At 34.1% G+C, this 60948-nt stretch overlaps 1 protein-coding gene and 1 long non-coding RNA gene across 2 annotated transcripts in view; one reads left to right on the forward strand and one right to left on the reverse strand.

The window, feature by feature from the left end:
• Nucleotides 1-55, forward strand: part of LOC145271293 (uncharacterized) — a 9243-nt gene extending 9188 nt beyond the window's left edge. The window contains exon 2 of the long non-coding RNA XR_013865807.1: nt 1-55. This exon is cut by the window's left edge and continues 2468 nt beyond it. This is a non-coding gene — a long non-coding RNA (uncharacterized LOC145271293).
• A 5393-nt stretch (nt 56-5448) lies between these two features.
• Nucleotides 5449-54755, reverse strand: LOC145270725 (uncharacterized). Its single transcript, XM_080126334.1, has 2 exons — nt 54659-54755; nt 5449-8705 (listed from the first exon to the last, which is right to left on the reverse strand). The coding sequence occupies exon 2, from the start codon at nt 8682-8684 to the stop codon at nt 7389-7391; it is 1296 nt and encodes a 431-aa protein (XP_079982460.1). The 5' UTR covers nt 8685-8705; nt 54659-54755; the 3' UTR covers nt 5449-7388.
• Nucleotides 54756-60948: the final 6193 nt, after the last annotated feature.

Raw genomic sequence — 60948 nt, forward strand, 5'->3', positions numbered from 1 at the left:
TTTGCTCCTATGAGAAACCAAATATTTTGGTTAACAAATAAAAAGTTTTGATAAATTTTTGTGTTTTTGATTAATTTTCCTTTATAAAATCTAAACGTCTGTTTCGTCTCGGGTGTCGATTTTTAAAAGAAAAACTGATTGTTTTTCTAATTTCGTTTATCATTCCATCATTAATTATATTAATAGTATTTCTAAGTTCAAATAATTACACTAACTTTAATTAAAAATATTTTTATTTAAATTTTATTCTTTTTGTATGATAAGATGTGTATGTTTGTATGATAAGATGCGTATGTTATAAATATTTCATTATTTAAATTTTATTCTATGTTTGTATGATAAGATGTTTTTATTCTATGTTTGTATGATAAGATGTGTATGTTAAAAAATATTTTATTATTTAAATTTTATTCTATGTTTGTATGATAAGATGTGTATGTTTGTATGATAAGATGTGTATATTAAAAAATATTTTATTAAATTTTATTCTGTTTGTATGATAAGATGTTTTTATTCTACGTTTCTAAGATAAGACGTGTATGTTAAAAACATCCCAACTGTTTTGTCGCTCAATCATCTTCAACAAATGAACGATATTTTTTATAAAGAAGGAAGATAACGTTGTATACTCGATCGACAGTTTTGTGAAAGCAGTAGCAAGAGATGAGTAAATTATCTGCCCATTCTATCATTATTGTCATGACAATAATAAGATTTCCATCATTATCATTGTTGTCATGACAATAATGATGATGCTGGAAATAAACATTCTCCTTGGCTGACATTATCTTCCTGATGATCAGTGACTCGAATCTTGGAATAGCTCCCCAAGATGGAGCGAGTTCCCGAAGAGAATGTCCTATCAGCAAGTGCAAAATACTGGAGCTGCTGAATTGACATTTGGGTGAATCGAGTTAGGACAATGCAGGTAGGACCTCTCGATGTTATATTAGAACTGCTACGACTACATTATTCTCTTTAAAAAAAATTTTTCCCCTCATATTTAGTTCTTACTCTCTCTCTGCTTTCCTTAAGTCCTGATTTAAATGATTCCACTAATCTCTTCTACAAAGTCACTAACTTAACTGTGAAAACGCTCAAATAACAAATAAAAAGAAAACCCAGAAATAGCTAATACAAAGTAGATCCTGCTATTGTTTTTTTCTTTAACATAAGAGGTCTATGTTCCAACCTTCCAGAGGTTGAAATGCAATTACAGAGGCCAAACCTGACCTGTTGGTCTTTTATTGACTGGTATTTATTCAACTGCTTCCTTGTATATACAGTGAATAGCAAAATATTTGGTACATTGTTTTTTTCATATTTCTCAAGAAATATCACGTTAATGTGAATGAGATTTACACTCCAACTTTTGTTTTTTTATCGTATCTCAGAGTTCTAGCCCCTTATAGATCAGTTGATAACAGCGCTCAGACACTGTGCTTCTTTCATTACTGTTTTAAAATGGTTAAAACAAAGGAATTGACTAATGATATGTGTCAAGAAACCATAGCAAGGCATAACGATGGAAAGGGGTACAGCAAAATAACTTGATAATTAAATTTGGTGGTGAGTACAATCGAGGCTTTGTGAGAAATTGGAAAACAACGGATGGCAATACTAAAAATCACTTACAAATGGTCGACCACATGATGTTGCTGTTTGTTACATTGCTCGTTATGTGAAGAAAGAGCCATTTCTGACGTCAGAAATTCAAAAGGATTTGCAGAAAGCAGAAAGCAGGTATTGAAGTAAGCAATCACACAGGTGATATTATCCGTGCTATCGAAAGATTCAATATGACTCTAAATCAAACCAGAATTTCATACCGCATTGACCGCCACATGGGTAACCAAGGGTTGCTACTTGGTGTGCCGGCACTGACCACAGCTATCGACAAGTTTACTATAGCACCAAAACCTAAGCTAGCAAAATGTAGACATACCATCAAAATATCCACCTTTAATGTACAGACACTTCAACCCACATCTCAAATATCAGAACTTGTTGCTTCATCCAAGAACAAGATATCAATATTGTGTGTATTCAAGAACACCGTCTCTTCCACAACCATATGGACATAAAATACCATGAAATTGGTAACAGCTGGACACTAGTATCAGCGTCAGCATGGAAAAATTCGACAAATAGTACCATTGGGGGAGTAGGACGTCTGCTTATCCCTCGAGCATTGAAATCATTGATAAGTGCTGAGAAGATAACACAAAGGATAATTCTTGCTACCTTCAGTGGTAATCCTGCTACTACTGTGATTTGTTGCTACATCAGTGATGAGCAAGAAATCCTGAATTTCTACAATGAACTGTCAGCAATAGTGCGCTCAATCCCCAAACATAATTTATTGGTTATCGGAGGTGACATGAATGACAGAAGACAACAAGCATAATGATGGAACAAACCGAAATGGAGAGTATCTATTAACTTTTCTCCTTGAAAACAACTTACAATGCATGAATACCCGTTTTCAGAAAAGACCCGGTAAGCTCTGGACCCATCAATCCCCAAATGGAAACAAGGCACAACTGGACTATCTTTTTATGAATAAGAAGTGGATCAATAGCTGTCATGACTGTGAAGCTTATAGCAGTTTCTATGGTGTGTCTACTGATCATAGGATTGTAACCTCTAAGTTGAAGTTAAGCCTACAAGCGAACAAAACTAAAAAAAATCATCTAGACAGCTCTACAACTGGTCAACGTTGTCACATGACAATCAGATCAAACAAGAGCAGGAACCTACTGATAATAACACCTATGAAAACTTCGTTAGATCGCACCAAGTAGCAGCACAGAAGTGTATACCTCTGAAGCCCAAGGTAAAGCGAAAAGTACCATGAGAAAATGATAAAATAATATTAAAACGAGAAAAGTTAAACAACATAATCAAAAAGCAACATAAATACCCCACTCGACAGAATACAAAATTAAGGAAGCTTAGTATGATGTACCTATCAGAACAACAGAAGTATGTTCAAGAACAAATAGATCGAATCCAGAATGCAGTAGATAACAAACAATCCTATCTGGCTTGGCAAGTAGTAAATGAAATATCTGGGCGTAAAAGACCTGCCAAAGCTAAGTTAAAGGCAAACACTCCGGAAAATGCATGTTCAAAATGGAAAGCAAATTTTGAAAAGCTACTCGGAAACAAACCAGAAGTAACAGAACATTAATTCAGCCGATTGTTGTACAGGAACTCGATATTGAGAAGGGTGATTTTACAATGGAGGAACTTCTAAATGTACTAAAGAAGACCAAGAATAGTAAAGCTGCAGGCTTAGATAACATACCTCCTGAAGTATGGAAGACAGGTGGTTTCAATGACATACTTCTTAATTCATGCAATTCCGTATATAATCCAAAAATTATAAATATATTGAGTGAAGGATGCATACTTCCCTTCCCCAAGAAGGGTGACCTAAGCATACCAAGCAACTACAGAGGAATAACACTCACTTCAATTGCAGCAAAAATCTACAATGCCATGCTTCTCAACCGTATTCAACGAAAGATCGAAGAAGTGCTCAAAATAGTATTTTAATGAAAGTGATGCACCCGAAAAGTCTACAAAAATCCATTTTGGTCACCAGGGAATGGAAAAATGTAAGCTTCCAGCAAAAAGTTGTGTCTTTTGGCACTCCAGTAATAAATACATAACGTCGTGCAACAATGTCAACTGCACAAAAACTCACAGAGTACAGAATCCCTGATGCCACATGAGATTCCAGTGAGGCCATGGCAAATAGTGGCCACTGACATTTTCCATAGTGAACGTCAAAATTACATGTCAATAGTGGGCTACTATTCCAAGTTCCTCTTTGTGAGAAAATTAAAGGAGTTCTCCAATCAAGAAATAATAAAACTGACTAAACAAATATTCGAAGAACAAGGGATCCCAGAGAGAGAGTCTTCAGCGACAATGGTCCTCATTTTAGCTCTAGCCTATCCAAGCAATTTGCAAGAGAATGGGGATTTGAAAACTATACATCATCTCCTAGCTACCCTCAATCAAATGGTCTGGCCATATTATCTGCTATTACAAAGGCTATCTCAAGTGATCGCGAATTATACATTGTATTAATATGTTTACAATCAACCCTTATCGACCATGTAATTCCATCACCTGGACAATGACTATTGAACCGAAAACTTGCGGGGAAACTTAAATGTAAAGTGTCCTAACAATTCAACCCAAAAAGAAAAGTAACTCGTCTGTATCGATTGCAATCATGCCAAAAGTCTCAACACGGCCAGAAATACAAGAAGGATCACACGTTCGTGTACATGACCCAGATTCCAGTAAGTGGTCTCCAGCACTGATCATACAGAAATATGTTGAACCTAGATCGAGGATCAGCAGTCGGCATGTCAATGGATCGTGCACACATGGAACAAACCAGTCCCACTAAAACTAATGGCAGACCTGTTCCAGATATACCCCACAAAATACCCAACTTCCATCACTGAGTTCAAAGAATATCCAAATCCAGTCGTATAAAAAGACCAGCTTAAAGTTTAATTATAATGGGGACAATACTTAGTTGGACAACCAGACTATGTCCTAATGTGTCGTAGTTCCTTTGTGTTTTTACTGTTTTGTCGTTTTAGGAAGAGAAGGATGTCATAGTATGAGTTATTCCCCTTAGATGCTCCCTCTATAATAAAAAGATAAATATATAGGCACTTCTTTCTCTCACCCCTCTCGTCAATAAAAGTTAAACATGGTTGTATTTCAAACCTACTCGACTTATGAATCAAGAACTACTGATTGTTAATTATTTGTCATTGCAAACTTTAGTATAACTCTTCGGTGTTTATAATTCATTGATTGTGGGTTTTGCTTTCACCCCCAGATTTATCATTTCTCTCTTCATATTCATCAGCAAACTTATATGACCGTTCTTTTGAACATAATGCAAATATGTGCCATTCCTGGTATATTTTTGTAAGTAAACGAAAATGCATTTTTATGAATGTAATTTTTTGATTCATCATATTAAAATTCGAAATATATTTCTGTTATTTTCACTAATAATAATTAAATACAAGTATGTATTCAAATGATTGAAATTCTATTAAATTCAACTAAATTATTTGCACTTGGACGTTTCTTGTATGTCTATAATCGTTCAACTTCCAGATTATTTAACCTTGTTTTGCGAAGTAGGACGTGACATAACCATGATTACTAAATTACAAATTATTTAATGGTCAAGTCGGATATGTCGATGGAAAGAACAAGATACACTACGAGAATTTACGACTGTTTCTCAACAATTATTAAAGCTCATAATTTTTATTGCTAGTCCATAAAAAACTATTAAAACTGAATCTTATAAACTTGTTATCGATCAGATTGAAATATTAATTTTAAGACGTTCTCCCCGTTTGTTAAACAATTGAACGTTGAGAACATAGAAAGTTTGTTCAAAATATTTTATTTCAGTAAAGCAGAAATAATACAAATGAAAAGTTTGTACATTGTGTTTTTAATCACTTAAAACATTTGTTAGAAGAGAAATCATTCCAATTTGTAGCAAAATCTTTTCTCCTTTTGTGTTGTTTTGTGTTGTCAACTTGCAGTCGGTCATAAGCTTACGGACCCATTTCATGGCAGTGGTATAAAATATGTGACCCCTTCTGGGAGAATATTATTACGGACATGTCTCTCGCTGTGTCCGATGATATTATGATGGTAATTCTTGGAAGGACCAGTTAACACTGAGAGAATATTATTACGGATAATGGCTTTACTTGTCATTTTTGGAACTGATGCTGATATTGAACTCCTAAATGAGAACGGATAATTTAGATCACTGTTTTGAGAATAGTTAGTCCTGTCTACCACTGGTATTGCTTGTTAACTTGGGCTTCCTAATTTAGTAATAACTACCAGAATATTGGAGTAGCGATGATCGATTTCCACAATGTTAAATCTTATTCCGAATGGAACTGACTGGGGTGATTATAGCATTAATATTAAACCTTGCTCTTACAGCTTTCAGCTCTATAGAAAAGCGGTGGATGTTTTTTTTTATTTAAAATAGAGATTTGTTGAGATTATTTGCGAGCACCACTCTTTGGGCAGGTGGGTAGAACTGCCAGCAATCAGTGTGATAATTGTAGGTTCAATCCTCGGCTAGGAAAAGGTGCTAGTCTAACTGCACAGATGAGTTGTGATACAACAAAATAGTACTGTATGTCTATACGTAAAAATAGAATAAAATAATACAAAGGCAGATGTATTTACTTTACCGATAATGTTGAATATGAATAAGTTGTGACTGCTGCAGTTCAACAGTTATTTGCAGGAGCTGCCTCTGGATTCCAATTCTTTTTTATATCGTATATAAGACTTTGGTATTTCGTTATCCTTTCCCTCACAGAAATCTTTACCCTAACATTATTGGCAACACATCCTTAAATTAAGGTTGCTTTTACTTCTTTTTATATTATTATGTCAAGGTTAATAGCCCAATTTTCTGAATACGCAGAAAAACATGGCTATTAAATATGTTTTACATTTTTGTTTCACTTTACTTTAGTCTGTTTTTTTGATTCTATCCCATTTGTACGCCATTCTTGTCCAACATATTTGGCCAGTTCTATGATAAAAGTTTTTCTTCTGGCTCTTCTTTTGTGATGCTAGTGTACCATTTTGGGTTTGTATTTTGGGAGCTCATCAGATATTGTCCAGTGTTCACAATAGTGGAACAATTCTAATGGTCAATTTTGGAGAGTCCCACATATTCTGTTCTTCTGGGAAGTTGTATACATTAGTTAAATAATTGAGATGTCCACTGGATAGTCTGTGCCAAATTTCCAAATGTCTCCAGCTAAATTATTTATGTGATCTCATTTTATTTTGATGTGCTTGTCCATTAATAATCGAGGTACTTGTGCGTTGGCACATCTTGTTGCAAAAACAAGGAGTTACTTGCATCAAGTTGACAAGAGTGTAAAAGAAATCCTAAAATGTTCAGTTCTCTTTTTGAAGTCTATATGAGATACATAAATATTCGAATGTTCTATTAATTTATTTATTTCTCAAACACTGAGTTAATAAAGGAATTGAGAACATAATTTTCCTCTCCCTAATTAACCATTGTATTATATCTTTTATTTTGGTCTCTTGGTCTTACTGAATTCCAGGACAAGAATTTATCTAGTCTGGTGGGGTATCCAATTTTGTGCTGTTACTTGAAGTAACATCACTTGGAGAAGGTACACCATTCCTCATAAAAGCTAATGTAGGTTAGCCCTAGCGAGATCTTATTTGGGCAGCAAATACAATGTGATTTTGAATATTTGGTCAGGGTTTAATCCTATGGAAAAGTATCCTCATGCCAGATTTTTGTGACAAAGTGTCTAGTAGGCATTCAAGTTCTCTTCTGTATGAGTTTCGATATGTTTATTTAATTTGTTTTTTTCCCAAAATGATTTACCGCAAACTTTACAAGAATATGGCTTCTCCCCAGTGTGCATTTTCATGTGTCTATTCAACGATGATTTCTGTGTAAAAGATGTCGCGCACACCTCACAATCGTATGGTTTATCTCCAGTATGACTTTGCATATGTTTAGTTAATTTCCCACTTTTGGAAAATGATTTGCTGCATATTTCACAAGAATATGGCTTCTCTCCTGTGTGCATTTTCATGTGGCTAGTCAACGATGATTTCTGCATAAAGAAAGTCGCACACACCTCACAATTATATGGTTTATCTACAATATGACTTTGCATATGTTTAGCTAATTTCCCACTTTCGATAAATGATTTGCTGCATATTTCACAAGAATATGGTTCCGCTTCAGTATGACTTTGAATATGTATAGTTAGATACTCTTTAGTATTATAGAATTTACCACACACCTCACAATTATATGGTTTATCTCCAGTGTGTGTTCTTATATGCTGTTGCATGGTTCTCGTTTGTGTAAATGATTTACCACATACATCACAAGCATATGGCTTTTCTCCAGTATGACTTCGCGTATGAATAGTTAGATTCTCTTTAGTTGTATACAATTTACCACATATAACACAGGAGTATGGCTTTTCTCCAGTGTGTGTTCTTATATGTTTTTTCATGGTTTTTCTCTGTGTAAATGACGTCCCACACACGTCACAAGTATATGGTTTCTCTCCAGTGTGTGTTCTTACATGATTTTTCATAGTGGACAATAGGGCAAATGACATTCCACACACACCACATGAATATGGCTTTTCTCCAGTATGTGTTCTAATATGTTTCTTCATGAATGCCATATCTGCAAAAGACATCCCGCACACATCACAAGAATATGGCTTTTCTCCAGAATGACTTCGAATATGTATGGTTAGATTCTGTTTCGTTGTATACGATTTACCACATACAACACAAGAATATGGTTTTTCCCCAGTGTGTAATCTTTTGTGTGTATTTAAGCCCGATTTCTGTGAAAATGACACTCCACACACATCACAAGAATATGGCTTTTCTCCAGTATGACTCCGGACATGTATTTTTAAGTTTCCTTTCTCCAAAAATGATTTACTGCATATTTCACAAGTATATTGCTTCTCTTCAGTGTGTATTCGTACATGTTGTTTTAATCTTGCTTTCTCTGAAAATCCTCTTCCACATATATCACAACAAAATACTTTATCCTCAGACTTCGGCATTTTAGCAGAATCTTTGTTTCTCTGGAAATAAAAAATAAAAAACTACTATCAGACTAAGATATTAAATTTATAAGTGCAAGTAAAATTGTTTTTCTTTAGTGTACAGAATCTATGTTTTTTTCTGGAAATAAAAAATAAGACTATTATCAGAGTAAGAAATTACATATATGCAAACACAATTCTCTTTAGTGTATAATTATTTATTTACAGCAGTAAGTGTTGCATCATGTTCAAAAGAATTCCTTGCTCAACATGTAAGGATATAATGTTGAAACGGTACACCATAATTTAAGAAGATTGACAGATGAGTAAATGAAGATTACATTTTTATGTCTAATTATTTTTAAAAGTTAATTATTAACCTTTCATATAACATCATTTCAAACATTTCAGTTTTGTATGGTTTTTATTGTAATGTTTGTGAAATCGTAATCCATTTTAATCTTTAAGAATGCATTTCCTAATTGAAGTATCTGTAAAATGAATAGAAAATAAAATAGATTATGATATACAATTTTCCAATCTCAACAAGATGTTGGAATTGACACATGAAGATATTATAGCTTTAGAAAATACATTTGATGTACAAGTCATATTATTAAATTAAATTATCAAGAATATTAGGTTAATGTATTTTATTTCGATCAAAGATTGTATAACATTCTGTCAAGACTTCATTATAAGCAAAATAAAATTTGGAAACAGCTTTACAACATCCGGTAAGTATAGTTGCGTGAGATTTATTCAATAGTGTTATAATAATGAGAATGCATGTGTAAATCGATTGTCCAATACTTTACAAAAAGCCACTTTTCTGGACTCATTTCTTTACTTATTCATAATAATACGGCTCGAATTTTTTGTAGCAAATGCCAATATCTGACCTCCAAAACTCTCATCACCTTATTAGAATGGTTGCCATAGGATTAAACCATCGACACCAAAAGAGAAAGTATTTTACTAAAAATAAAATATTAACAATGCGTTTATTGGGAATCCAGCAACCCATCGTTTAGTGTAAATTCCTATATTGAACCTAGCTTTTCCCCAAAAATCTTTGGCATTTGATGCTGCATGATAACAAAGCATTCCGCTGTTTTATGCCCTGTAAATCAGCTGAAAATAACCAAAAATATCCAAAACATAAACAAACTATTGTAAAAGCATAATGAATGGAGCTATAGTTAGTACACTGTGTGTGTGTGTGTGTTTTCATCCGTCAGTATACTATTTATACATAGAAATCACATTAAATTAAAGAAGTTAGGAACTCTCAATTTCTGGAAAATCTATAAGTGAATGGAAAATAATGTACAATTACAATCGCCTATTATCCAAGAAGAATTAAGAATTAAGTCACTTCCATAGCAATGCTGTCCAGCCTAAACCCCATCGTGGATTCTGCAAATGGCTCTGTCTCTCTTACTTTACATTAATGTAATAGATTATCATATAATTTCCTGGTCTCATATCCTAGGTCGTATTAATACTTCTACACCTTCAAAGCATACGGATCAGATCCTAATCTCTGTTTTAGTATTAAATAAATGAGCTGCTGAGATGATCGCTGTACTCTATGAAAAATGCCGTAGCGAATCTGGATTTCATCACAGCATTACTGTGATACAAGATTTCAAGAATATTTTGAATGAACTGACAAAATTATCGACCCAGACATCTCTTCATATTCCTCACTAATACGTTACAATTATTAATCAGTAATATGTTAGTAATCCATTTTGTAAATCAGACAAAAATACAAATTTAGATCATCCTATTGTATTGCAGATATTTCTAATTATTTGACATGGCATGGCATAAAGTTCACTGGAAGATAAACTTGTAGGGTATTACTGTATTAATATTTGATATATTCAGATTTTTAAATTAAAATAAAGATCCAGATTCTATTTGATACATTCAAATTTTTAAATTAAAATAATGATCTAGATACTATATGATACATTCAGATTTTTAAATCAAAATAAAGATCCAGATACTATTTGATACATTTATATCTTTAAATCAAAATAAAAATCCAGATACAATTTGATACATTCTGATTTTTAAAATAAAATAAAGATTCAGATATTACATGATAAGGACTGTCCCCTTTTCCTGTAAGTAAAAAAAATATGAATTAGTTAAATGTAAATATGAAATAGGATAGTGAAGGATTCGGACTTGCAAAGCTAGATTTGGAATTGAAAATTCCAATCATAAGTTAAAATAAATACAGAATGTTATTGAAAATAAGGAATGTGAAATCGCAATTGTTTAGCTCACACAAAATAGTTAGATATCTGTTTATTGGAAAAGGAATGTAATGATGAAATTTGTTTCTGTGAAAATTAAAATAAGGAATTTAATCGTCAATTTAAATTGTAAACATATTTTGTAAAGAGGTTATTTGAAAAATAGGTTACTGAACTCAGGCTTATGTCAAATGTTGCAACATTACGCATGTCAAGGCAACGTGCTTGATGAGCACATGTTTAATCATGCGATGACGTGACGAGTTCTCAATGTTAGAAAGTATATGTATCAAAGTATAAATGTAATAGAGACACTCCCATTCACTGAACTGTCAAAAGTATAAATATCAAACCCTTGGTCTATCTATCTATATATCAACTCTCCTCTCATTGAGTATTACAAGCCGTCGGCTCTCTTGTATTAACATGTACCACAAACAGGAACATCTTAAGACATATGATCACTCAACACATGAACACTCCTAACAGTGTCTCTAGATAAAATACTAAGACTTTCTAATACTAACATGAACAAAAATACAAATATATATGCAATCTTAAAAATAACACCCGATACATAACACAGATACTATTTGATACATTCAGATTTTAATTAAAATAAATATTCAGATACTATTTAATACATTCAGATTTTTAATCAAAATAAACATTCAGATACTATTTGATGAACTCAGATTTTTAAATCAAAATAAAGATCCAGATATTATTTGATACATTCAAATTTTTAAATTGAGATAACATACTATTTGATATATTCAAACAATATTTACAGACAATATATTTTCAAATTGCGAAAAAAACAAAACAAACAAAAAAAAAAAACAAAACAATAAAACTATCTATTATATTTACTTACAATAAATAAAGGTGAATATATTTAAAATCAATGCTGAAAAGAAATAAGTCGGAATTGTTACGAACGGGTACAAGAATCATTCTATCACAGTGTAGATCGACTTCCGGTTTATGTTATTGCAGATAAGAATGAGTTTAACTACATGATTGCAAAAGAAATAAAAAATAAATAAATAAAAAAATTAAAAAATATATCGGATTGCAGAGAATTCTATATTACCATTCTTCGTTTATACGCAAACACGGAATGTTGACTCATTTTTAAATCCTATCAAAGCAAAAAGGAAACGTAATGGTTTGGACGCGCCTCTGTAGTAAAAAAGAACATTTAAAAGTATTTAAATTCAAATGATACTCACTTTTTGTTTGGCAATCTGTTGAAACAAAGAAACGATAATAAAATGTGTTAATTAAAATGAGACGAGTTCGCCGCGTGGAAGTTGACATTTAAAATGGCGACCGGAAAAGCAATTTCGCAGAAAATTAAAATAATTATTTTTATTTATTATGATGTCTAGTTTTTTTTTATTATTATTGACGTGTTATTTAATTAAATATTACGGTGTTTGTTAAAATACACTAATATGTTTTTAACAATAAAAATTAAAAAAACAAAATTATGAAAAATGAAAAAACTTTTAATATGAGTTGGGATAAAAACACAGATTTACTGACACGGCTACCGAGAGAGTAGGCCAGTGAACGTGACAGCGTGACGTCTGTATAATTAAGAGGGAAGGACTTCACTCATAAGGGAAAGACAACAAGACACAGTAGTTAGCCTCGATAAGCGACGTACATGTGTACATTTATTGGGTCCGCCATGACAGTCCTCTTCTCTCTCCTTCCTGGAGAGCTCGAGTTAAGGGTACATAACTCAGTGTTATGTTTACAATGTCATTACCAGATCAACATGGAGATAAAGAAAGTTTTTGGTGTTCAACCACGTGACCATAAAAATATTTTTGTTGCCTTAGATTGTGCATGTTTTATTTTATTCTCCCGTAGGCACCGCCAAAACAGGGGGGGGGAAGTACTTTTTGACGGACCGTCTTTTTAAAAGTCTACCAAAAATTAGGTAATTATCCAATCAATACGAAATTTTCAGCGATTATTAAGAGAAGAATGAACTTTATAACAGTGTACTTATTTTTCATAAACGATATTTATATATATATATATTTTTGCTTGCAACCCCTCTTGTTTTGAGGGGGTTCCAAATACGCTTAAAATAATCATCTGAAACTGAACAAAACATATTGTGCTGTTGTAAGGGACAGGATTATAGATTAAAAAAACAAAACAAAAAAAACCTGTTTGCATATCTTATTTTGACGTCTGAATATCAGAAATTCGATTGTGTTTAATTATTCCGCTTTTGAGTTTTGAAGTGTGAAATTCGGTGAATCTGTAAGTAAAGTAAGTTAAGCAAAACTAAAAAAAATTTTTTTTAATATTTATACGAAAAAAGCCATTTTTGATAAATAAATTAACCATTTTTTAGCGAGCCGAATAATGCATGACCATTATTAAACAGGGAATACTTTGAAGAATCGATACAAAAAAAAAAATTCGATAAATTTGATAAATATTGTGCCCTTTGTTAAAAATATCGTCATTTTTTCAATCCCATTTGAAAACATTTGCCGTCTTTCGACTACGGTGGACTAAACGAGCTGAAATATTTTTTTTTATTCTGCTTTAAATTGCACCTCCCCCCTATTTTGGGGAGCCTGCCCCCCTCACACATACACATTAAAAACCAAACTCATACAAATGGTCACCTACCTGGTACTGGCCAGCCTCAGCGTTAATAATACATTGAAATTTTCGTTACTTAAAAATAAGTTTTTTTTGGCTTGTTTGGTCTTCCGTATATTGCTTTTTATCAAGTACAAATGTAAATATTGTAATCAAATCGACACGAAGTAACTGGTTGCCTATATGAATAAGTGGAATTATTTGAAATCCAGGTACTTATATTATAATATTTTTGCATATTCTCATAGAAAATCACCCTAAATCTTAGTTAGACAAGAAATAAACAAATTAATTCTTCCAAAAACCGTTTTTAATTTTTAACTATTTATATACGTTTTTGTGCAAAATAAAAAATGCCAATTGTTAACTTTTGGGGAAAATTTAACATTTAAAATTTAATTAAAAATAGTAGAAAAAGTTTTACATTATTCTGCTTTCTATATGATAAAATTCGGGGTTTATCTTTCTGGAAAAAAAAAGTTACTCAGAAATAATGGATTTTAATAGATATAATTTCATTTAAAAAAAACAACAACAACTTGATTTTTCGGCCATTTTTGGCGGTGTCTAGTTTTATAACATTTTATTTGTAAATAATTTACATGACTGAAATGGGAAATGAAATAGAAAATTCTTTATTCTCTCCTGAAACATATGAACACAAATTCATATTAAAAAAATCATTATCTAATCAGTTTTAATTAAAGTTTTGATATGAACTAAAAATAAAGAGTACATTGAATTTTAGTTAATATTTTCTTGTGTTTATCTTATTAATAAATATTGTTTGGCATGTGTGCCGTGTATTTACCGTGCTAAAATAATAACGTTATTTAGAAAGCCATTCTTAATAGGGTGGTTTCTAACTATTCTGCACTTTCACCTAACAATTTAATGAAAAAAAAAGATACCATAAAATTTAACTTGAAAATCCTCTCTAAAATTTAGCATGGTGCGTACACTACACAAGCACCATTATTATTATTATTATTATTATTATTATTATTATTATTATTATTATTATTACTATTACTATTATTATTATTATTATTATTATTACTATTACTATTACTATTATTATTATTATTATTATAATAATAATAATAATAATAATAATAATAATAATAATAATAATAATAATAATAATAATAATAACAACAACATAAATAAAAAAGGTACTTCACGGGGAAACGTGGACCCTGTTGTAAATGGGGTTTAATTTAATGATTCTTCCCTAAAAAGTGCATAGGCAAAACGTTTTCATTGGTTTATTTAATCACGAACACTTTTTTGAAGGTACTATTGGAGGCAAAAACGGCCAAAAGCATTATTTGAAGATGTATGAAAAATAAATGTAACAAAAAATAAAAGATATTTCGCGTGGAAAATATAATAAAAATAAATTAAAACGAAATGAAAATAAAATAAGAACAAGGACGAAATAAAAGTATCAATCAAATTGAATTAAAGAAATTAAAAAAAAATTTAAAATAAAATAAATACAAGCTCAATTACAAAATAAGTATGAGATATATAGGAAGAAAGTGAAAGAAAACCTCAGGAAGCAGCCATTGAATTAAAACCCGTTTACGCAGGGTTCATATTCCCTGTGAAGTGCCCAAAAGCACTGTAGTCGACAATGACTAGCGCCACACACCAACTAGTTGTGAAGGGCCAGGGAGGATGGAAAGTCCGAGGTGGGAGAGTACTAACTAGATCTCCACTGGAAGTGTGCAGTTGAAATCTGGTACCTTGGATGGCATTTCGTCACCCAAACCACAGGAAACACCAATGGCCGATAACGTGCAATCATCTGCACGAGTCATTAAGAGGTATAGAACATTGGAAATCTGGGGAGACTTGTTATCACTCAGTCTCCAGTGAATACCAAAGGTTCCTGCCAGTGAGCGATCACTGACGATGGCCTGTGAGACAACTCCTAGTGAGTGAAATAATAATAACAACAACAACAATAAAAATATTAATAATAATAATAATAATAATAATAATAATAATAATAATAATAATAATAATAATAATGTTCCTTCCCAAATTGACCACCACTCTGATTTAATATCGTAGATGTTTACCATAGTTTTTAACTAATGTTCACATTATAATATGATTGTCTTTTAATAGTTATGTGAACTTCATTTCCGTTCTGCACCGATAAGAAAATGAAGATTATAGCGGAGTATAGGATTCCTAACCATGTAACTGATGAAAATACGCTACACGTTTTGATGAAAAACATGGGGAAAAATGAACATAGAAGAACAGTAAACCAAAACTTTAAGTGTAATTTCTGTATTTAAATTAATAGTTATTTAAATATTTCAACATATAATCTTGTGGGAAAAATCCAGCTTCCCAATAAGGGGCATTCTTGATAGGAACAAAAATAAAAATTGTCTCAGTCATGAAGGATTTCTTCTCCATCGGCCGAGGACAGAAAAGGTGAATTGTAGCATAAGAACAGATACTACACTGTGATCTTGTCCTGAAGGTCAAGACTTGTTTGTGTTTAATGTTTCTTCAATTGTCTCTTCCCTAAATTCATAATTCAGTTTTATCAGTATTAGATTGTATATTGCTTTAAAATTACGTAATTTTACATAGATAATATTTATATTTTGTATTGAATAAAGTTCAGTTCCATTATTAATCGAATTGAGTTCATTTCTTTTCTTTCTAACATGTTTTACTTAATTTTACATGGATAATGTAATGAAAAACTTCGATACGGAGTGAACTTTAAGAAGCTTTATTTTACTTTGAACAGACCTGGGAACGAGAGCTGTTACTTCGAGGAAAAGAATAAAAAGGAAAGAAAATCTCAAGGGAAGTAACTTACTTCCGGAGAGTAGAAACGGAAGTTAAAAGAAGTTAGATAGTTCTTTTCTGTCAGCACAGATAATATTTATATTTTATATTGAAGAAAGTTCAGTTTCATTATTAATCGAATTGGGTTCCTTTCTTTTCCATTTTGGACATGTTTTAATGTTCTGTTTTAAAAATGGAACAGTTCAACAGATTTTACCTACATTGCCAACAGGCATTTTTCACTTAACAGGCCTTATATATCTCGGTGGCCGTGGTTTGGATGAAAAAAAAAAACGAATTATTCATAAATCAAACTGAACAACGAGAACGGCCATACAAGAATGTAAATATTGCATCAATTTATGTTAATATTTATCTGATGTCAGAAAAAGAAAATGACGAATGATGATTTTATGAAAAAAAAATTCATTGTGTTCGAAAGGTCAATGTTTATAAGAGAATTTGAAATAAAAACAAAACAAAGATTTACTGTGTTAATGTTGCTAAGTTGTGTTAATGTTAATATTTAGTTAATGTGTGCGGGCCTTTTCTAGTCTCACACAAAAACACACATTCACATTTCAAGCTATATTACTTGTCATATACATACGCGCACACAAACATAAGCGCCCACGTCAACACACGTACATATATTCACGTTCGCGTACATACACTCACATTCACGTGTATATACACACACGCTAACATACACACATGTATTCACACGCGCACACGCTAACATATACACATGTACTCACAAACGCGCATATGAACGCACACAAGGACGACGTCACTTCCGCTTTCAATGGAAATCCACACCTGCGCAAAGACCACTGGAAACAAATGTAAACCAAAGGGCAATAACCGGCTTCTTTTTTTTAGGACCAGCTCGCGACCAGAGAGGTTGGGCTAACCAGCCGCCTCCCTTTCAGGAGGCGCACGCTCGTGCACGTCACGTCCCCTGCGACTATGTATGGGGCACAAGCTAACAGACCGTATGTACACTTTCTCACTCTTTCTCTCTCTATCTACTACTGGTCCCTGAGAACACCTTCGCATAGCTGACTGCTAACTGACGTCAACTCTCTATCCTTTTCTTCGTCTACATGCTGGACTATCATTCTCATTTTCACTACGTTACTCCTTTCTCTTCCCACGCGTGAACAAACGATAGTGACCTGAACTTGAGATGCACACACATTTCCTTTTCTTTCTACAACACGAGTCCCGCAACGAACATTGATTACAAAGCGCGGACATGAACACATGTTATATCTAAAACATTCTTTCAACAGTAAATAAATGACGTTTATCTTATCCATCAATTGAGTCTTTGTTTCCTTCAATTCCATTTGTTTCATTATTCTTTTGTAACGGGATTAAGATTTATATATTCTAGTCCCCTACAAATGTCAGAAAAAAAATCGATGAATGAAACAGTTGTGTTACTGTTCAAAAGGTCAATGCAAATAAGATATGTGGGGGTCGCCTGGCCTTTTTTTTGGGAACTGACTTCCTCCACAAATAATAAAAATAAAAATAAGAAATCTTATGTGCAACACAAACGGAGGTTTATTTCTGGAATAGAAATAACAAACAATAACAAGTTAAAACATAGTTCTCAATATTTCAGAGTTCCATTTTTTGAGTTCATATGAAAGATGGAGAGTCTCTTTTTTGTGTTCTTTGAATGTTCAAATATGTAACATAGACAATATTAATGTTCGTCTGTTAAAAGAGCAGTGGAAATGAAATAATTGATGTTTGCACGCGTGGTAAGTCCATATGAGAAAGCGTTGAATGAGTCGGAAAAGTTTAAAGAGACGAAAGAATGCTCGAAAGGCTAAGAGACTAAAGAGATAGATTTTGTGTTTGTGCATGTTTATATTCGATTTGATCGGCTCCAAACGAGCTCTAGAAAATCAGTTTTAAAATGTGTCCTAGGAGGAATTCCATTGGACGGAAGACATCACATGGGGTGCTTTCAACTACGTACGCACCTTTGGTATATAAAGGTCACGCCGGAATTTGCGTGGGTGTCATTTTTCATTTTTTTAACGCGCCGAAACAATCAATTGCACTGCGCGCCTAAATTGTATTTAACGATTTTAAATTTGAATATTAAACTGTGCCAACTGGCACAGATATAAATATGAATGAAATTTGGATGCTTGTGCAGATAAAGTCGACAGATCGACTTTTTAAAAATGTCGTTTTAATTACGTATTTTATTGTCATGTTGAAATTGTAATATAACTAAAAAAATTACGAATATTCTAGTAGAAAGTTATTGTTTAAAGTAATTTTACGTAAAATTGGGTAAATTGCATTTGCTTAGATGTTATAAAGTAGTTAAGACTAATTCTAAGAATGCGATCATAAAATGAAAAGAAAATTCAAATAAACATTTTAATAATACAACAAAAATAAAACAATGTAAGAAATTATTTTGTAAATTACGGAACTATTTTGAATCCTAAGTAAAAAAATAACTATTCTAAAGATATGTTTAATAAAAACTGAAACATCTTTTTAATTTGAATATAAAACGTGTTTAAATTATTATTTGATTTTTAAAAACGTTTTTTATTATTCAAAAATTAAATCAGTTGTGAACGCAGGGGTATAATTTGGAACTACATATGTATTGTACCAATTATCAAATTGGCCGATTACTAATTACCGATTAATCGGTATTTGATAATCAGTTGTTGCCAGTGAAAATTTATCAAAGAGACATGCATCGTCTACTTTATATTATCAAATATGTTAACATGCAGACTTTTACAACTTCACTGAATTTGAAGCAAATTGATGTAAACATATAGAAAATTTTCCTTCTTTCTCTTCCTATCGAATTAACATTATTAATTACTCGCCGATTAATCGGTAACACCCTACTTGCAACGTATATTTTAGATTACTTTTTTTTAATTTAGTCTAAAGTTTGGACTATAGCAATAGACTTTATTTTATTATAAAAACACTGTGTTGGAATTTTTTGTACCAATAATTGTGCATCCCCAAATGAACTACTCATTTAAATTCTATGGAGACAATATATACTAGAGGCAAAGCATATCTTGGACCATATATGGATTTTCCTGAACGATTTGGAAGAATTATAATCTTTTCATACGATTCATTTTCTTGTCATATTTTTATGAACAACTCTGTTATGTCCCTTGGATCGGTGGGAGTTGTCCCCCTTTGTCCAAGGTTTATAATGTAAACTCTCGGACATAAACGTGAATAAACGAAACGGCCATGTTGGTCTGAACGATCACACATCCTTATCCTGTTATTATTAATAGAAACCTGACATAACATGGTGTCAGAACAAGGGATTTACTAACAAATGTGAGCAAAATACGGGGAAAGAGTTATACTAAATATCGAGCCTAAGAGCCGTTAAAAAAAAGGAAAAAAAAAAGAAATACGTGAAGTTCCATAATAACCCCCCAGTATGAATAGCCACGTGAGTCCACCAGAGCCCTTTCCATTCGACCAACCCGAGTCATGGGAAAAATGGATACGACGGTTCAACCGTTACCGGACAGTGTCCAGCCTTGACGAAAAACCAAATGCTTGTCAAGTGGACACCCTAATATATTGTATGGGTGATAAAGCCGAAGACATTTTCGCTACATACAAACTTGCACCCGAGGAAGCCCAGAACTTCAATATAGTGGTAGCAAAGTTCAATGACCATTTCAAGGGTGATACGAACGTAATTTATGAACGGGCCAAATTCAACCGAAGGTGTCAAGAGGAAGGTGAGTCCATTGATTCATTCATCACTAACCTCCACACGCTAGCAAAACACTGCAATTTCCGAGACCTGCACGAGGAATTAATTCGTGATAGAATTGTAGTTGGGTGCACATATCCTAAGCTATCACTAAGTCTGCAAATGATTCCGGATCTCACCTTGGATGGGGCCATCAGACGCGCACGACAGAGTGAAACAATAAAATCACAACAGCATCTCCTGCGGTCCCCAAAACATATCGTTGGTGAAGATCCAGCTGACAATAATATTGCAGTCCACTACGTTAGTGACAACCGAATTCGCAGACAAGGCCAGGGTAAACATATGACAAGACCCGGGCGAGAACTGCACTATGAAAATCGACAAAAAAATGGGCTCACACAGCAGTATAGACCAGAGGCTGAGTGCCACCGCTGTGGTAACAAAACCCAACAACAGAGACGCACGTGTCCTGCCATCTCAGCCACCTGCCACAATTGTGGTAGGGTTGGCCACTATGCTCAGTGCTGCTGCACACGAAGGCTGCATGAAATTAAACCTAGCTCAGATGACTGTGAAAGCGATCAGAATGCGTACCTTGGTGTTCTGACGATATCAGAGATCAGCATAAGTAAGCCTTGGCGAACCAATATCGCCATCAATGGAGTGCTACTGAAATTCAAGCTGGACTCTGGGGCGGATGTGACCGCGATTCCAGAGCACATATATAAGTTACGGAGAAACCTACCAGACCTCTCAGATACCCACAAAATTCTTCATGGTCCAAGACGTATTCCACTCAAAGTGATTGGAGTGGTCACTGCAACTGTCTCGCATGAAGATCTTTCAGCAGAACAGAGGATATTTATTATCCCCAATCTCGAGGAGCCACTGTTAGGAAGGCCAGCCATCGAAGCACTTAAGCTCGTAACTGTCCACCCAAACTTACATACCATCAGCAGCCAGAAACGCCCATTCGACCCAAAAATAGAAATGCCAGATTTATTCACAGGCCTAGGCACATTTGGAGAAGAATGTACCATACTCTTACATCCGGATGCGAGTCCATACTCAGTACCCACACCACGACGCGTATCACTACCCTTGATGGAGAAAACACGGGCTGAGCTCCAGAGAATGGAGAAACTGGGGGTCATAAGCAAGGTTGACACACCCACCGAATGGTGTTCCCCCATGGTAGTAGTACCAAAAGCAAATGGAACGATTAGGATATGCGTAGATCTCACAAATCTCAATAAGTGCGTGAAACGTGAACTCCACATGCTCCCCACGGTCGACCACCTTTTGGTTCAGTTAGGGGAAGTAAAAATCATGAGCAAGTTGGATGCCAACAGCGGGTATTGGCAGATTCCACTTTCATCAGAATCTCGTTCGCTGACGACCTTCATAACTCCATTCGGACGATACCAATTCAACCGCCCCCTGTTTGGTATTTCATAAGCGAGTGAGATCTACCAGAGACGCATGTCACAAGTACTAGAGACCGAAATTGGAGCCATATGCATGCAAGATGATGTTTTAGTATATGGAAAAACCAACAAGAACATGATGCCCGGCTGAAGAGCACACTGAAAAAAATTCAGGCTGCTGGTATTACGCTCAATTCGGGAAAATGCGAAATATCCAAGTCGTCAGTAAAATTTCTTGGACATATACTCAGTGCTGACGACCTGCGACCTGATCCGGAAAGGCTCACTGGTATCTCGAAATTTCAAACACCAACGAACATGACAGAAACCCGCCGGTTCTTAGGGATGGTGAATCAGTTAGGAAAATTCATTCCAAACCTAGCAGACATGACTAAACCATTAAGGGATTTATTGAGTCATAAATATGCGTTTGTTTGGGACAATGCACAGCAGGATGCATTCTCCTCCATCAATAAATCATTGTGTTTAGCACCTGTGCTATGCCTGTACAATCCATCAAGTGAGACTGTGGTTTCTAGCGACGCTTCATCTAATGGGCTGGGAGCAGTATTATTACAACGACAGGATGACACAAAATTACATCCCATCGCCTACGCTTCACGAGCCATGTCAGAAACTGAAACTCGTTATGCACAGATAGAAAAGGAGGCCCTAGTCATAACATGGGCTTGTGAACGCTTTTCAGACTATCTTGTTGGACTACACTTCACAGTGGAGACAGATCACAAACAACTGGTGCCACTACTAGGTACTAAGGACCTCAGTGAACTTCCAGCAAGGATACAGAGGGTTTGAATACGTTTAATGAGGTATGCATACACAATTCGCTATGTACCTGGTAAGGAACTATACACAGCTGATGCTCTGTCAAGAGCGGTATCTGACAACGGACCCACCAAACAAGACAAGGACCTCGAAGAGTTGGCAACAGCGTTCGTCCACACCATGATGGAATTTTTACCTGCCACAGAAAAAACGTTTGAAAGAGCTGGAGGAAGCCACTAAAACTGATGAAATCAGCAACTGCATATTACAATATGTAAGAAATGACTGGCCATCAAAGGATCATGCCCCAGCATCAATTAAACTCTATTGCGCCTACCGTGGCAGCACCACGTGAGAATGGATTACTGATGTATGGCACACGGATCATAATCCCATCGCTACTGAGACCGACTATTATTGCCAAAATCCACTCTGGTCATCAGGGAATTACCAGGTGTAGACAAAGAGCTCGCCAGTTCGTATGGTGGCCAGGACTATCTGAACAAATCAAAAGAACTGTAGAAAACTGTCCAAGATGCGCCGAGCTAAGATACCAACCGCCTGAACCCCTCATGACAACTGAGCTTCCAACAAGACCATGGCACACTGTAGCCTCTGATCTGTTTGAGTTGAAAGGCAGCAGCTATGTCATACTTGTCGACTACTTCTCTCGATATGCAGAAATCGCCATGCTTACATCAATGACTTCCAGCGCAATGATACAGAGTTTTAAAGCTATTTTTGCCAGACATGGGGTACCTGTCATCCTAAGAACAGACACAGGAAGCCAGTACACTTTGAAGGACTTTGCCGAGTTCGCAAATGACTGGGGTTTCCAGCACGTTACAAACAGTCCCCGCTATTCCCAAAGCAACGGAGCTGCAGAAATCTGTGTGAAAACAATGAAGAGAATGCTAAAGAAGGCAAAAGACCCATATCTTTCTTTGCTTGCACACATAGCGACACCAAATGGACTGTGGGTTTAGCCCCAGCGAACTGTTAATGGGCCGACGTCTGAGGACAAACGTCCCGACTCACCCGGATCTACTAAACCCCAGTTGGCCCGATCTTGAGAATTTTAGACAGAGGAAAAGGAACCAGAAGGCTCAACAGCAACTCACACACCGCCTATCAAAAAAAAGCTAAAGAGCTACAACCACTCGAAAATGGCACACCGGTATGGGTCAGAAGCTCCAACCCCCCAAACCAGGAAGGCATCGTTGTTGGAATGGCAAATACACCACGTTCCTACATTCTACGGACCAAAGAAGAAGGGACAATAATCCGACGCAATCGACGACACATTGTACCCAAACCACCAGAAATGGTCGAGGCTCACACATCGGAGACCCATGAAGACAGTCACCTACCTAGGGAAGAAACAGTCAAAACAGCATGCCCCACTCTCACCTCTCAAGAGTATACAACAACCAGATCTGGGCGTCAGTCAAGACCATCTATTAAACTAGACCTATAATATGTGTATATGCAAATATATATATATATATATATATATATATATATATATATATATATAAAAGTAAATAAATGAACTCTTTTCTTATTTTATCAAGGGTGTGTGTGTGTGTGTGTGAGAGAGAGAGAGAGACCATATAGTAAAAGAACATTAAACATTATTAAATAAAAAAAAAGGGAGATGTTATGTCCCTTGGATCGGTGGGAGTTGTCCCCCTTTGTCCAATGTTTATAATGTAAACTCTCGGACGTAAACATGAATAAACGAGACTTGGTCAGTCGGCCATGTTGGTCTGAACGATCACACATCCTTGTCATGTTATTATTAATAGAAACCTGACATAACAAACTCATTCATCTCTCATCATATTAAACGATTAAATGGCTTTAGCATCAATATATTCTAAAGATAATATATGTAAGTAATTCTAAATAGAACAAACAGATCAAAATCACACCACAGAAATGCTATCTTTTTACTTAACGCCTTGACTCTTTTTAAATACAAGTCAAGTTTTGCAGTATGCTTAGAAATTATAGTGGGAATAATCCATATTTTAAAATCGAATATGTAGATTTTCTGGTTCAAATATTTTAGCGCATATACGAACACACCTGAAAATATTCCTCTAAAGTTTGTGTCTCTTCTTTTTGTGACAAACACAATTTGTTTCAGCATATGTAAATACACACTGGAAAACAAGTGTTAGTCCCTGGTTGTGGGCCTCTTGATTTCTGAGAACTTCGACAGAAGAAAAATAAAAAAAATAAAGAAAACAATTTAAATCCCTAATAGACACTATTATCCATGAGTAATTAATTTGTATCTTTTTCAGAAGAACCTGTCATGAGCATACTTCCTTCTACAATTATAAACTGACTAAATATTAAAAATAACATAGTTATCAATTCCCAAGTATAATCCACTTGACATAGCTATATACTGACCTAGTGAGAAAAGAAAGTATATTCTTGTACAATAAGTTCATCATCAATTATAACGATTCATTAGAAAGTTGTCCATATACAAAAATCATTCTTGTACAATAACCTCATTTTAGCACATTTAGCAAGTATATGAAAATATTCCTGTAAAGCTTGTGGCTCTTCTTAGAAAGTTGTAGGTCTTCCTTAGAAAGTTGTGCATATACCAAAAGAAATCCCTGCAGAATAATTTCCTCATCAATTAATCATAAGTACATTAGCTGTAGATATGGAAAAAAAAACAGTGAAGCGACTCGACTTTTAATTATTCATCACATTTAGTTTCACATATGCGAAAACAAACTCCATCTTGTGTTTTGCTTACAGAACCAGATGATGAGCAATTGGAAATAGAAGAAAAACTGTGTAACACAATAGAAAAAGTCAACAATATAAGGATGGAAGAAAGGCCTAGGTTACCTAAAATACAAGCCTCAAGATTCTTTAAGTCATTGACCATCAAAGTCAATATTGCTCTTATAAGGCTTGTTCCCGAGGAAATAGACCTTAGACAGCTAAATAACGTCACATATGCAGCTGGACTGTACATTAGCAACAAAATACTTCCTCTGAATAAACACCAAAATAGAAATAAAATACCTAATGTAACCAAAGCAACACCAAAATGGAAAGTCAAGCTGCTAAAACAAATAAACACCTGTAGAAAGGAACTTAGCCAATTAAAACAGTTCATGAAGAATCCCACAGTGGAAGGTAGAATCAAAAACATCGTCAAAAGAAACTGTGCGAAATTTAAAACAAATTGTAAAAATATTGGAAACATAGCGAAGGAACTGGAAGGCAAAATACCAGCCATTGCCAAAGAATTAAACATCGCATGGCAAAGATTCATGCAAAGACACAGAATAAGCTTTTTGCAAACAATCACAGAACTTTCTACAGGAATCTAATAAGAGAAGAAATTAAAATCAAAGATCCCCCATGTAAACAGGAACTAGACGATTACTGGAGACCCTTATTTGAAAAAGAGGAAGTACATAACGAAGAGGCCCAGTGGATCGGGGATATTATCAATGCAAACAAAAATAAAAGAGAAATGCCAGAGCCAGAAATAACGTCAGATAAAATAAGATCCAAGCTGGCACGAGCTGCAAATCACAAGAAACCTGGCATCGACAACATATCTAACTTCTGGTTAAAACAGCTAACAGCATTGCATGATCATTATAGCAGATGTTTCACCAGAATGTTGAAATCTTATGAAGCGACACCATCTTGGCTATTAAAAGGCGATACAAGCTTAATAGTTAAAAGCACAGAAACCAAAAACCCCAGCAAATATCGCCCAATATGCTGTCTAACCACGACTTACAAGCTATTCACTGGATTAATAGCTGACATCATATATGAACATCTCTCATCCGGAGATTATCTTGAGGAGGAACAAACAGGATGTAGGAAAAACTGTCTGGGCACACAAGATCAATTGCTGATTAATAAGACCATTTTGGAAGATTGCAGGAAAAGAAAAAGAAATCTAAATATGGCTTGGATAGATTATCATAAAGCATTTGATAGTGTATCCCATTCGTGGATACTAAAATGTCTCGAATTATACAAAATCCACCCGACCATACGAGAAATTATAGCTTCCCAAATGAAGGAGTGGCAAACATCCATTACCTTAAACCATAGCTGGGGAAGGATATCCATTCTAAATATAAAAATCAAAAAAGGAATCTTCCAAGGAGACAGTTTATCTCCTCTACTATTTTGCTTAGCAATTGATCCTTTAAGTAAGCTCCTAAAGAACTGCCAAGCTGCTTATAATCTAAGCTACAGCCGCCAAAGAGAATCCTTTAAGGTAATAAACCATTTATTTTTTATGGATGATCTTAAGCTGTATGCTAGCTCGGATAAGGACCTAGATCATCTACTAAAAATTGTCCACATTTTTTCCAATGACATCAAAATGAAGCTCGGGCTGGATAAGTGTGCTAAGTGTACTCTGAAAGTTGGCAAGAAGATATCTACTGAAAACATTCAGTACAATGAAAATAGTGAGATCAGAGAACTGGATGAACAGGAAACATACAAATACCTCGGCATTGATGAAAATGAGTCCATCCAGCATTCAAAGATGAGAGAGAAACTAAGCCAATTATATTTACGCCGGGTAAGGAAAATCTGCAAAACTGAAATCACAAACAAGAACAAAGTTACGGCAATTAACCAACTTGCCATGCCTGTACTAACATATAGTTTTGGCATTATTGACTGGCCTCAGAAAGACATAAATTGGCTTGACAAAAAGACAAGGAAAATGTTAATCTTGTACCGAGTTATTTACCAAAACCAGTGCATGCCTCGTTTGTACCTACCCAGGCGAGAAGGAGGTATGGGTCTCTCGGAAGTCAATCATCAACACAGAGCCACAATCGTCAGCATAGGTCAGTACATAATAAGTTCCTGTAATCCAAAGCTAATGAAAATTAAAGACCATTATGAGAACCGAGCAAGTAGTACAACATCTATAACACAACTTGCCACTCATTTTGGTATGAATTGCCTTACGAATGATGCTGAGAACCCAAAAAAGCCAGCCACTGACATAGCCCAGAAAAGTCGGAAAAATACACTAGCCAGTTCCATAGTATTAAAACAGAAGAATGGACCAACCATAAACTGGCAAAATACCTACCGACTGAACTATCCCAAGAATATACCGATAGGGATGGTTCCCTGGACTGGCTCAAAAGATGATCCCTCCATTACGACCAAGAGAGGTTGATATTGGCTGCACAAACCAGGGCCTCATGACGAACGCCTTCAAAAAGATGAGTGGTCTAAGCAATAATAATAAATGGAGGTTCTGTAGCACTGAGGTTGAGAGTGTGGGCCACCTGATTTCTGGTTGCAAAGTCCTACTTGGAGATGGTTACTATACAAATCGCCATAACGGAGTTTGCAAATACCTTCACTGGAAGATATGTAAGAAGCTCAACATTCAGTGTAGTAACAAATCCTGGGAACATATACCCGAACGAACAGTTGGGAATGACAACTACACTATTCACTATGACTACATAATCCCTACTGCTACATATCTTGAAAACGCAGCTGTTAAACCAGATATAGTGATTTGGGACAGAGCAAACAAAAAAGCGACCATAATAGAGGTCAGTGTACCCAATGATACAGGGCTTAACAGAGCTGAGAGGGAAAAGATAACAAAGTATCAAGGACTTATGTATGATATGAAACGAAATTGGAAATTAAAAGACGTTTCAATTATACCAGTCATCATAGGAGCAACTGGGCTTATGAAAAAGAACTTTAAAAAGTACATAGCAAGCATACCCGGTGAACCAAGTGCAAGTAAAATACAAACGATTGCACTGAAAGGGACGGCTAGAATCCTGAAAATATCTGATGGTTAGACTCACTGAATTGGCGGTAAATGGTTGTAATCTGGCGGTAATTGGCGGTAATCTGGTTGGATGCCCCCTCCCACACATGCTAGAATCCTAAAAATATCTCTTGGTTGGACTCACTAAAATAGGGGTAAATGTCAGACATCTGGTTGGATGTCCCACCCCCTAGAAGAAAAAGTTTAAGAAAAATGACAAAAAAGAGGAAGAGAACTTGAATGCCTACTAGACACTATCCTCCAGTGTCTAAGAGTACATCTCTGTACAGGGGTTTGTCAGAACAATCTGACATGAGGATACTTTTTCCATTTGTATTCGCTGCCCAAATAAGATCTCCTCATTTAGCTTTTACGAAGAATAGTGCACCTTCTCCAAGTGCTGTTACCTCAAGTAATAGCACGAAGCTGGATACTCCACCAGACTAGATAAATTCTTGTCCTGGAATTCAGTAAGACCAAGGGACCAAAATAAAAGATATAATACAATATACGAAAATGGTTAATTGGTGAGAGGAAAATTATGTTCTCAATTTCTTTATTAACTCAGTGTTTGTGAAATAAAGAACTCAAGTGGAACATTCGAATATCTATGTATCTGATATAGATTTCAAGTGTTAGCCCCAGGTTGTGGGCTCCTTGATTTCTGAGAACTTCGACTGAAGTAAAATAAAACAAAAAAAAAGAGGAAGACGTTTCAATTATACCAATCATCATAGGAGCAACTGGGCTTATGGAAAAGAACTTTGAAAAGTACTTAGCAAACATACCCGGTGAGCCAAGTGCAAGTGAAATACAAACGATTGCACTGAAAGGGACGGCTAGAATCCTGAAAATATCTGATGGTTGGACTCACTGAATTGGCAGTAAATGGTTGTAATCTGGCGGTAATTGGCGGTAATCTGGTTGGATGCCCCCCTCCCACACATGCGAACACACACAGGGCTTATGTGCGGTTGGCTTCGTGTGGCTTGTGGAATACTTAGAAGGAGAGTAAGTTCGGTAACGAAGGGCTGGGATGATGAAGCAAGGGACGCCGTACTGCATCGTATGATGTTCGAAACCTTGGAATCTGTTCAGCGGAACAATCCGGTCCGGGAAAATTGGTGTGTGGATGGCAAAGAGCTGAATGTATGGGTTGATGCTAGCTCCCTAGCAATTGGTGCAGCCTTGGAGATGCGCGAAACTGTGTTGGAGGATGCATGTTGGCTGCGACCTGAAGGTGACTCGCAACATATCAACTTAGCCGAGCTGGATGCTGTATTGAAAGGTATCAATTTGGCTCTATAGTGGCAGAGCAAAGTGCTACACATAAAGACGGATTCTGCCTGCGTATACCATTGGGTCTCGGACACACTAACTGGAAAGGCGTGGGTATGCACCAAAGCAGCAAGCGAGATGCTTATTAGGAGGCGACTAAGCACTCTAAAGGAGCTCGTGAAAGAGTACGGGCTGACAGTGGACGTGACGCTGGTTCTATCAGCACGAAACATTGCTGACCGATTGACACGAGTACCACAGACATGGTTTGAGGCAATAAAAAAGAAAAACGGGCTTGACCCGGTGATAGGCACGGTTCACACAGACGAGCTGGATGAGAGTCAAATCATGTCTATTCACAAAGGTAGTGGACATCCGGGGGTGCGACACACTACCTACTTTGTCAGGAGAAGTTGCCCAACCACGACAAAAGTAACCGTTAAAACGGTCATACGGAAATGTGAGAAATGTCAGTCCATTGACCCAGCGCCAGTCAGGTGGGAAAAGGGAAAGCTGGAAGTTAACGAGAATTGGCAAAGAATTGGAATGGATATCACGCATTATGGCACTTTCCATTTTAAAGGTAGCAGACTTGCTACATCATCCACCTGCTGAAGTTGTGCGACAAGTCTCACTATTTTCAGCCACGCTACAACGTCTCCCTCGCCAGAGAACGGCTTGATAATATCGCTGCTTATCCGCACCTTCGCCATAGTCGAGCCGAAATAGCTTGACACAAGAATGTATTAGGCAAAAAAAAAAATACAACTAAAAACAGACGGAGCAAAAACTCGCTTCTCGCAGACACGTGGGTCGTAACAAGCACAATCTACTCGCCAGAATCACCTACACACAATCTGCAGAACGCCCCCTCTCCTTTCCAGTGTCCTACCTTTATAGCGGCCGGGAACGACATATTTGCATAATCGCGCGAGAGCAGACGTCATTCAACGATAATCACATTGGGTAAACGCTAATAAAAGCCCATGGACGCCATCTTGGAACTCTCTCTTCTGTTCAACCCAAAACAGACGTGTCCGAGGTAAGCTCTCTATTTCTCATTTTGGTTACTGCTAATTCTGCTACACTGCCACAACAAAGTATGTAAGTATTTCCATTGAAAGATCCGTGCAAAAATACTGCTTGACAAACCATCGAGCATCTGGGAAGATGGAACCTCAACGATAACATCAACCGGAAAAGGTGACAATGTTCGATGACAAACGCATACAGGTGGGCAGATACATAAAATACAAGGTCATAAAGTCAAACGTAGCATCGAACAAAACCGAAACGTCTGTGTTTATTGATGTCACAATTCAAAATGACTGATCGTAATAGAGCTGAACAAGATAAACTCTCAGAACTTCAATAATACAATAGTTGTTGGTATGTCATTAATAGTTAACGGTATGCGGTATAGTACATTGTGTCGATGTAACCATGTTTTTTTTGTTTTAATTCAAGCGCTCAATTTAATTGCTGCTTTTGCTACAAATGCCTAAATCAAAACGCGGATTTCATGAACAAAGCTTCTTTCTTAGAACTGCACGCCTGTGGAACTCTGTTCCGTCTGCCTGCTTCCCTCCGGACTACAACTTGGATGTCTTCAAGTCTAATGTTAACAAATTCCTAATGAACCGCCCCCTTAAGTAAACACTTCATCAAATCTCCTCACTAACATAATGTACTTGCAATAACCCTTATCCCTGAGTGGCTTCCGGGCCTTGATAAGTGGTGATCTCTGTGTAAAAAAAAAAAAAAAAAAAAAAAATGCTCAACGTTTCTACGTTTCCTCACATTTTCAATATCTTTATCCATATCTGGCTTGTATGTATAAATCTGCATAAGTGCATTCATTGCAAAAATTCACGAATGTCGGATGTGAAAATCATTTAAAATAATTGTTTGCACTGTTTCGCTGTACATCAATATGACATTACACAATAGAAAAGGTATTCTTTCTATTCTCTTTCCATAACTGGTTTTTGTTCCATGTAATGCTGTCGCTTGAACAACACGCCCATCGTGTTTTCATTGTTTTCTCTAGAAATGTTTTTGTTTGAAAACTTCATACTCAATTTAAAACAAAATTGTTTTATTTTTAACATTTCCACAGGTTGTATCTCAGGATGGAGTTTGGCTAAGAAATATATTTATATTATAAATTTCAAACAAGTAAAATATTTGATTATTTTCCTAATATTACGTTGTGATTTGGCTTTCAAGCGAACTTGATGTGTATTTAAATTTATTCAAATTAAATAAACGTTTCTATAATGGAAGTCGGGTTAGAGTTACACGTGATAAATTAAATCAGCGTTTCTATAATGGAAGTCCGATTAGAGTTACACGTGATAAATTAAGCAACATTTCTATAATGGAAGTCCGGTTAGAGTTACACGTGATAAATTAATCAACGTTTCTATAATGGAAGTCGGGTTAGAGTTACACGTGATAAATTAATCAACGTTTCTATAATGTAACTCACACCCTTGATGTTAATCTCACATTGCCAACGCACAGTTCCAACATTTCAAAATACACTACAATGCGCTGATCTCTACAAACAGGCTTTTCTTTCTTCAATTTTACAGCATGGCAAGAAAGAATAAAGAAAAAGAAAGAAAACAACATATGGAGGAGTTTTCTTTTATTTCTGTTCTTGCTTTTGGCGTACAAAATGGATTTTTGTTGGAACAAAAAATAGGAAACAAAACATTTGGTTCCTTGTTTTTATTCCTTTTCTGTTTTTGCTCCAATGAGAAACCAAATATTTTGGCTGACAAAAAGCATATTGAAATAAACAAGCGTATGGTTGCAAGAAAAATACAGACGACCGAGTAAGGTTAATAAATATATATTTTTTTATTTCTCACCAACTCAGAGATTTATGGCGTCGTCGTTAGAATGGCTGGCCGGGCGTTGAGATAAACTCGTGAACCCAAAGTTTCTTTGGGTTCGGTTGGGTGCGGGGTGGTGGTGGCAGAAATGTGGCCTAGCGTGTGCTGCTGCGATCCTTGTTAGCTGGTTGAAGATGGAGCAAGTTCCCAAAGAGAATGTCCTATCAGCAGGTACAAAATACTGGGGCGGCTGAATTGATATTTGGTCACTCGAGTTTGGACAATGCAGTAGCTTCTGGTAGGACCTCTTAATGTCATATTAATGGGAACTGCTACGACTACGTTATTCTTTTAAAAAAAATTTTTTTTCTCCACATATTTTGTTCTTACTCTCCTGCTTTCCTTCAGTCCTGCTCTAAATGACTCCACTAATCTCTCCACAAAGTCCTCAACCTAACTGTGAAAACGCCCAAATAAACCCAAAAAAGAAAACCCAGAACCAGCTCATCCAAAGTAGATCTCCACTATAGAAAAGTTATTCTTAAGCAATCATTCAATCTTACAACTGTGACGGTTGTTTTTTTTTTCATTACTGTTTTAAAATGGTTAAAACAAAGGAATTGACTAATATTGGGGCTGTTGTGAGAAAATGGAAAACCACGGATGGCAATACTAAAAATCAATTTAAACGGTTTTGCTCTTTCTTACATTGCTCGTTACGTGAAGAAAGAGCCATTTCTGACTTCAGAAATTCATAAGGATTTGCAGAAAGCAGGTATTGAAGTAAGCAAGGACACAATAAAGCGATAATTAAATCGTAAAGGCTTCATTGTTGAGTCCTAGACAAGTGAAAGATTGTTTGAAACTTGTTTATTAATTCGTTTGTTAATTTGTTTATCAATGTGAATGACTTCTAGAACAAAGTTTTTTGTCAGATGAAACTAAAATTGAGCTTTTCAGAAGAAACATGCGCACCCGTGTACTACGGAAAAGGGGCACAGAGTTTAAACCATCTTCTACTGTAAAATTTGAAGGTGGAAGTGTGATGATTCGGGGCTGCCTTTCTACAAATGAAGTTGGAGGAACTGAAAACATAGGAAAATGAATGGAGCAAAATACACAAAGATTTTGTCAACGCATCTGTTCAAGAGTGCCGCAGATTTTTGTCTTCCAGCAAGACAATGATCCCAAGCACAAAGCTAAAATAACTATGAAATGGTTTAAGGATAATTAGTTCTCTATCCACCAGCATCTTCTGACAACTCGTTTGTTTTAATGCAGATAAGTACAGCGCATAACGAAACCCCAAATATTTCTCTTCATCGAACATGATTACTTACTCGGACATATCAGAACTAATCCTATTCTGTTATCTTAATGAAACTTGCGGCCATATTACTCATATCGTGACGAGCTGACCACGAAAATAGTATTTTAATGGAAGGTGGTCAGATAATTATACCTAAAGTGATGCAGCCGGAAAGTCTACAAAAATCCATTTTGGCCATCAGGAAATGAAAAAATGTAAGCTTCCGGCAAAAGTTGTCTTTCAGCACACCAATAATAAATACATAACGTCGTGCAACAATGTGACTTATGTCAACAGCACAAACCCCCACAGAGTACAGAACCCCTGATGCCACAGGAGATTCCTCTGAGGCCATGGAAAATAGTGGTCACTGACGTTTTCCGTAGTGAACGTCAAAATTACATGTCAATAGTGGGCTACTATTCCAAGTTCCTCTTTGTGAGAAAATTAAAGGAGTTCTCCAATCAGGAAATAATAAAACTGACTAAACAAATATTCGAAGAACAAGGGATCCCAGAGAGAGTCTTCAGCGACAATGGTCCTCACTTTAGCTCTAGCCTATCAAAGCAATTTGCAAGAGAATGGGGATTTGAAAACTATACATAATCTCCTAGCTACCCTCAGCTTAATGGTCTAACCATATAATCTGCTATTACAAAGGCTGCCTCAAGTGGTTGCGACTTATACATTGTATTGCTATGTTTGCATTCAACCCTTATACATTATGTAATTCCATCACCTGGCGAATTACTATTAAACCAAAGCTTGAGAGAAACTTAAATGTAAAGTGTCCTAACAATTTAACCCAAAAAGAAAAGACAGTAACTCGTCTGTATCGATTGCAATCATGCCAAAAGTCTCAACACGACCAGAAATACATGGACAACACGTTCGTGTACATGACCCAGATTCAAGTAAGTGATCACACAGAAATATGTTGAACCTAGATCATACATTATGCAGACTACATCAGGAAAGTCGCTTTGCCGAAACCACAAGCAACTGAGAAAAGTTAAATCCGCAGCAAGGCTGAACCAAGAAGTTTCTGCATTCTCAGCCATGATATCCCCAGAATCCAATCGAGGATCAGCAGTCGGCAGGGCAACAGATCGTGCACACATGGTACAAACCAGTCCCACCAAAACTAATGGCAGACCTGTTCCAGATATACCCCACAAAATACCCAACATCCATCACTGAGTTCAAAGAATATCCAAATCCAGTCATATAAAAAGACCAGCTTAAAGTTTAATTATAATGGGGACAATACTGTGTTAGACAACCAGACTATGTCCTAATGTCTCGTAGTTCTTTTGTTTTGACTGTTTTGTTGTTTTAGGAAAAGAAAGATGTCATGGTTTTAGTTATTCCCCTTAGATGCTCCCTCTATAATAAAAAGATAAATATATAGGCACTTCTTTACCTCAACCCTCTCGTCAATAAAAGTAATACATATGGTTGTATTTCAAACCTACTCGACTTATGAATCAAGAATTATCGATAGTTAATTATTTGTCATTAGAAACTTTAGTATAACTCTTCGGTGTTTATAATTCATTGATTGTGGGTTTTGCTTTCACCCCCAGATTTATCATTTCTCTCTTCATATTCATCAGCAAATTTATATGACCGTTCTTTTGAACATAATGCAAATATGTGCCATTCCTGGTATATTTTTGTAAGTAAACGAAAATACTTTCTCATGCATTTTTATGAATGTAATTTTTTGATTCATCATATTAAAATTCGAAATATATTTGTTATTTTTAATAAATAAAAGGATATACATATAAAATAAATAAATAAAAGTATATATTCAAACGATTGAAATTCTATTAAAGTCACCCAAATTATTTGCACTTGGACGTTTCTTGTATGTCTATAATTGTTCAACTTCCAGATTATTTAGCCTTGTTTTGTGAAGTAGGACGTGACATAACCATGATTACTAAATTACAAATTATTTAATGGTTAAACCGGATCTGCCGATATAAAGAACAAGATACACTACGAGAATTTACGACTGTTTCTCAACAATTATGAAAGCTCATAATTTTTATTGCTAGTCCATAAAAGATTATTAAAACTGAATCTTATAAACTTGTTATCGATCAGATTGAAAAATTAATTTTAAGACAGTCTTCCCGTTTATTAAACAATTGAACCTTGAGAACATAGGAAGTTTGTTCAAAATATTTTATTTCAGTAAACTAGGAATAATACAAATGTAAAGTTTGTACATTTTATTTTTAATCACTTAAAACATTTGTTAGAAGAGAAATCATTCCGATTTGTAGCAAAATCTTTTCTCCTTTTGTGGTGTTTCATGTCAACTTGCAGTCGGTCATAAGCTTACGGACCCATTTCATGGCAGTGGTATAAAATACGTGACCCCTTCTGGGAGAATATTATTACGGACATGTCTCTCGCTGTGTCCGATGATATTATGACTGATGAACAAATATCGAAACTGCAATTTTTTATCCATTATCAGCATCGTAAAGGAACTTTGGTGAATTTTTTTAACTAACAATAAATAAATACAAGTATGTATTCAAACGATTGAAATTCTATTAAAGTTTGTTCAAAATATTTTATTTCAGTAAAGCAGGAATAATACAAATGAAAAGTTTGTACATTTTATTTGGAACTGACTGGGGTGATTATAGTTTTAATATTAAAGCCAATGAAGTAATATTACGTCTTTGACTGTGGCTCTACACATATTATGAATGATCAACAAAATATCGCAACTTTTTCTCCATCCGCAATGAAAAGGAAATTTGGTGGATGTTGTAGCGCTATTTTCTCACTGCATTTGCATTGTTATATGCGCATTTCTACTATACAGATGTTGGAATATATGATCATCAGCTCCGTTTTTTAGATGGTGGTATTTCTAGAATAACGAGATCTGCGGGTGATTAATTGTAGAAGTGATGGTAATTCCTGGACGGAGCTTTAACGATATCATTGCCAATACCTGAATGGGTAAGCTATTTGTTTTCCTCAATCCTTTTAACATGTCTCAGATTTAAAGTGTTGGGTTGAATTCTCAAGTAATAATAGGTATTACTTGACAAATATCATTGGTTCTTTTTTCATATTAGTCTCAGCAATACAGCTTAGTATTGGTTTTTGGTAAACTAGGTATGTAACATAGTGATATTTTTAGAGATGCTGTTTTACATTGATTGTATCTTTGCCTTCATCATAGTCCTTTGCCATATTCTCTTCATGATACATAAGTATAGGTTGTTTGTTGGGATATGGATTTATGAGGATTTCTTACCATTCCGATTGTCATATTAGTTGAACTTTTGATATACTGCACCATACTTGCTATTGTTGCTCGATATGAATAGACGATTTTCATGGGAGATATTATTTGCAAGCACCTGGGGTTGGTGGGTAGAACTGCAGGCTATCAGTGTGATGATTGTAGGTTCCGTCTTCAACTAGGAAAAGGTGCTAGTCTAAGTACACTTATGAGTTTTGATACAATGAAACAGTACTGTATGTCTGTACGTAAAAATAGAATAAAATAATAAAAATGTATATTTTTACTTTTACTTTCTGGGCAGTTGTATACATTAGTTAAATAATTGAGATGTCCACTGGATAGTCTGTGTCAAATTTCCAAATGTCTCCAACTAAATTATTTATGTGATCATATCTTATTTTGATGTTCTTGTCTTCCTATGCATCCATTAATAATCGAGGTACTTGTGCATTCGCACATCTTGTTGCAGAAACAGGGAGTTACTTGCATCAAGTTGACAAGAGTGTAAAAGAAATCCTAAAATGCTCAATTCCCTTAAGCATGAGTTTTAATGTGTTTATTTAATTTGTTTTTTTCCCAAAATGATTTACCACAAACTTTACAAGAATATAGCTTCTCCCCAGTGTGCATTTTCATGTGTCTATTCAACGATGATTTCTGTGTAAAAGATGTCGCACACAACTCACAATCATATGGTTTATCTCCAGTATGACTTCGCATATGTTTAGTTAATTTGCCGCTTTCGATAAATGATTTGCTACATATTTCACAAGAATATGGTTTCTCCCCGGTGTGTATTTTCATGTGTCTAGTCATCAATGATTTCTCTGTAAAGGAAGTCGCACATACCTCACAAGAATATGGTTTCTCTCCAGTGTGTGTTCTTATATGCTGTTGCATGGTTTTCATTTGTGTAAATGATTTACCACAGACCTCACAAGCATATGGCTTTTCTCCAGTATGACTTCGAGTATGCGTAGTTAGATTCTCTTTAGTTGTATACAATTTACCACATATAACACAAGGGTATGGCTTTTCTCCAGTGTGTGTTCTTATATGTTTTTTCATGGTTTTTCTCTGTGTAAATGATGTCCCACACACGTCACAAGTATGTGGTTTCTCTCCAGTGTGTGTTCTTACATGGTTTTTCATGGTTGACAATCGTGCAAATGACATTCCACACACCCCACATGAATATGGCTTTTCTCCAGTATGTATTCTCATATGGTTTTTCATAGTGGACAACAGTGCAAACGACATCCCGCACACATCACAAGAATATGGTTTCTCTCCAGTATGTGTTCTAATATGGTTTTTCATAGGGCTTAATAGTGCAAACGACATCCCACACACATCACAAGAATATGGCTTTTCTCCAGAATGACTTCGAATATGTAAAGTTAGATTCTGTTGAGTTGTATACGATTTACCACATACATCACAAGAATATGGCTTTTCTCCAGTATGGCTCCAGATATGTATTTTTAAGTTTCCTTTCCCCAAAAATGATTTACTGCATATTTCACAAGTATATTGCTTCTCTGTATTGTGTATTCGTACATGTTGTTTTAATTTTGCTTCCTGTGAATATCCTCTTCCACATATATCGCAACAAAATGCATTCTTTTCCAAATTAAAATTTGGCATTTTAGCAGAATCTATGTTTTTTTCTGGAAATAAAAAATAAGACTATTACCAGAGTAAGAGATTACATATATAAATGCAAATACAATTCTCTTTAGGGTTCAATTATATATTTACAGCAGTGTTGCATCATGTTCAAAAGAATTCCTTGTTCAACATGTAAGGATATAATGTTGAAACGGTACACCATAATTTAAGAAGACTGACAGATGAGTAAATGAAGATTACATTTTTATGTCTAATTACTTTTAAAAGTTAATTATTAACCTTTCATATAACATCATTTCAAACATTTCTGTTTTGTATGGTTTTTATTGTAATGTTTGTGAAATCGTAATCCATTTAAATCTTTAAGAATACATTTTCTAATTGAAGTATCTTTAAAATGAACAGAAAATAAAAATAGATTATGATATACAATTTACCAATGTCAACAAGATATTGGAATTGACACATGAAGATATAACCGTAGAATATAGATTTTATTAACAAGTCATCTTATTAAATTACATTATCAAGAATATTAGGACAATTTATTTTATTTTTTTTTACACAGGCATCACCACATTATCAAGGCCAAGAGGCCACTCAAGGGTTAAAGAGTGTACAGTAGAAATTGGACAATATAGTAATCATTAGTAATGAAAATTCGGTAAATTTATTAATTTATATGGAACGGCTCATCAAAAACTTATTTACGTTAGACTTGAAGACAACCATATTGTAGTCAGCAGGAAAGCAGGAAAACGGAAGACAATTCCACAGACGTGCAGTTCTAAGAAAGAAGCTTTGTTCATGGAATCTACGTTTAGGTTTAGGCACAGGTAAAGAGTGGGGGAATTATTTATAGTGTTTTTAGCTAGACGAGTGTTTCTTGTGATAGTTTGGCAAGGGGGGACCATAGACTGAAGCTCAGTCAAACACTTTCCATGGAAATAACGATACATCAGAGACAAACTCGCAACATCTCTTCTTTGAGATAGAGCTTGCAGGGAAGAGAAAAGGACATCTATTTCGATCAAAGATTGTATAACGTTCTTTCAAGACTTCATTATAAGCAAAATAAAAATTGGAAACACCTTTGCAACATCCGGTAAGGATAGTTGCGTGAGAGTTATTCAAGAGTGTTATAATAATGAGAATGCATGTGTAAATCGATTTTCCAATACTTTACAAAAAGCCACTTTTCTGGCCTCATTTCTTTACTTATTCAGGTTCGAATCTTGTGTAGCAGATAACAATGTCTCATTAGAATGATTGACATAGGATTAAAACAGTCGACCTCCAAAGAGAAAAGATTTTACTAAAAATAAAATGTTAACAATGTGTTTATTGGGAATCCAGAAACCCGTCCTTTACTGGAAATTCCTATATTGAACCTAACTTTTCCCCAAAAAACTTTGGCATTTGATGCTGCATGATAACAAAGCATTCCGCTGTTTTATGCCCTGTAAATCAGCTGAAAATAACCAAAAATATCCAAAAACATAAACAAACTATTGTAAAAGCATAATGAATGGAGCTATAGTTAGTACACTGTGTGTGTGTGTGTGTGTGTGTGTTTTCATCCGTCATTACATTAAAGAAGTTAGGAACTCTCAATTTCTGGAAAATCTATAAGTGAATGAAAAATAATGTACAATTACAATCGCCTATTATCCAAGAAGAATTAATGCTAAATTGCCTTCCATAGCAATGCTTAATTGCCTACCCAACCTAAATCCCATCGTGGATTCTGCAAATGACTTTCTCCCTTACTTTACACTAGATTATCTGATCATTTTCTGGTCTTATATCCTGGATCCTATTAATACTTCTACATCTTCAAAGCATACAGATCAGATCCTAATCTCTGTTTTAGTATTAAATGAGCTGCTGAGATGATCGCTGTACTCTATGAAAAATGCCTTAGTTAATTTGGATTTCATGACAGCAGTACTATAATACAAGATTACAAGAATTTTTTGAAAGAACTGACCTGCAAAATTATCGACACAGACAGCACTTCATATTCCTCATTAATATGTTAGAATTATTAATCCATCTAGCGATAGTTCACCATTCTGAAAATGCTTAACTTCGTCTAAAAACAACATGAATTTAGATCGTCCTATTGCAGATATTTCTAATTATTTGACATGGCATAAAGTTCACTGGAAGATAAACTTGTATGGTATTACCGTACATATATTTGATACAATCAGATTTTTAAATCAAAATAAAGATCCAGATACTATATGATACATTCAGATTTTTAAATCAAAATAAAGATGCAGATACTATTTGATACATTCAGATTTTTAAATCAAAATAAAGATCCAGATACTATTTGATACATTCAGATTTTTAAATCAAAATAAATACCCAGATACTATATGATACATTCAAATTTTTAAATCAAAATAAAGATCCAGATAATATTTTATACATTCAGATTTTTAAATCAAAATAAAGACCCAGATACTATATGATACATTCAGATTTTTAAATCAAAATAAAGATCCAGATACTATTTGATACATTCAGATTTTTAAATCAAAATAAAGATCCAGATTCTATTTGATACATTCAGATTTTTAAATCAAAATAAAGATCCAGATTCTATTTGATACATTCAAATTTTTAAATCAAAATAAAGATCCAGATAATATTTTATGCATTCAGATTTTTAAATCAAAATAAAGACCCAGATACTATATGATACATTCAAATTTTTAAATCAAAATAAAGATCCAGATTCTATTTGATACTTTCAGATTTTTAAATCAAAATAAAGATCCAGATTCTATTTGATAAATTCAGATTTTTAAATCAAAATAAACATCCAGATACTATTTGATACATTCAGATTTTTAAATCAAAATAAAGATCCAGATACTATTTTATACATTCAGATTTTTAAATCTAAATAAAGATCCAGATACTATTTTATACATTCAGATGTTTAAATCAAAATAAAGATCCAGATTCTATTTGATAAATTCAGATTTTTAAATCAAAATAAAGATCCAGATACTATTTGATACATTCAGATTTTTAAATCAAAATAAAGATCCAGATACCATTTGATACATTCAGATTTTTAAATCATAATAAAGATCCAGATACTATTTGATACATTCAGATTTTTAAATCAAAATAAAGATCCAGATACTATTTTATACATTCAGATTTTTAAATCAAAATAAAGATCCAGATTCTATTTGATACATTCAAATTTTTAAATCAAAATAAAGATCCAGATACTATTTGATACATTCAGATTTTAAATCAAAATAAAGATCCAGATTCTATTTGATAAATTCAGATTTTTAAATCAAAATAAAGATCCAGATACTATTTGATACATTCAGATTTTTAAATCAAAATAAAGATCCAGATACTATTGGATACATTCTGATTTTTAAATCAAAATAAAGATCCAGATACTATTTGATACATTCAGATTTTTAAATCAAAATAAAGATCCAAATACTATTTGATACATTCAGATTTTTAAATCAAAATAAAGATCCAGATACTCTTTGATACATTCAGATTTTTAAATCAAAATAAAGATCCAGATACCATTTGATACATTCAGATTTTTAAATCAAAATAAAGATCCAGATACTATTTAATACATTCTGATTTTTAAATCAAAATAAAGATCCAGATACTATTTAATGCATTCAGATTTTTAAATCAAAATAAACATCCAGATACTATTTGATACATTCAGATTTTTAAATCAAAATAAAGATCCAGATACTATTTGATACATTCAGATTTTTAAATCAAAATAATGATTCAAATATTATTTGATAAATTCTTGATCTTTATTTTGATACAAAATTGTATCAAAATAAAGATCCAGATACAATTTGATACATTCAGATTTTTAAATCAAAATAAAGATCCAGATATTATTTGATTTATAAAATAAAATAATGATCCAGATAGTCTATGGCTATAATCAGGATTCGGTTCTGGGGTTCGGGAAGGAGTGAGTAACTCTCTCGACAACAGTACGTTTCTGCCCACTTCTTTTCCAATTGACCACACCTGGTCTCTCGCCACCAATGTCACACCGCACAATCCGAATGTCAGCAATACAAAATTCTTTTCAAGAGATGTTCACGACTCTTTTCCCTCAGCTGCCCCAGGGAATTTTTCCCTGCTTTTATATCCTCCTATCTAGGAAAAAAAAGGAAGAGACAGGAAAAAAATAGCTTTTCCCATCATGCTCTGCCTTCTCAAGATGCCCTTCCCATATACAAATGCACTGGCCATACTTTCCTAATTCTTTTCCAAAGAGCAATGTAGATACGCCAGTACGTTTCTTTTTTTTTCGTCTTTTTTAACCATATACCCCACAGGCCCCCCGATCTTTGAGATCAATAAGACACTTCATAATCCTTCATTCAAGCAGGCCTCCCCTCTCACTTGTAGACCTCTAGGGGACAACTTCTTGGGGGTGAACATTTTCAGGTTCACTACAGACATTCTCGTCCAGTTGTAACGAACCACAATGTGGGGCTAAGTCGAATTGTGCATCGTTAGCTTCTTGGTGGATATCGACTTCCTCCTCTTCACTGCCATCATTGTGCACTGAAAGGATTACACGACGCAGGTCTAGGATATGCCGGGAACGCCATTCACCATTACGTTGTTCTTTGACTGCGTTGCCGTTATGACCCCCCTCCCCCAGCGAGTGGTACATTTTGTATTGGGGCTTTACCCACACCTTCTCACCCACTTTAAAGGTAGCTTCTTCACCCTCAATTCTTACCATTTTGTTGCACAGATGCTGCCACTTCTATGCAAAGATGGCTCTATGAGGCATAGTTATCTCATCTTATCTGGTTTTCGGTGAGATGTTGTACCAAAACACCACCTCCATGGGTGAAATGTTGCTTTTTTCTGCAGCAGCCTTGATGGTGCGATGATTCTTCTCAACTATCCCATTGCTACTCAGCCGATACGCTACCCTAAAAAATTGCCTTACTCCCCACCTATCACACACCTTTTTAAAGGCTTCTGATCGGAAAGCGGGGCCATTGTCCATTAACAGTTCCTCAACCGGCCCTCTTTCCAAAAATATTTATTCGATGACCTCTCCGATCGCCCATGCAGCTTCTGCCCTGATCTCTCTCCATATGGCAAACTTCCCCGGTCCACAGTCGACCATCGACAGCTTATGGCGATAATGGGACACATCAATGGCCAATCACTTCCAGTCCGCTGTAATGTGTAACTTTCTTGCTTCATGTCTGGATGGTCCGGGGTCTATCGATTGCCACTCCTGACAGTGCTCCACTACCTCCCTGACCTCCTTCTCGGTGGTTTCCAGGTAAACCTCTCTTGCCAGGAATAATACTGTTCTCAACCAAAGTGGTGCATTTCATGTAACTTTTTAACTTCCTATCCTGCACAGCATACTGAGGAAACCTCCTTTCTCTCTTTCAGCCAGGCCTTCTTTACCCGTATCATTGAATCCGCCTTGTTCTTTTCTGATGGGATTAGCACTACAGATTCCTTCAACTGGAATTCCACTATCAAATCTGCAAGTGCTCTTGTCCACTGTACAGTCTTTACACAACACCGTCTTCAGCACGGCAGTCATAATTTTTTGGGCTGAGCTCAGCCCAAAGCCTAACCTTGTCAGGCATTACAACTTCCCCTTGTACCGGACCAATTGATGTTTCCAGAGTTTTTCATCTACAAGGATCTGGAGATAAGCCGACTTCAGGTCGACAATCTTAGTGGCCTGCTTCATCCTCCTCCACTTCCTCATCACCTCTTCGCATACATCAATCCCATTTCAAGTGTGGCAGGCTACGTATCTGTTTAATTCTCTGAAATCCAGTACCGGTCTAACTTTATTCTTTGTGGGTTGAACAACCGCCAGTAATGGTAGTACTCCTTTTTCTTCCCCTGTCCACGGTTTCAAAATTCCCTCCTCTATCCACCTCTCCACTTCTTCCTTGAATCCTTTTCTTATTTTTCCTCACAGTGCTTTCTCGTAGCAGCTTACTTTGTTTCATAGTTCCTGAGGCCCGGAGATCCATTTCCATTCCATCGTCTACCTCTCACCATCGAACCTCGCCAGGACATCCTCGTCCTTGATGCAGCAAGCCTCTGGTTTTCGTGTTCTGATATTTCTGTCACCTTCCACTCCTGCCATTCCTACTGCGCTGAGACGTCCAAAAGTTACTTAGCCCCCTCTCAACATAGCGCCCCCCCAGTTGGTTGATCGCACTTACACCTAAAACAACATCAATATCACCAACCAGACGATCCAACACAAGGGCTCGTAGTCCAATAGGCAAACCTTGCATCAGTACTTCCCTATTGTCTCTCCCAGGCATTTCACCTCCCTGCCATCCACAGTCTTAATACTCCTGGTTCCCCTCCATGATCTAGCGACATTCGTTACCAATGTCGTGGTGCAGCCTGAGTCAACAAGGGCCATGGCTCTCTTCCCATTGACCACTACCAGTAACTTAGGCAATGTTTCGTTGTGCGCCATTTCCACATAGAAGGGGGAACCACTGGTGCAATGGCTCCCCTTCACTTGTTTTCCTGGTCCCGTGCAGCGACGTAATAGTGGCTAATGTGCCCCACTCGTCCACATCAGTAGCAGATGACCCCCGGTCTCGGCTCTTTGCAGTCCTTGAGCAAGTGAGGACCCGGGCACCAGAAGCACTTGGTGGCAGGCCTCCCCTCCTGTTGCCTCGCTGCTTGTCTCTCGTCATTCAATTGAGGCCTCATGCACTTATTTCCACTCACAGCTGCAGCCACAATTGGGCCCTTGACATTCTTGACTAGGACTCTGGCATGGACCAAGAGATCGTCCACTTCCATCGTATTGATCTCAGTGATTCTCTGCATGTTCGCGGAGATTTCTTCTGGGAAGCCATTCACTAGGTATAACTTTACCGTCATCTCCATGTAATGTTATGACCTTTTAGGCTGTGATCATAGCGTAGTATCTGTTAACTGTGGCAAGGGAGAGCAATGGTCAAAATATTATTATTATTGTATTCTTGTTAATTGATTTGAGTGACGGATGGTCGCTGGATCAGTTATTATGATTAGAAGAATAAACAATTAAATTGCAAAATAAATGATTGATGTGTGAATCGCAAAAAGAAAAATAGAAAATAGAAAACAGATATAAACATTCTTTTGGTTTTGAATAAACAAATAACTAGGTGGATTAGATTGGTATGAGACACGTGATTAGGTGACGTAAGAGAACACGTGATGTAGTTAGTTTTGGGGAGATTCAGTGAGTTGAGGATTGACCACGAGAGCAGACAGACGTAGACAAGGGTGGGCAGACAGCTAGGGAGCGAGCTGTAAGAACAGAAAATGTAGACGTACTGCAGATCCTGTGAAAACCAATTGAGACAACCTTAATAAATTTATATTATAAAAATATAAAGAGTTGTTTTAATGGTTTCAGAAATAAGAACAGTTGTCTCAATTATATGGTGCTGATCGCTTCATGGTTGTCATGGAGCAGCGGGAAGATACAGAAGAAAAAGGTATGAAGCATATATTATTCTTCTTACATATGAACGGTAAAAATATCCCATGTGATAAGTCTGATACAACATGATTCGGTTTACATGTCAATATCATGTCCCCTGGCTAACAACATACATACGATTTATACGTTTATTATTTGTCTGTTAAAAGAACAATATCTTACATCCACTAGATAACACATTTTTATATATCATCTCCATTCCAATTTCAACCAATATACAACATCCAGACTCCTCCCCACGTAAACAGCCAATCCTGCCGGTCTTCTAATCTCTGCAGCAAAGTCATCAACAGACTCGCCTGTCCACCTCAAACTTGCAAGCTTGCCGAGTGCTTCAAATGGACTCTCGGCAAAAGCCAGTTGCAGTCTTTGTTCCACTGAGGCAAGGTCTCCCTTATCTTCATCGTGCATCTGCTGGTAAATAGTGAGGGCTTCCCCCTCTAAGTAGTGCGGCAGCAGGGTGATCACATTTTTGATTTTTTGCAACCTTGCCACCATCTTTAATTTTTCCAGCCATTTAATTAGGTCACCCTCCCCAGTGAAGTGTCTCAACATCTGAGTTAAGAGTCTCCAGTCAGCCATGTTAACCTGCTTGACCCACCGAAATAGCTTCTAGGATTATAATCAGGATTCAGTTCTGGGGTTCGGGAAGGAGTGAGTCACTCTCTCGACAACAGCACGTTTCTGCCCTCTTCTTTTCCAATCGACCACACCTGACCTCTCGTCACCAATGTCACACCGCACAATCCGAATGTCAGCAATACAAAATGCTTTTCAAGGAAGATGTTCAAGACTCTTTTCTCTCTGCTGCCCCAGGGAATTTTTCCTTGCTTTTATATCCTCCTATCTAGAAAAAAAGGAAGAGACAGGAAAAAAAATAGCTTCTCCCATCATGCTCTGCCTTCCCAAGATGCCCTTTCTTCTTTAAATAGTCCCACCCTTCTGAACATCTTGTCAATTTGCATTGTAACACATAAAAAGAGATAAAAATGATGACGTAATGTTGCTACCATATGCTATTGAGGAAGTCTTTTTTTTACATCATTTATATTGCCATTATGCACAGGAAAGGACCAACTCGTCCAGATGAAATCATCCCCCAGCCTATCCCACTGCCACCACCAAACGTAACAATTTTATTGACACATTAAGAAGACAGTTTTTCACTCATTCCACGACATACATAAGTTTTGTCATCATAACAAAATAAATCACTGAAATGAATTGAATCCTATCATGTGTTAAGTGTACCTTTTGGGTTCGATTTGAAATGAAAATCTCCGAAGCTGCATGCAATTCTTCCTTTTTAATCTGTGAGCAATCATTTTCATTTAGATCTTATTAGCTGACTCTTCATTAAATTTACGGAATTAAAAAAATTTTTAATGTACAGCATGTACTTTTTTATTTTGATGAATGTTTAATAATTAATAAAAATAATAATATCTTACATCTTATATAAATAAACTTCAAAAAAGGTTATGTTCTTAATGTATGTAATTTTAGTTACATTTTGATGAATTTTTTATAGTTTCAAAAATAGATAAAAATACAAGTAAACTTTTCTTTAAGAATTTATCAGATCGATTAAACGAACGAAAGTCTTATCATTCATTAAAGAACGTATTAAAAAATTGAAAAAAACTTAAATATAGTATATTTATAAAAATTGAAGTAAAAAAATTATTTAAAGCCAACATACTTTTAAAAAATGGAAGTAAAAAATATCTGAAAACCATATACTTTTTAAAAATTGAAGTAAAAAATTTAATTAATGCCAACATACTTTTTAAAAATTGAAGTAAAAAAATATTCAAAGCCAACATATTTTTTAAAAATTGAAAAAAAAAACATTATTTAAAGACTGCATATTTTTTAACATTTGAAGCCAAACAATATTTAAAGACAATATACTTTTTAACATTTGAAGCCAAACAATATTTAAAAACAATATATTTTTTTAACATTTGAAGCCAAACAATATTTAAAGACAATATACTTTTTAACATTTGAAGCCAAACAATATTTAAAGACAATATACTTTTTAACATTTGAAGCCAAACAATATTTAAAGACAATATATTTTTTAACATTTGAAGCCAAATAATATTTAAAGACAATATATTTTTTAACATTTGAAGCCAAACAATATTTAAAGACAATATACTTTTTAACATTTGAAGCCAAACAATATTTAAAGACAATATACTTTTTAACATTTGAAGCCAAACAATATTTAAAGACAATATACTTTTTAACATTTGAAGCCAAACAATATTTAAAGACTGCATACTTTTTAACATTTGAAGCCAAACAATATTTAAAGACAATATATTTTTTAACATTTGAAGCCAAACACTATTTAAAGACAATATACTTTTTAACATTTGAAGCCAAACAATATTTAAAGACAATATACTTTTCAACATTTGAAGCCAAACACTATTTAAAGACAATATATTTTTTAACATTTGAAGCCAAACAATATTTAAAGACAATATACTCTTCAACATTTGAAGCCAAACAATATTTAAAGACAATATATTTTTTAACATTTGAAGCCAAACAATATTTAAAGACAATATACTTTTTAACATTTGAAGCCAAACAATATTTAAAGACAATATACTTTTCAACATTTGAAGCCAAACAATATTTAAAGACAATATACTTTTCAACATTTGAAGCCAAACAATATTTAAAGACAATATACTTTTCAACATTTGAAGCCAAACAATATTTAAAGACAATATACTTTTCAACATTTGAAGCCAAACAATATTTAAAGACAATATACTTTTTAACATTTGAAGCCAAACAATATTTAAAGACAATATATTTTTTAACATTTGAAGCCAAACAATATCTAAAGACAATATACTTTTTAACATTTGAAGCCAAAGAATATCTAAAGACAATATATTTTTTAACATTTGAAGCCAAACAATATTTAAAGACAATATACTCTTCAACATTTGAAGCCAAACAATATTTAAAGACAATATACTTTTCAACATTTGAAGCCAAACAATATCTAAAGACAATATACTTTTTAACATTTGAAGCCAAACAATATTTAAAGACAATATACTTTTCAACATTTGAAGCCAAACAATATCTAAAGACAATATACTCTTCAACATTTGAAGCCAAACAATATTTAAAGACAATATACTTTTTAACATTTGAAGCCAAAGAATATCTAAAGACAATATACTTTTCAACATTTGAAGCCAAACAATATCTAAAGACAATATACTTTTCAACATTTGAAGCCAAACAATATTTAAAGACAATATACTTTTTAACATTTGAAGCCAAACAATATTTAAAGACAATATACTTTTCAACATTTGAAGCCAAACAATATCTAAAGACAATATACTTTTCAACATTTGAAGCCAAACAATATTTAAAGACAATATACTTTTCAACATTTGAAGCCAAACAATATCTAAAGACAATATACTTTTCAACATTTGAAGCCAAACAATATTTAAAGACAATATACTTTTTAACATTTGAAGCCAAACAATATTTAAAGACAATATACTTTTCAACATTTGAAGCCAAACAATATCTAAAGACAATATACTTTTCAACATTTGAAGCCAAACAATATTTAAAGACAATATACTTTTCAACATTTGAAGCCAAACAATATTTAAAGACAATATACTTTTTAACATTTGAAGCCAAACAATATTTAAAGACAATATACTTTTCAACATTTGAAGCCAAACAATATCTAAAGACAATATACTTTTCAACATTTGAAGCCAAACAATATCTAAAGACAATATACTTTTCAACATTTGAAGCCAAACAATATTTAAAGACAATATACTTTTCAACATTTGAAGCCAAACAATATTTAAAGACAATATACTTTTTAACATTTGAAGCCAAACAATATTTAAAGACAATATACTTTTCAACATTTGAAGCCAAACAATATCTAAAGACAATATACTTTTCAACATTTGAAGCCAAACAATATTTAAAGACAATATACTTTTCAACATTTGAAGCCAAACAATATCTAAAGACAATATACTTTTCAACATTTGAAGCCAAACAATATTTAAAGACAATATACTTTTCAACATTTGAAGCCAAACAATATCTAAAGACAATATACTTTTCAACATTTGAAGCCAAACAATATTTAAAGACAATATACTTTTCAACATTTGAAGCCAAACAATATTTAAAGACAATATACTTTTCAACATTTGAAGCCAAACAATATTTAAAGACAATATACTTTTTAACATTTGAAGCCAAACAATATTTAAAGACAATATACTTTTTAACATTTGAAGCCAAAGAATATTTAAAGACAATATACTTTTTAACATTTGAAGCCAAACAATATCTAAAGACAATATACTCTTCAACATTTGAAGCCAAACAATATTTAAAGACAATATACTCTTCAACATTTGAAGCCAAAGAATATCTAAAGACAATATACTTTTTAACATTTGAAGCCAAACAATATCTAAAGACAATATACTCTTCAACATTTGAAGCCAAAGAATATCTAAAGACAATATACTTTTTAACATTTGAAGCCAAACAATATCTAAAGACAATATACTCTTCAACATTTGAAGCCAAACAATATCTAAAGACAATATACTCTTCAACATTTGAAGCCAAACAATATTTAAAGACAATATACTCTTCAACATTTGAAGCCAAACAATATTTAAAGACAATATACTCTTCAACATTTGAAGCCAAACAATATCTAAAGACAATATACTCTTCAACATTTGAAGCCAAACAATATTTAAAGACAATATACTTTTCAACATTTGAAGCCAAACAATATCTAAAGACAATATACTTTTCAACATTTGAAGCCAAACAATATCTAAAGACAATATACTCTTCAACATTTGAAGCCAAACAATATTTAAAGACAATATACTTTTTAACATTTGAAGCCAAACAATATCTAAAGACAATATACTTTTCAACATTTGAAGCCAAACAATATTTAAAGACAATATACTTTTCAACATTTGAAGCCAAACAATATTTAAAGACAATATACTCTTCAACATTTGAAGCCAAACAATATTTAAAGACAATATACTTTTTAACATTTGAAGCCAAAGAATATCTAAAGACAATATATTTTTTAACATTTGAAGCCAAACAATATCTAAAGACAATATACTCTTCAACATTTGAAGCCAAACAATATTTAAAGACAATATACTTTTCAACATTTGAAGCCAAACAATATCTAAAGACAATATACTTTTCAACATTTGAAGCCAAACAATATTTAAAGACAATATACTTTTCAACATTTGAAGCCAAACAATATTTAAAGACAATATATTTTTTAACATTTGAAGCCAAACAATATTTAAAGACAATATACTTTTTAACATTTGAAGCCAAACAATATTTAAAGACAATATACTTTTTAACATTTGAAGCCAAACAATATTTAAAGACAATATATTTTTTAACATTTGAAGCCAAACAATATTTAAAGACAATATATTTTCTAACATTTGAAGCCAAACAATATTTAAAGAAAATATATTTTTTAACATTTGAAGCCAAACAATATTTAAAGACAATATACTTTTTAACATTTGAAGCCAAACAATATTTAAAGACAATATATTTTTTAACATTTGAAGCCAAACAATATTTAAAGACAATATACTTTTTAACATTTGAAGCCAAAGAATATCTAAAGACAATATATTTTTTAACATTTGAAGCTAAACAATATTTAAAGACAATATACTTTTTAACATTTGAAGCCAAACAATATTTAAAGACAATATATTTTCTAACATTTGAAGCCAAACAATATTTAAAGACAATATACTTTTTAACATTTGAAGCCAAACAATATTTAAAGACAATATATTTTTTAACATTTGAAGCCAAACAATATTTAAAGACAATATATTTTTTAACATTTGAAGCCAAACAATATTTAAAGACAATATACTTTTTAACATGTGAAGCCAAACAATATTTAAAGACAAAATATTTTTAAAAATTTAGCAGAAAAATTATTTAAAGGCAATGGATTTTTATGAAATTGAAGCAAAAAAATATTAAGACAATATATTTAAAAAAAATGAAGCTAAGAAATATTAAAATTATTTAAATGTGGGGTATATGCAAAAGGGGGGAAGGTACTGTTTAAGGCTAAAAACAACTAAAAAAAAAGTAATATACGATGTACCGGGTGTATCTGCATTGCTCATTGGGAAAGAAGGAGGAACGGATGGCTAGCTTATTTATATACCCGAAGGGCATCTTGGAAATGCAGTGCATGATGGGAGAAGCTATTTTTTTTTCTTGTCTCTTCCTTTTTTTTTTTGATAGGAGGATATAAAAGCTGGGAAAAATTCCCTGCAAGAGAGAAAAAGAAAAGAGTCGTGAACATCTTCTCTTGAAATGTATTTTGTGTTGCTGACATTCAGATTGTGCGGTGTGACATTGGTGGTGAGAAGCCAGGCATGGTCAATTGGAAAAGAAGAGGGCAGAATCGTGCTGTTATTGAGCGAGTGACTAGGTGTATCAGAATTTTTGACACTCCTAACACGAAACTGCGAATAAAATATAAAAAACTCCTAATTTCTCTTTTAAAAGTGGGTTGTTTATTTTCTTTATGGATTATACTTCCAAAATAAACTATTAAAGTTGTTTTAAATGTAATAGAAATATTTTTTTTTAGTTTTTTTAAAAACTAATGAATTATACGAACTCAATATTTTTCAATTTTTAAACTTTAAAAATCTATCAAAATTTTTCTATTGATTTTATTTTTACGATATTTTCAGGGTCAATGTGAAATTTTATGCTCTTTCCAATGAACCGAATATAATATTTTAGACAAACGTTTTTTTTTTAATTCACGCCCCCCCCCATTTTCAAGTGTCTATTAAAAAGTAATTAATTAATTTACTCACCAAAGTTTTATATATCACAAATTGAAGAGAAAAAGCCAATAAATAATATATTCAAATTTAAAACAAAAAAGTAGTGTTTTTTAGAAATTTACCTGTAAAGTTCGAAGTTTAACACTTTTTTATTTTAAACCACACAAGGTGTGTCAGAAATTTTGTGAAAATAGTGAATAATTCAACCCCATCTTTCCAAGTTTATAACTCCTCGAAAAATGTAATTCAAGCCTTAATTTTTTTTCAATTAAAGGAGTAAGGACCAAGGTTTCATTAAAAAAAAAACGTGTTTTTTTAAAAAAAAAAAAGAAGGTTTTTAACTTCGGATTTACAGGTAAATTTCTAAAAAAAACAGTTCTTTTTTGTTTTAAATTTGAATATATTATTTATTGACCTTTTCTCATCAATTTGTGATATATAAGACTTTGGTGAGTAAATTAATTATTTACTTTTTAATAGACATTTCAAAATGGGAGGCGTGAATTATTCGACCCCCTGTCTTTCCAAGCTTATAACTCATCGAAAAATGTAATTCAAGCCCTAATTTTATTCAATGAAAGGAGCAAGGGCCAAGGTTCCATTAAAAAAAAAGAAAAAACAAATAACGTGGTTATAAAAAAGGTTTTAAACTTCGAACTTTACAGGTAAAATTCTAAAAAACACTACGTCTTTTTTGTTTTAAATGTGAATATATTATTTATTGACCTTTTCTCTTCAATTTGTGAGTAAATTAATTATTTACTTTTTAATAGACACTTGAAAATGGGGAGAGGGGGCGTGAATAAAAAAAAAAACGTTTGTCTAAAATATTATATTCGGTTTATTGGAAAGAACATAAAATTTCACATTGACCCTGAAAATATCGTAAAAATAGACTCAATAGAAAAATTTTGATAGATTTTTAAAGTTTAAAAATTGAAAAATATTGAGTTCGGAAAATTCATTACTGTTTAAAAAAAATATTTCTATTACTTTTAAAACAACTTTAATAGTTTATTTTTTAAGTATAATCCATAAAGAAACTAAATAACCCACTTTTAACAGAGAAATTACGAGATTTTTATATTTTATTCGCAGTGTCGTGTTAGGGGTGTAAAAAATTCCTACAAAAATTCTAATACACCTAGTGAACTCACTCCTTCCCGAATCCCATAACCGAATCCTGATCGTAACATTTAGAGACATCATATTTTTTTTTTTATTGAAGGAAAAGTTATTTAAAGACACTATTTAAAAAAAAATGAAAGAAAATTATTTAAAGAATATATATTTTAAAAAATTCGAAGGAAAAAATTATTTAAAGACATGTTTTCAAAATATGCAATAAAAGAAACAATAATAAAAACAATAAAACAATCTATTATATTTATTTAAAATATATAAATAAATAAAGGTGAATATATTTAAAGTCAATACTGAAAGGAAATAAGTCGGAATTGTTACGAACGGATACGAGAATCATTCTATCACAGTGTAGATCGACTTCCGGTTTATGTTATTGCGGAATGTTTACTCATTTCTAAATCATATCAAATCAAAAAGGAAACGTAATGGTTTGGACGCGCCTCTGTAGTAAAAGAAGAGCATTTAAAAGTATTTAAATTCAAATGATACTTACTTTTTGTTTGCTTTTAACAAAGAAACAATAATAAAATGTGTTAATTAAAATGAGACGAGTTTGACGTGTGGAAGTTGAAAATGGCGACCGGAAAAGCAATTTCGCAGAAAATTAAAATAATTATTTTAATTTATTATGATTTCTAGGTCTGTATTACTTTTTTTTCGTGGCATATTTTTAATTAAATAATACAAATTTATTGTTAAAATGTATTTATAAATTTTTAACAATAAAAAGAAAAACAATAATTTTTATGAAAAATGAAAACACTTTTAATATGAGTGGGGATAAAAACACAGATTTACTGTGATTTTGGACACGGCTACCGAGAGAGTAGGCCAGTGAGCATGACAGCGTGACGTCATTACCAGATCAACATGTGATAAAGAAAGTTTTTGGTGTTCGAACTACATGGCCATCAAAAATATTTTGGTTGCCTTAGATTGTGCATGTCTTTTTATTCTCCTAAAGAGAAAAAACAATCCCCCATTTGGATAATTATATAATTGCAATTATTATAATAATTGGTAATGTTAAAGATTCGCCTTCTTTTGTTTACAAAGCCATTTGGCGGAAGTGACGTCCGACATATTTTTAGCTACGGATGACCAAAACTGTATAGAATGAACCTGGTTTTTTATTATTATTATTATTATTTTTTTTTTTTTTTTAGATTTATGAACTGTTTTTCCCGATTAATATGTTTATGAACGTTTACCTAACTTTTATAGTAAAAGTAAGGTAAACGTCGATATCGAAATTTTGAAATTAAAGTTAGTTTTATTTTTTAAAAAAAAGATGTTTTTTTTTTTCAATTACGTTATAAACTTTATTTGAACTTTGCAACAAACTGTTACCTACATGAAAATAGACTTCATAGATAATTTATAATTAAATATATATATATATATTTAACAAAAGAGTTTTTTTTTTTTTTGACATTTCTGATGTATTCAATCAAACATCATAAAAAATCGTATCCAATACATGATATTCCCCAAATAATTGTCTTGGATTCGCCGCCGCCAGATCAATTCTTGTAGATGACTATTAAGTTTTGCAAACACCTCGTCAGTCTTTTTTTCTTTCTTTTTTTTTTAAATAAAACTTTTTTTATTATTATTACATTTCCACCCCAAACAAGGCACATTGCCACTTTGGTGTATGGGGGCTACAATTACTATAAGTCTTGGCCTTCGGGACAAGATCAAAGTGTAGTATCTGTTCTTCAGATGCTGCACTTCTATTTCTTGTTCTCTTTCAGTGGAGGAGAAATCCTTCACGACTGAGACAATTTTTATCTTTGTACCTTTTCTCCACGTTAAAAAACGACCCTGGTGTCTAACTCTGTCCCGTGGGGAGGCATAGTAAATAGGTACTATCAGGGGCAGCAACTACTGGGGCACTATGTAGGGATTTGGGCAGCAAGATGTCTGTTCACGTTGCACTTGAACTTCTGCACGTCAGCACAGTTGGGGAAGCAGGGACCTGGAATAGAATTCCAAAATCTAGCGGTTCTGGGGAAGAAACTACTAGAGTAGAAAGATCTTTTACGTCTAGGGATCTCTACAGTGTGGGGTGGGATTTTGCAGCCTGTCGGGTCTGTCGAGGGTGTTCACGTCGTGGGGGCGCAAGTGCTTGCAGTTCGTTAAAGCATTCACCATTAAAATACTTGTAGAACAGGCAGAGGGATGCAACGTTTCGTTGATGGGACAGAGACTGAAGCTTAGATGCCAGTTCAGGGCCTATCAGATTTGCGACTCTCTTTTGAACCTTGTCAAGGAGCGAGAGACTAGTAGCCGATGCACCAGCCCAAATATGACAGCAATATTCCATACATGGGCGAATGGTTTTTTTTTTCAATTACATTATAAACTTTATTTGAACTTTTCAACAAACTGTTACATACATAAAAATAGGCTTCATAGATAATTTATAAATAAAAAAATATATATTTAACAAAAAGTTTTTCATGACATTTCCGATGTATTCAATCAAACTAACTTTAATTTTAAAATTTCGATTTTTGAAAAACAGTCCATAATATATATTTCATTATAAAAGTGCTATTTCTGTTTGATAAAAAGAATAAAAAAGTTAATAAATACAATAAATAAATAAAACGGTCCATTAAGTTCAAATAAAGACTGTTTGAATAAAACTTATTATAAAAAGGTTCATTCTATACGGTTTTGGTCATCCGTAGATGAAAATATGTCTGTGAACAAAGGAAGGCAAATCTTCAACATTGCCTAATGATTGCACATTGGGATAATTTTAATCGAAAGAAATATAACAGCAAGTGGATTGTTTTTGAATTTTTATATCTATCGAACGAAGTCGAATATTACTATTTATTTATTTATTTATTTTTGTAAACTGCAAAACAAACAATTTTTATATGAGAATATTTTTCAGTCCGTCCTTTTAATAATAAAACTGTTCATTGAGTATTTCCAAATGTTTTAAAGTTGGACGCATTTTTCATGGGTGTTTTTTTTTTTTAAATATTTTTTTGTTTTCTTTTGATTTTTAACTAAAACGATGGATGAATTCAATATTTTAGCACCGGGCGTAATTTATTTCTCTGAAATATATTTGAAACTTAAAAGTTTTTTTTGTTTGTTTGTTTGTTTTATAGCATTTTACCTGTAACTAATTTACATGACTGAAATGGGAAATGAAATAGAAAATTCTTTATTCTCTCCTGAAACATATGAACACAAATTCATATTTAAAAAATCATTATCTAATCAGTTTTAATTAAAGTTTTGATATGAACTAAAAATAAAGAGTACATTGAATTTTAGTTAATATTTTCTTGTGTTTATCTTATAAATAAATATTGTTTGTTATTTGTGCTGTGTCTTTACCGTGTTAAAATAATAACGTTATTTAGAAAGCCATTCTTAATTGGGGTGGTTTCTAACTATTCTGCACTTTCACATAACACTTTAATGAAAAAAAAAAGATACCATGAATTTAACTTGAAAATCATCTCTAAAATATAGCATGGTGCGTACACTACACAAGCACCATTATTATTATTATTATTATTATTATTATTATTATTATTGCAACACAAATAATAAAAAGGGCACTTCACGGGGAAACGTTGACCCTGTGTAAATGGGTTTTAATTTAATGGTTGTTCCCTAAAAAGCACATAGGCAAACGGTTTTCATTGGTTTATTTAATCACGAAAACTTTTTTGAATGCACTATTTAAGGCAAAAAAAGGCCAAAAGCATTATTTGAATATGTATGAAAAAATAAATGTAACAAAATAAAAATATTTCGTGTAAAAAATATAATAAAAATGAATTAAAACAAAATGAAAATAAAATAAAAACAAGTACGAAATAAAAGTATGAATCAAATTTAATTAAAGAAATAAAAAATTCAAAAAATAAAATAAATGCATGCTCAATTACAAAAAATGTATGAGATATATATGAAGAAAGTGAAAGAAAACCTCAGGGAGCAGCCATAAAATTAAAACCAGTTTATGCAGGGTTCATCTTGCCTGTGAAGTGCCAAAAAGCATTGAAGATGACATTGACTGGCGCCACACCAACTAGTTGTGAAGGGTCAGCGAGGATGAAAAGTCCGAGGTGGGAGAGTATTAACCAGATCTCCACTGGAAGTGTGCAGTTGAAATCTGGCACCTTGGGGAGGCATTTCGTCACCCAAATCCCAGGAAACACCAATGAGAAACACTATGAGAAATCAATGGCAAACGGCTGTTGCGATAACGTGCAATCATCTGTATGAGTGGACAAGAGGGGGAGAACATGAGAAATCTGGGGAGACTTGTTGTCACGCAGTCTCCAGTGAATACCAAAGGTCCCTGGCAATGAGCGATCACTGATGATGGCCCGTGAGACAACTTCTAGTGAGTATAATAACAATAATAATAATAATAATAATAATAATAATAATAATAATTCAGATTTCGTTTATCAACGCGGTGAGATTCATTTCCAGAGGATTTCCCTTAATCCCGTCTTCAAACCAGGAGCTTCAAAAATTAAGGGTTTTCCTAAGGATGTTGGTGGTACCTACAATTGCAGAGGTCTGAAGGCCGCCTAAAACATCGGGGATTTGTAGTTTTTTCAATTGTCCTTCCGTGTGACTTGATACTACTCCTAGTGTACCAACTACGACCGGGATTATTTGTGTTTTAACCCCGTGTATACGCCTTATCTCCAAGGCCAACGGAACATAATTGCTCCACTTCTCATTCTCATTCTCTCTCACATTCCTGTCCCAGGGTACTGAGAAGTCTATAATCTGCCAGGTTTTTGAGACCTTGTCAATGACGACCAAATCCGGACGATTATGTTCTAATTGCTAGGTCGTTATGACACTTTTGGCCCACCATACCTCTACCTTGCCATCCTTGTTCTCACTTCATCAGGTACCCCCTCAAACCATTTTCCAGCACACTTCACCCCAACCCTCTTACACACCTCCCAATATATCCGGAGTCCCATGCGATCGTATCTTTTGCGGTACTCTCTCTCTCTCTCTCTCTCTCTCTCTCTCTCTCTCTGGGCCAGTCCACTACACCCTGCTACAAGGTGCGCAATTGATTCTGAGGTCTTACCACAAATCGTGCATTCTGCAGCAATTTCCTCTCCTAGAACCACTTTGTTTAACAATCGTGTTCCTAATGCCTGCTCTTGTGCTGCACAAACAAAAGCTTCAGTACTCTTAGCCAGATATCCAGCTCTAAGCCATTGCCATGGTCTTTCATCAGCCACTTCTGCTATATCCTGGAAGAACCTTCCATGCATTTTCCTCTTATTTAATGGTCTGGGGTCAATACTTATCCGTAACTTTCCATTTTATTTATTACCAGTAATAAGGCACTTACCCATGGCGTTGGCTCGTTCACTGGTTCAATTACCTTCTTTTTACCAGTCTTTCTAATTCGGCTTTCAAATTTCCCTTGATAGCCACTGGTATTCTTCGAGCCGCTGCAACATGTGATGTTACGTTGGAGTTCACCTTCAGATGAACCTCTCCAGGTAACGTACCCAATTCTTCCTTGAATACATCCTGAAATTCGGATATGATGCTCTCCGGTTGCTTGCTGCTGTCTTTTTCAGATATGTTTGCAACCCTATTAAATTTGTCATTGTTCACACTAATGAGTGGCATTTGCTGGATGGCATTCGCTCCAAGTAGTGGATGGAAGTCTTCCTTTACAATGACAAACTTCACTGCATATTTGAGCCCGGTTTTTGGGTTTATCATTTTTATCCGATGTTCTCCTAACAGTTTCATTTGTGACCCGTTCAACATGACAAGGGTCTTATTGGACTGCTCAAGTGTTTTTTTCGTCACATGTTTCTCGTTCAGGATGTTTACTGAGGCTCCACTATCTAGCTGAAAAACAACTGGCTTTCCTTTGTCCATCATTTCTGCCTTTATCACTTCAGGTCTGATGGAATCGATTCCGTCTTTCATGGTCACACTGTCCACGTGCCCATAGTCTGAACCATCACTACTGCTATCGCTATCATCTTGTTTTCCAACAAACTGAATATTATTTTTTCTTGATTTGCATCTTTTTGAAAAGTGGTGCTTTCCATTGCATTTGAAACACGTCTTCCCAAAAGCTGGACAAAACTCTTTTCCGGGTTCATGTTGCAATGCACACGCCCTACACCCTCTGTAACTTTCTGTGGTTGTTGGCCTTCCCTTAGGTTTCAAGTCCATTCTGTTAACTGCCTCGTGTCTCAGAATTCTCGACTGTAGCGTTGCATTTTCCGATAGTTTGCATTATCTTTACATGCAGATTCCCATTAATGAAAACAACACAACAAGTACACGTGGTTTACAGGCATCTTATTTATTCTCGCGCTATGATCTCCAATACAGGTCTGTCACCGCCAAGGGACATTACTCTAGCGGTGTGACCTGAGATTAGTTCCTCATGCAACAAGCATATGTAAATACACACTGGAAAAAATTTAAATCCCTAATAGACACTATTATCCATGAGTAATTAATGCGTATCTTTTTCAGAAGAACCTGTCATGAGCATACTTCCTTCTACAATTATAAACTGACTAAATATTAAAAATAACATAGTTATCAATGCCCAAGTATAATCCACTTGAGAAAGATATATGCTTACTTAGTGAGAAAAGAAAATGTATTCTTGTACAATAAGTTCATCAATTATAACGATTCATTAGAAAGTTGTCCATATACAAAAAACATTCTTGTACAATAACCTCATTTTATCACATTAAGCAAGTATATGAAAATATTCATGTA

Source organism: Euprymna scolopes, chromosome 46 (genome assembly GCF_053919585.1).
Source record: "Euprymna scolopes isolate OS-2025 chromosome 46, ASM5391958v1, whole genome shotgun sequence".
Lineage (NCBI taxonomy): Eukaryota > Metazoa > Mollusca > Cephalopoda > Sepiida > Sepiolidae > Euprymna > Euprymna scolopes.

What these genes read in the sequence shown, in the direction of transcription:
- LOC145270725 (XM_080126334.1), bottom strand. Translation starts at nt 8,684, where the DNA reads ATGCCGAAGTCTGAGGATAAAGTATTTTGTTGTGATATATGTGGAAGA.